The following is a 72089-nucleotide window of genomic DNA, read 5'->3' on the forward strand; positions in this document are numbered from 1 at the left end:
TCCAGAGGTCTGAGGGCGGGTTATTCTTCTTTGAAAGCCAAAAGCTCAATAACAACTCTGAACTGTACTATGTAAATAGACAAAAGCTAACCTAGAAAAGGTCGACCAATTTATAATCCAGACCCAAAAAAAGAGAGCTAACACAGGGTTAAGACAACAACGGCCCTCGCAAAGAGCTCTGGTCCATCTAGGGCCGCAGGGGTCGTTCATTAGTGCGGATGGCGAACCTGGGATACGGGTCGTTGACAGATTATATTATTATCTCGGTTGTTCAACGGAATTTATAAAGAGCCTTTGCCAGTTTAGAGGGAAGAGCAAATGGGAATTGCTAAAGAATTCGCAATAGTTTAGGGTGGGGAGATTTAAAGAACAACCACAACCATTAAGTGGTTTAAAAAGGGCGATGCCTCTCCGCCTGTAGTCAAAAAAAGATAAGCTCTGACTCAGTATCTTTCATTCCGTGCTGAGCAAAATGCTACCTGGATTTCTTTGAGACGGAGCAGTTCGGTAAGAAAAAGATGACGGTGTCCGTGTTTAAAAGGAACTTTTCAATTGTCAGAACGGATCGGACTTCTCAGTTTAAACCATTGCAGTTTTACGTGCTATATTACGGCAGATCGGAATGAAATGGCAGAAACAAGGGGAAACCCAGAAAGCGATGGCTAGCGGTTAAATAGGCACCTACCTGTTACCGCTTGTGTAGGAGCAAAAGGAGGCTTGGGCGTTTTTGAACTGTAGCGTTTACCACTCTGCGAAGGCAAAGGTGATTTGTCACTCTGCAATTGAGTTCAGTCTAAGAAGGAAAAGGTATAAAATTACCAAAGTCATTCAAAGTTGAATTCTGGCATTATGTGTCGGAAACACTCTCTCTCTCTCTCTCTCTCTCTCTCTCTCTCTCTCTCTCTCTCTCTCTCTCTCGGAGAAGTAAAGGTCCTTTACAAACCATATCCCATACTGAAGTTAAACACGCGCCGATAGACACACGATCAGGAAACAAAATAATTTTGCTGACTTGGTTTGATTCGGTACTTGCTTTTAACTGAGAAATATATATACTTGGAATAAGTACCGGTAGCTAGCGCTCTCTCTCTCTCTCTCTCTCTCTCTCTCTCTCTCGAGAGTTATTCCAGGTACCTGTGTATCCAAACTTTACAAGATCCTTTTAAAAGGTATAAATTGCTGCACTAGTTTTGAATGGTAAGAAAGTCTCATAAGCTGAGTCTGAAATTCTAGATGTTGCCCTTTTCATGTACCAAGTAACCTTGTTCCCTAGAGATAGTTATGTTAACTAGGTTGTTTAATACCTGCTGAAAAACTGCACGTGACACCAGAAGAGTGATTTGCAACGTTTTGCTTCCTCTCCTGTAATATACACCGGTAAGTTTACTGCATTAAATTTCATCGGTTAGGAGCTGTCATCAGAGCCAGATGTAAAAAACGGCTCAGGCTGCCATCTTGAGGCTGAGATTCTCTCGGCGAAAGCGCAACTGGTCTCAGTGCGGTTTACTTCCGAGTCGATGTTATTAGCGTCAGCGTCTACTCCTCCTGTTTTCACTCGTAATAAAGTTCCACTAAAACAAGGAAGTGACTGCCTAAGTAATCCCCCTCGCCATAAAGGATCGGGAGTTCAGTGGCGTGCCTAGGGGGAAAAAAATTCAGGGTGGGCACAGAAGGGGCAAAGCAAAATAGCAGCATATATGAATGACAGGCGTTCAGAAATGGGAGGGCAAGTGGGAGGTGAGATTTTTTTGGGGGGGTTGCCCCCCGCGTCTCTGCGGGAATTAGTTGCTTGGAGAGAAAGTCACAACCTCTATAGGTTACATAGGTTAGTTGGAGTGTAGACAGCTCAGCTATTTGGTGGAGCAATTTCACTATGATTTGGGCCTCAGGTTTGCAGCATGAGTCCCTAGGACGGCTGGATGGCGTCTTCTTCCGGCAACTCTTGCAGCCAAACTGGTGCCAAACTTTGCTCTGCTTTCCTTTGGATCACATCAGCGAGGCCAAGAAGTCTTGTATTCTGGGCAGCCCAGGACCTCCATACACACTGCGCAGGCTGGCGCCCCAGGAAAGTCACTTCTGTGCTGTTAACGCAGCAAAAGCAATTATGAGTTACTGGTCTCCGCAGCCACAACAGGCGCTGTGATTCTCTAGCGGTTTGACTTCACCCTCCAAGGCGCAATCCATTGTCTCACAGGACAGGCCACCGATGCCAACAACTGCTTTAAATCCTGTTGAAGTGAGAATTCGCCCTCATTGTTTTTACTGTCCTGATGTATATTAACACAACTACCGGGCTCACGGAGTGTGAAGGAAGCAGTGATTTACTTTAAAAAACACTCTCCCTTTCGTTCTACTTTTCCTGTTAAAACATCGCCAGAGTCCCCCTTTCCCTCTTTTCAGTGGTTGTCACCTTCTTGACACCTGCACATCTACTAGCATTTATATAGTGTTCGGTGCCCTTGATAGTTCTTAGAAACGGGTTGTAATTCGTCTAACTGGCTCGGAAGGTGATGGACACCCACGTATGTTGAGGGAGGGAGACCTCCTGGCTGAGGTGAGATTCGAATCGGAGGTTTCCTGTTTCGCAGCTCAGAGGTAGAGCTGCAAGATGAGCTTCACCAACTCCTTAAGGCCATCGTTAGCTAGACCAGCTTCCATAAAAGCACACGGGGGGAGCCCTAAAGCAGGATTCGACCTCCAGTGAAATTCAGGAAGAAGCATTCTCGGATGGCAGCCGGCCAATCTAATGAATATGAGATGAAGAAGAAGAGGATGGAGTATATTTGTGCCACTTAACCCTGGGCGCATTAGGGGAATCTGCGACCCCAATCGGATGTCTTTAATTTAAGAACTTCTCAAATTAAATCATTGTGTGCTTCTAGATGATGGACGGACATACTGCCAAGACACAGCATGCATTTAAAGAATCCTGGGAACTGTAGAGCTACAATTCACACAGAGCTATAATTCCCAGCACCTCGTGTTTAGGATTATTGCAGGCAGGGCATGCTTTAAAACTCCTGGTCCGTCTTATTTAACAAATTTTGAGCATCGCTTGACTGTAATAAAACCTCCAAGCGGTTTACAACCCACCCCAAGAGAACCTTATTAATAGATACAGTTAAAAGCCGGTATCAAAACATTCAAAAACTAAAATCAGCAATAAGCTAAACATAAATCAAAACACACATAACTTCTCCATGTCCTGACAGGCTGGCCTAAATGTTTTAAGCAGCTCTCCGAAAGTTCATGACGGATGTCAAGGGGCAGGGAGTTCCGAAGTGTAAGGACTGCCATACTACAAGATCGGTTTTTAGTTTTGTTTTGTTTTTACCACTGCAAGATGATTATTGAGAACAGGTGTTATGTGGGCCCGTGGGAATAGCCTGGCTCAGCTTTGTCCGCCCTGTCTCCCAGGGTTTCATCCAGGGAGGGGCATTTCCTTGGAATGGCCGGGCGCTGAATTGGGCATCTTTCGCTTCCAAGTGCCCTTTCTCTCCCTGAGCCTTGTCAAAGTTCCTTTCGCAAACTAAGCCGCTTACTGAGCCAAGCCAGCCTCCGAGCATTTCGCCTCAGCAGCCTCCAGCTTGCCTGGGAAAGAAACCCGGGTGTGTTTCGGACGGGTGGCTGAATTCAGGACTCCGCGAGGTGCGGGAGGGCTTGGTGTTCCGCCCCTCCGCCCGCGCAATGGCGGGAGAGCGGCAACGAGAGGCGAATGCCTTGTCCCATCCTGCCCCCGGGGCTGTGAGTGCTTCTGAGGCGGCGAGCGAAGTGTGAAGGGAGCTCCCGCGCGCTGCCGCTGCTGCCACTGACTCCTCCTCCTCCTCCGCTGCCGCCTCGCGCGGCTCGCCTCTCTCAATTAGCTGAGCTTTGGGGACTTGAGGGCAAAGCCGCCGCTGAGGTAAGAAGTTCAAGGCGGCTCCTCAGTCAGTCAGTTCGCGCCTCCCTCCTCCCGCGCAGCCACTTCAGCAGGCCAGGTCTTCCCCTCAGCCGCTTCCCGCCAGTCCCACGCTCGGCTTTTTTTGTTACCTCGCTCGCCTTTCTTTTCCCTCACACTCGCTCTGTCTCTCTTGTCTCTCCTCAACTTCGCTGTCCGCCGGACCCGAAGGCGACCCTGGAGACCAACCTTGCGCTGTCGCTTTTGCCCGCTCCCGCAGGGCTGGAGCCGGGGACTTGCGTGCCCAACCCGGACCCCGCGTCGCCGAAAGGGCTCGGCTCGGCCGCCTGGTGCCTTCAGACGGACCCGGGCAGGGGCCCGAGCGCTTGGAGCAAGTGCAGCGCCGGCCCCGGCGGCGCCGGCGGCGGCAGTAGCGGCGGCGGCGGCAGCGAGTGGTTCCCGGCGCCGAGGCGGAAAGTTTGCGGCGACGCCATGGGCTCCGACGTGCGCGATCTGAACGCGCTGCTGCCTCCGGCCGTGCCCTCCCTACCGGGCAACGGTAACTGCCCCATGCCGGTGAGCGGCGCGGCGCAGTGGGCGCCTGTGCTGGACTTCCCGCCCGGAGCGTCGTACGGCTCGCTGGCGCCGCACTCGGCCTTCATCAAGCAGGAGCCCAGCTGGAGCGCCACGGAGGCTCACGAGGAGCAGTGCCTGAGCGCCTTCACGGTGCACTTCTCCGGCCAGTTCACCGGCACCGCCGGAGCCTGCCGCTACGGCCCTTTCGCGCCCCCGCCGCCGCCGCCCAGCCAAGCGCCCGCCAGCCAGGCGAGGATGTTCCCCAGCGGCCCTTACCTGCCCAACTGCCTGGAGAGCCAGCAAGCCATCCGCAACCAAGGTAAGGCCGCCGCGTCCATTGGACACGCCGCGTATGCGCGCCAGCGTGACTGGCTGCCTCGGGGGTTCTCGCTAGCCTCCATCGCAGTGATTGACAGCAAGGGCTGGAAGATGCTCCCGTCGGACGGTGCCATTGCTGGACCACAAGCCGGCGGTGGCAAACGTGGGAACCCGAATCAGAACCAGTCTCGCAGGCGGGCAGACCTAATCATCGGTCTATTGAGCTAACCCCACTCTCCTCATTTAGCCACGGGCTGTGCGTTATATGTGTGCTGTTATATAAAGAGTTGGTATATACGGTGGCCTGTGCATATATATATATCTAGATATTTCAGTGGGAATGTTAACACTGGGCCATCCAACTCACACGTGCTGCAATGCGAGTCCACGCGAAAGCAAGTACCGCCGAGTTCAAGGGGCAAGTCACGCTGCAGCCTTCCTCCCGAGGGAGTGTCACTGTCATAGGATTTCAGCCGTACTTCGCCCAGACAGAGTACGCCAGCAATCTTAACCATTGTAGGGATGCGCATTGTTGGTTTGACTGCATTGTAAATATACCCCTTCTTAGTCAAAACGACAGCCATGTCTATGTGGAATCGAACGGGAGTTGCTTTTAAAGGAAAGTAAAAATCGGGTTGTTAGAAATGTGAAGTTCCGCCGCTCTGGAATTTCACATTTCAGACTACCGGAAAAGCAATAGGTACCGGATTAAGCAGGCGGCAGGTGAATACTTTCGAGCTAGGCGACAATGGGGGCATGCCTTTAATTGTGTCCTATCCATATTGCGTTGTGAATTATAGTCCCCCCCCCCACATGCAGAGAAATTACTACGATATTAAGCGGTTTGAGGGTTCGGGGCTTCAAAACTGCAATTCAAAGCGTCGGAGGTTCTAATCAGTTGCGGTCCTTGCCACGTGTAACAATTATGACATTTAACGCTCCACGTGAAGCTGGAAGGAAGGGGGTGGAAGTTATCGGGCGCTTCTTTGGGTGCTGCGATCCAGATTCACTACTGTACAGTCAGTGGAACACTTAGCACTGATTTTGTGGTAGCTGCCATTTATAGTGTTAGCCTTTCCGGCTGTTCAAGTACCGGATGAGCATAAACCATAGCTGCCAAGTTTTCCCTTTTCTCGCGAGGAAGCCTATTCAGCATAAGGGAAAATCCCTTAAAAAAGGGGATAACTTGGCAGCTATGGCATAAACTCCGCAGACTTCTCTTTTCCTAGTGGCCTTCAAAGAGAGAGATTCAGTGGTGTTTCAGGAAAATAAACTTCTCCACCCTAGTAGCAATGCTGAGTTCAACAGGACTTAATTTCTTCTAATAACTGTACTTCAGGAATGTAGTTGTACATAGGATTGCAGCCTAAATGAGTTTATGAGAACACTTGCTGTTTTTCCTTACCCAATGTGCAAAAATTCTCCGTGTATGTGTGTGTAAATTATCTTTAACAGTTCCACTTTGGGATATCAGTTTTCCTGTCAGTTAGCGTACGTTTACATATTCTCACTCCAGTGGTGCCTGGTGTTAGTAAAACTCTAAAATCCGTGCCCTGAACACACGCCCACTTCGTTCCATTTTTAGCTAACAGGTTGTAGTGCTACTTGGCGATATCCTGTCAAGTACATAATTGCGCTTTTGATTACCCAGCGAAGTGTTTGGTTAATGTTATAAAAACCAAACCGCGGGAATGACACTCATAGCTGCCAAGTTATCCCCTTTTTTAAGGGATTTTCCATTATGCTGAATAGGCTTCCTCGCGAGAAAAGGGAAAACTTGGCAGCTATGATGACACTTACCAACAGGAATTTTAAGATTGATTTGACTGGAACTAAATTCCATAAACTACCTTGTACAGCTTGCACGCAGGATTCTTTTGCCAGTCTATAAACACTGGAGATGGTGGGAATTACCATATAATGGGTTTTTTTTCCTTGCAGCGTTTTTTTTTTAAAGGCTGGGGTGGGAGAAAGGTAACATTAGGCAATTGGCTGACCTGCTCATATTGAGAAGCTAAACCTGCATTGTGCTGAAACCAGTGGGTTTTTTCCCCGGCAGGTTTTTTCCCCGCGCAGAGCTTGACTGAATAACAATTTTTACACAATAGCTGTAAAGGAATATATTAAAGCTGCCGTCTAAAAGGTCTAAGTTCTCAGAGGAAGGCTGTACTAAACAGTACCCCCCATCCTCAGCAATAAGTGTGTAGTAGTAGTAAGTTCTGTTGAAATCCATAGGACTCAAATTGCGATCCTAAACGCACTTTCCTGGGAGTACCAGGATAGTCAGTGGGGTTTACTTCTGAGAAGACGTGTGTAGGACTGCACTATTATCTCTTCAGACTTGGGGGTTTATGAGAACAGTTAAGCTCGGAAACTTTGCTGCAGCCTAAACAAATAAATTGACCTAGACATATAAATTCTATTGATTGCGGTAGAGGACACGTCCAAATAAGAATATATAGAATCCCATTGGCTCAAGGAAATTTGTCTTGAATCGAGGCATGTCATATATAATATATGACACACGTATGGGGCTCTGTTGGTTCTCTTATTCCGGCTGCTCGTCTATTTAGGAACAGGAAAACAGGTGACTGTAAAACTGGAAGCAGCTTGAAACAATTATTTAACTAAAATGCTAAATTATTCTTGGTTTCATCTAGATTCCTATATGCAAAAGAGAAAGGCGTGTCCTCTACTGGGAATTAGTGGGACCTAACCTTAAACACTGCAGCTCCGAATAAATTCGGGGGAACCTCCAGGTGGATTGTTTGTGACCTGAACAGTTTATTGTGCCCTGAGTTTTCCTAGTCAATAGCCTACTTTAGCAGATGCACGAAGTGGAAGTACTATATAATTATTGGTGAATTCCAGAGAATCATTTGTTGTGAATTCCATAATTACTCGTGTTTGCTTCTGTAACTTGATCTGTTGCAATACAACACAGACTGAGGCTCTCAACAGTGTCTTGGAGGGAAGGCATCTTTGAGAACAGCGAAGGACCTCCTTTCGCTTACTTTGCAATTGTCTCTTGAAAATGCGGTTCTTGAACAATGCAGAGCAGCCCAAAATATGAGTAATTTCCAGTAAGAATTCATTTAATCGAATTAACAGTTCACAGTAGTTCACGCAGTTCTTACAGTTCTCCAAGTTTTACTTTTGCACGAAACTACTCAGTTTATCAATATTTTAAGGAAGTTACCAAATCAGCATGGCTAAAATTTGTAACACTTCCATGGATAAAGTGAAGAGAGAGAGAACTTTTAAAAATCATTTTTAGGAAGTGTTACCTTGTTGGCGGGTTTCAAGACCTAGAGCTTTGTCCTGCAAAATGTTAGGTTAGGGAGGCAATCTCTTTCATTATTTTGGGAAGACACTCCTTTTCTAAATAACAGTTAACCTCTCTCCCTCCCCCCCAATCAATTTCTTGCATATGGGTCAATAGTAATTTTTTATGGACCCTGCCCTACTGGAATGCTGATGTTTGGTTATTGGGTCTGACAATTTCTGACTCCTTAGCGAATTCCACATGATGATGACGATTCCTATATAATGTGTGGGTTTCTGTGTATCATGGGGGAGAGTAGTTAAATTAATCAGAACTGTCAGAATGGAACAGAAGTGCAATTCAATTTCTTTTGATGTGAACTGCCAACCTGTTTGCCACCAGTTGATTTTCATTTATTTTCATTTAGATATTATTTTTATTCCACTCCTCATTCAGAAAAAGCTCCCAGACAAAGACTTGCAATTTGAAAATACACAACACAAAAGGAAAATCGATTGGGAAGGCGAAGGAAATAAGCAAACTCAGATATAAGTGATTAGAACCTCAGAGTACTTCTATTGCTATGTTGACCCAATTGCATGTTCTTCGTGTATCTTTCTCCCAGTATGTACGCATGCACATACCTGTGAACATATATAATATACACAGTAATTTTTTTTGAAGAACATTGCTTTGGAATTCTCTCATTGCAGTTAGAATTGTTTTGCATTATATCACTTTATCATTTGTCGATTCAAATTCACATCCCTTCTTACACCTTTTTGTGTGTGAGACCAGAAAGATATTTGTTGTCAGTTATTGCAAAAGAATCTTTATAGATTAGCTGAAGTGTATAGATATAGGAAAAGAGTTGAAATGTAATTGTTAACATTAAAAGAATGCAGGGAAAATTAGCACAATTTAGCCTAAATCCATGCTTTCCCGTGGACACATTAATCAACAGCAACGTTTATATTCTGTTTTTAATCAATCAGATTAGTGTTGTTGAAAAGTGTTAAATAGAAGTTCCACAACTGCATTAGTTCTCCTCGCCTTGTTTAATGATGAGAAATCGCTTTTGGAGGCGTGCATTTTGTCCATACGTCCTACGTCCAAGACACTGTAATTCTGTCAGAAGCCAGAGGCTATATATTATACTAAATCAGAATAGCGAAAGAAAATAATTTACTTCGGTAGGGCAGTTAATGCTTGTAAAGTAAGAATTCGAGTTCTTATAACTGTTGTTCTGATATGATGAAAGTAAGTACATCCATACTTTTGATTTTCAAAAGGGCGCATTGAGAAATATGGGTTTCTTGGCAACGTGAGTCCTGGTCCTGATGAGTGACAGGTTCGTCCAGATACCTTAGATTCAAACTTAGATCCCCGATCTTTATATACTGGAAAGTGAGAAAGTGGGTGATAACAATATGCTGGGTTTGTTTTAATTACTGCATCACAAGACCAACGGTGAGGAAGAGTATGATTTAAAAAAAATGTAGAGAAGAAATTTAACGATAATCCAGAATAAAAACAAACCACCAGCGTCTCGAACCAGGCCAATGCAAGAGAGGGCAGTGGAGAGCACTATGGCAGGACACCAAGGTTTCATTGGGTGGCTGGGAAGAATTTGGGGAAGCTGGCCAACAATGTTTTGGGCACGAATATAATGTTCTTGCTTTGAATCAGTCAAGGTTGAAGTTTAGGTTTCAGACGAGTTTTCCACCGTGGGAAAGATATTACCTTGACGGTTTTGCCAAGGATGGGGGGGGGAAACCTTCCTGCTTTGAATCTCTTGCCCCGTCCGCGTCCCCCTCCCCCGTCGCTTCTATTCTTCCATGCAGCTGGGCTCCTCCAACAATTGTATCCCTTCAGAAGATTTGCCTTCTCCGCCAGATGTCCAGGTCTCAATTATTTTCAGCACATTTTAATCAGCCCGGCCTCCGATAAAGTCCTAATTAAAGAGCCCTCGCTATCAGAGGGCTGGTTCAGAACTCAGTCCCCTTATCGCATTCCTGAAGCTGTGGGTCAGGCAACACCGGAAAATGTGGCCAAAACATCATTCTGCTCCGAGTCGAATTGTGAAGGTCACCCAATAAAGTTGCACGCTGGGCCAAGAGTAACGAACAGATCTGAAGTGTCAGTGCTTCGGGGAAAGTTGAAAAGGAAAGAGGAGGGAGAAAGGGAGGAGGCAAACCTTTGCTTTGTGGGTTATGAGCGGAGATAAAGAAGGCCGGGACAGCTGCAGCAGGGAAGTGCAAGGGTTGGGCACCGGCTGTCAACGCCGTCCGTGCGCCGGGGGGGAAAAGGAAGGCTGCGCGCCACAAAACGCGCCAGGCGCACGCAGCAGTCTTGGAGAGGCGCTTCCCGCTCCCTGCTCCACCGCTGGCCGACTGGCAAGGGGAGAACAGTGCTGGGTACCTTCCTTCGCTTCTTGCGGAGGGAACTCTCTGCCTTGCCCTTCAGGCCCAAACATTTTTGCACCCCTGTGGCAGGGATAGGGGTGGGGAAGAGCAGTTTCCAAAAGCGCTTGAGGAAACCGCGTTTTCCAGAGAGGACAATATAAGAATGCAGCCCATTCCATATCACTGTAAACACTGTGATTTAAGCCCATTTACACCCAGATCTAGGATATACTGTACTGGAGCTGCAACCCTATGCGCACTTGCTCGAGATTAAGCCCAATTGAGCACAGTGACTCTTGCTTTCGAGAAAACAGTTGCTGAGGAAATATCGTGCTACAAAGAAACTTGCTTCCAACTAGGCGGCCTTTAGACTCACTTCAGCAGAAATAAGTTCAGGTTCGGGACCGGCTTTTAGTCCTGCTGACTTCAGTGGAAACAGATCGATTCAAATCTAGCTATTTTACTGTAAAATCTACCTCACTGTAAAAGTTTGCAAGAATAGGAGCCACTGCAAACATTTTATACCGGAAGCAGGTACTCCAATCTACTTTATGCTGAGATCCTAAAGCAAAAAAGTTGCAATCCGCGTAGATAATTTTCATCTGGATCAGTGCCATTGGCATCAATGTGGCACTCCAGGAGGCCAGCACAACAGTACTTTAGGACAAGAGCTTAATTGTACGATCGAATCATTGTTTTCTCGAGCCAAGTTCCATTAAAAGCCGTGAGATTTACTTCTTAAGCAAATGCCTTCACGTTCCGGGTCTTATTTACACTAAAGCAAAAGGGCCCGGTACTCCGATTTCCTAAATTTGTAAATAATAACATAAGTTCCGTTCCAATCGGTACGTAAATCGGTTCACAGGCAGAATAAACCAACGCGGGTGGCGTCCAGATTTCATCCAATGAATTTCAATGGGTTTTCACTATCAAGGATGGTTGAAGCGTGGGCAAGTTTACCAGGGATCACGTTTAGGAAATCAATAGTACTTCTGCGTAAACATACTAAGGATGTTTGTTCTCAGTACACAGATATGTGTTTAAGACTAGAGGTCTAAATTGTCTTCTACAAGAACCTTCTGTGTTTTATGTGTTTTTGCCTTTATTTGGGTTGTCATTGAGTGGTCGGGAAGAATTTCCCTTTCGCCCTTCTCGTCCGAGTTCTGTCACAATCTGTCTAATATCCATCATGATCACCCCCGATCTACTGCTTATTGAAAGAACGGTCGCTCCATCAGGAGTCCGCCAGATGCATCTAGCGAAGTAGGCTGTTGCCCTAGGAAAGCTCATGTCACAGGAAAGTGTGCAGCGGTGCTTTCCCTCTCTGCGTGTGTTGCACAATCTTGCCTGCCCCCATGCCGCCAGTTTGGTGTTCTCTAAATAAACGGTGGTTTTGAAAGGGGGGGGGGGGTTGAGAAGACGCTAGTCTTTAAGTATAGTATAACTAAGAACTTTGCAAGCATAGAGTTTAAAATATATTTCTAAGTCAACATAACGTGTGGTTGGGAAACCAAGGGTAGATCTCATAAGGGCTACACTAAACATTCTTTGGTCTTGGGGTAAATGCTGATGAGCCGAGAAGCCTCAAAGATAATATTACTTTGTAATTACTTTTTAGCTGAAGTTGTTTAACTGGCTCCAAGTAATTAATGAAAGTTGGTGTCCAAACGCCTGATTTACGATTCGGTGTCACCCTGAGGTCACTAGAGGCGATCCGTTTCCATCTGAATTCACTCCGGTTTTTTTTTTAAATAGGCTGTTTATTATTATTTGAGCGAGCAATTTTCGCTTAAAGTAGGAGGCTATTTTTCATTTAACGGCCTGCCGTTTTTATTGCAGGCTCTTCAGAAAGTTAATCTTATAATATAAGTGAGAAGTTAAGAGAGAGCGAGATTAAAGGGTACCTTTTACATGTGAAACGGCAGACGAGTTTGCTCTACAGACGGGGGACTTTCTCTTAAATATGAGGAAGAATTTATGAAAGCATCGCTCACTGCGAGAAGCGACCGGCCTGCCCTTTCCAGGCGTAGCCAAAACGCCTGACTCCTAATTTCCCACCGAAGCATCGATCCCAGGCTTGACTAGTCTTGACAACAACCTTTGAGACTCGCCATCCCAACAGCCTATTTGGCACCTAGATTTCCAAACACAAGTCATTTCCTAGTAAACAAACTTATGATCTCGTTATGACTTGGGGGCAAGTCACATTGAGATCAACGTTAAAAAATAAAGTGCTTAGAACTGTAAGATTCTCCCCCCTGCCCACAGCTCCTGCAGCGCGTGCCTGAGCGCGTCCTACTCAGTCCTCCTTGCTCCCAGAGAGACAGAGAGAAGCGGCATTGCCGTCATTTTACAAAAAAAGAATTGAGGCAGGCACAGCGGGGGGAAAGTAATTAGACATGCGCCTCGCATGTAAAAGGATCTCTTAACACCCAATGATTCCCCTCAGCAGTTCTTGGCCACTAGCAGCCTGTGTGCTGATGTTTATGGGAAGAAAGAGTTACCTTCCACTAGGCCGAGCTCGGATGCTAATTCAGGAATTAAGGAATGACGGAGAAAGTGACGCAAACAGCCCCAAAGACCAGATTTAGAATGGACTCGCACCACAGTCATAAACACAGAGAGAACTATTTTGGTCACGCCGTGGGTTTATCTGGGTTCATTGAGCAGACTCTTTCTTCCCGAAGGAAGTAGCCACCAGCGGGGGCTTCAGGTTTTCGACGCCTGCCTGTCCGGGGAGGGGACATTCTTGCAGGAAGCCGCTTCATGAGAAAGTTCAACTCCTGGTTCTTGACAACGTTGTTCTCTTGGCAGGTTACGGCACGGTGGCGTTTGATGGAACTCCAAGTTATGGCCACACCCCCTCTCACCACGCCGCGCAGTTTACAAACCACTCCTTCAAGCACGAGGATCCCATCGTCCAGCAGACGTCTCTAGGTAACTACTTAGGCTTCTAGGAACCAAACGGAAGTAGTTTTGAGACAAATAAGTAGCGAACAGGTTAGTGGTACTGATAATCATGATCAGGATGACAGTGGTCTGCCCATAAAAACTCCACTGCTGTTCAAAATACCTTCTCAGAAATTACACCATTGATAACGGAACACAAATGTGGTCTTGTGCACATAAAAGTACATTAATCATAGCCTAGGCAAGTGTAGATTTCCTGAAGCTCATATGACCTCAATAGTGCACACCTACCGGTAGGCCTGACTGCGCCTAAGTGTCTCAGTGAACTCAGTGGGATTTATTCCAGTGTAAGAGTGGAACAACCTGCATTGAATACAGTAAGGATTACTTCTGAATAAACATGCTGGACATTATTGTAATATTATTGACTAAATATTCAGAGCATAAAGCAGTCAAAATCCAGCAAATCCCATTGAAACTATCTTGGGATTTCAAGCTTGATAGTGTCTTTTGCTTGGATGATGCTCTTAGCATTTACAAAAGGTGTTTCAAATATTGGAAGTCTTAATGCTACAATCCTGTACACAATTACCTGGGAGCAATTCCTAATAAAGTCATGTTTGGGACAGCCATATAAAGTTGGCCAGTATTACTGCATACACCAGAGCATGGGGAGGCAAACTAAGGCCTGGGGGCCAGATCCGGCCCAATCACCTTCTAAATCCAGCCCGCGGATGGTCCGGGAATCAGCATGTTTTTACATGAGTAGAATGTGTCCTTTTATTTATAATGCATCTCTGGGTTATTAGTGGGGCATAGGAATTCGTTCATTGCCCCCCAAAAATATAGTCTGGCCCCCCACAAGGTCTGAGGGATAGTGGACTGGCGCCCTGCTGAAAAAGTTTGCTGACCCCTGCACCAGAGTAATCGTGCTGCATACAAAAAAGTCCCAAATTTAATCTCTGGCTCGCTTCTGTAGGTAGAGGTGGGAAAGGCCCTTGTCTGAAATCCTGGAGAACACTGCCAGTCAATGTAGTGTTATAGGCAATACTGAACTAGATGAATAAATTATCTGAATTGGTATAGGGCAGCTTCCTATGGTCTTACTTCCATGTGACAAATGGGAGGCTGAGAAAAAAGCACTTTGCAGGTTTATGGTTGAAGGGAGATTTTTAAGGCTTTATCATCCGATAGCTCTCACAGAACTGGGGATCTGACGGAACACTTGCAAAAACAAAGTAGTGTTTGCCTGTTTTCCGTAAGATTTTTGTCAACAACTACACAGCTTAGAAATAACTATAGGCATTAGCTCTGTTCTACTCAATGATGAAATATCTACTGAAAATGGAAATAATTATCGGTTCCAAATTGGAGACTCAGGTGCCCCCTGCCCTGAGCATGAGAAAAAACCCTTCCTCTAGCTTACAGGATGTCACATTACAGGGGTCAGCAAACTTTTTCAGCAGGGGGCCGGTCCACTGTCCCTCAGACCTTGTGGGGGGCTGGACTATATTTTGGAAAAAAATATATGAACGAATTCCTATGCCCCACAAATAACCCAGAGATGCATTTTAAATACAGTAAAAGGACACATTCTACTCATGTAAAAACACTAGGCAGGCCCCACAAATAGCCCAGAGATCCATTTTAAATAAAAGGGCACATTCTACTCATGTAAAAACATGCTGATTCCTGGACCGTCCATGGGCTGGATTTAGAAGGTGATTGGGCCACATCCGCCCCCGGGCCTTAGTTTGGGAACCCCTGCATTAACCCTTCTGAGCATGAAAATCAGCCCTGCTGTGGGGTAGTAACTTCTCTATGGTTTGTCTGCAGGTGACCAGCAATATTCGGTGCCTCCTCCTGTCTATGGCTGCCACACCCCCACGGACAGTTGCACGGGCAGCCAGGCTTTGCTCCTGAGGACCCCATACAACAGGTGTGAAGCCTTTAGTTCTGGTCTCTTCATCTTCCAGTTCTCTTGTGTACAGTTCACCTCCCAGATATTGGCAAAACAGCTTTATTGTTGGTGCAAACGCCTCCGAAGTTGAATTGCTGTCCTATACCTCCTCCTTTCTTCTTCACCTCACCAGACTTTATTTATACAAAACTCTCATATTTAGGCCTCCAATAACATGAGGAAGATCTAACTTTAGCATGTCTCTAATTCTCCTTTCAGAGAATTAAAGTTGACAAAATATAGCTGTCAATGTTAAAATGCAAGGACAGAAAACCGTGTTGCTCTTAGATGCTTATATTTGTTTGCTATTTTTTTAATGATGTGGCAATGTTATTGGAAGGTGCATTGGATAGCATCTAGCCCAAGCCCCTTGATTAATGCAGGATCGGCAATGCCTTTCCTTACCAGAATCCCTGATAGGCTGACCTCCAGCATCTGCTTTAAGCACTTCCAGGGAAGAAGAACCCATCACAACCAGAGGCAGTCTCATCCACTATGGAACAGCCTTTTGCAGTTAGAAAGTGTCTCCTAATGTTTGGCCAAAATCTATTCCCTTGCGGTTTCTACCCTTGATTCTAGTCCTGCCGTCTGGCAAACAAGTATTTTATTCTTCAAACTGCCCGGAGATCTTGTGATGAAGGGTGGTACATAAATGAAACAAACACCATATCTATTTTTGTTATTTTAAATTACTCCACTCTTGTTGCAATTTTTTAAAAATTTAATCAGTAGATTTCTATCCCACCTTTCCTTCCAAGGAGCCCATTCAATTCTCATTGAAAGGATTTTGTGGCTCTAGGCCCATATTTGTTAACAGTGGCTATCATTTAAAGTGGAGTAGTCTTGATAATACAATGCAGCAAAGGCAAAAAAAAAGAAAAGAAAAAAGAGTCTTGTTGCACTTTAAAGATGAACAAATGTATGGTAGCCCAAGCTTTCATGTCCCAATTAACCAGCCAACCTCTTCAGTTAAAAAAATGGTTTTTGACACAAAATGGGTGTATAGATTATAGAGCATTAATTACTTGTATTTGGTGCTAAGCCTGGAACAACTGGGTTTATTCTGTGTTTCATCCAAGGCCTTGTGTCTTGTCCTCTGATAAAGCTGCATTCAGATCTAGAGAGGAACTCAATCCTTTTCTCACAGTCCAGTTTACTAGGACCTTGGAAGCAAGTTCAGTTTAGGGTCCACTGAAGTTAATGGGACCAATCTGGCGGGAGACAGAAGTATTACTCAGTTTAAATGTGCTGGGTGCCTGGTCTGTCAGTGATATGGAAAATTAAGGAGCTCTTCATTTGTTAATTAGTAAGCCAAAGGAAAGGATGCGCTCCTTAATTTTTCTCCATTCTGGTCTGTGGCAAAAGTCCATCTCTCTGACAGAAAGGAGGAAGGGAGTTATCCGGGTGTGTTCCTTTCCACCACCTCAGAATGGCAGGACCAAATAGGAGCTACTTCAAAATGTCAAGGCGTCCCTGAGATAGACAGCATCCCGGAATTCTGGGGATGTAAAGTTTAATCAGCGCAAACGGCCTCTTACCAGAGATGGATACCAACTGTGAGAAAAAAGATCAAACTGCGGGGTTTCACAGCAAAATAATATTCTCATTTTTTCAAAGTCGTATGCGGGATGCAGTAACTGAAATAACACCAGTACAGGAGATGTTGGTCGTTAATAAGCTTTTTCCTTCCCCTCTCTTTTCGCTGCCGATGGGGGAACCGAGGTTGAAAATGTGACTTGTTCAAGGCCATCCACACTGTGTTGATTTTAAACAAAACCGTCCCTTTCCATTCTATCCGGGCTCAGCTTTGTGGTGGCCCGTCCAGCAGGCGTTTAAAAATCAAAACAACCTTCATCTGCTACCCTTTGCCTTGGAACCGGTAGCTGTTGCCCTTTGCTTTGAAGCTATGGTGGAGCGGGCCCGGCCCCGGGGCTGAGGGGAGAAGAGGGAAGCACGTTTCAAGTTTGTTTTGAGCTTGTTTAGGAGCCCGAACAAAACCCTCCTCTCCGCTCTCTCCCACCTATACTTCAACTTTTGGTGAACTTGGAACCAGTCCCATGTCTAGGGAGCTGCTAAGAAACGTGCGCGCGCAAAAACAATGTACGCCTGCAAAGGAGAGAGATACGGGCTTTTGTTCTAACTCTACTGATTGATATTGTGCCGCTCAGTTCTAAAAGGCCCTTTGCTAGTGAGCCTGACTTAAAGTCTTTGAAGGAGGAGACGCGGGGAAAAGGGGTGTGTGTGTGCATGGATCGGAGGGAGGGAGGGAGGGAGGGAGGGAGGGAGGGAGGGAGGGAGGGAGAGAGAGAGAGAGAGAGAGAGAGAGAGAGAGAGAGAGAGAGAGAGAGAGAGAGAGAGAGAGAGAGAGAGAGAGAGAGAGAGAGAGATGTTGCACAGGAATAACCGTGGGGAGCAAATCTCGTCTCTGCGCAGTGCGCACCTCTGTGGTACACCGTAATTTCTTTCTTTGCTGGGCTTGTTTAGTACAGTAGTCAGTTCCACCGTTTCTAAAGGCGCCTGCTCCCAAGTCTGCCTGCGCTGGGTAACCTCCTGAACACGGTTCCAGTAAATCAGGGCTGCGGGGACTTCTGTGCCCCTTACATTATTTCAGATTAGGGCAGATCAAAGGTCTCCGCCCCACGAAACCCCACAAGGGTCCTGTAAGGAGGGCCAAGGTGGGGCGGGGCGGGGCGCGCGGACCTGAGCGCCTCTCCTCCTTCGGAGGTGTTGCTCTGCAGGAGTTCCGGAGCCGAGCGCTGCGCTTGCTTCATTAAGCTTAATGAGTGAGATCCGAGTGTGGAGCAGGGCTGGGGTGTCAGCAGTTAGCGGAACCGAACAAAGTATCCTCTAGGCTCTGTTTGTCGCTCAGCAGTCGGTGCCAGAAGCAATGCGGCAGCAAACGAAGCGGAAAGAGATGCATTGTGTAGCCAAGACTTCGGCTCTAATAGGCTGCCTAGATTCTATGTCCCATTTATTATTGTCGGATTAAGGGTAGCTCTTTTCTGCCCAAGTAATGCATCTCTCACCCGTTTCGCCTCGCACATAGTCCGCGCGGTTTTCTGCTTTAGGTTGCCCAAGTGTTTCTTGCAGAACAATGATTTGCTGACTCCAAACGCCTCGCAGTGGCATTAGCCTTCTGCAAACTACTTTTCTCGTAAGCTGACCTTCCGGTTTGATTGGTTGAGGGGCCCATACCTCTCTCCCCTTGCTTACAGCCCCCCCCCGTACTACAAGTCAGGATGTTGCTCCATAGGAACCACTTCAATAGGACTTACTATTTCAAACCAAATACTATATGCATGTTATCAAAATGCCTCTGCCACCTTAACCTGCTTCTTCATTTATTTGAGAATTTGTTTAGTTTTGCTTTCTCACTGTGGAGATATGAAGATACTCAGTATGAAAACTGAGGAGCAAACTCTGAGAAACTGAAATGACTACATTCCTCAAGGATACTATCTTTGGAAGCACAGTTAATAATATTTAATGACTGGCTGGCAAGACATTCACTCATTGAGCACAATTCCTGTCAGTGACCACAGTAACTTGTTTATCAAAAAAAAATACTTCATCCTGTTGACTTAATAACAGCTAGAATTTCAATAAGATAACTTTCATTATTTGAGAGATAGTAGTCATGTTGATCAAACTGGGTAGTAAGCCTTCTGAGCTGCACAGGAGCCCTCTTTGGACAGAACCACCCTCCTATGGAAAACCCCTTGATGCCAAGACACTTCAGAATGCCCAATAGCAAAGGAGTGCGGAACAGGCTCCAGAAGATTTGGTTCCTAAGCAAGAAAGTGGCGTGCTTCCACTCACTTACATCATGTCCTTACTCTGATGCTTCCGTTATTTCCATTTTGAAGGCCATGGCATAACAAGTAGCAGTACATTTTGAAGTGCAGGAGCTTCTCATGACAGTTCCCACAGCCACGCTCCCTGAGGAAAATGCAAAAATGCAGGCAGCTTGTTGATACACCTACACTCCACCAAAGAGCAGCAGTACGTAGTGTAAAACCCATTTTATTAAGATCATCTATGGCAGTCATAGAATAGTGATCTGGCAACGGGTATGTGTTGTGTGTACTGGTTTGCGTGTTGGATTTGGGCTGGAGAGACTTAGGTTCACATCTCAATTCAGACATCAAACTCACTGAGTGAACTTGAGCTAGTCACTGGGTGAGCCTTTCCATTTTGCCCTCCCCCCCAAAAAAACCTTACAACTCTGGCATATGAAGTCCTGGCATATTACACCATTGCTCTTTCTATGCAGAGAAGTATCAGAGCTTTGCTCCCCTGTGTTCCTCGTCCACTATACCAAGGGGCATGACAGCTCTGTGCATACGTTGCTAAGAAGCAGGGAATGGGGATACCATGGCTTGGTGCATTGCATCTGCAAACATAGAGTCCTAGTACTGTGGACAAGGGCCTGTTTAAAAATATGGTCTTTAGAGCCCCAATTGACACCATTTTTTTTGTTTTTGAGGTTTAAAATATAATTTACAGTGTGTTTTCAAAACTTTATTTGCAACTGTGGACTAAACATTATTTAACGCTGATGTTCTCATAATTCTGACAAAGCAACCAGATTATGTACTAAGCAGATACATTTTGCAGTTTATAACATGAGCAGAGCTGTTCAAATCTGTATCTCTCAGTATCCCTCCATTTAACAGCTTGATCCATCCATGGCTAAAGAAACAATTTCTAAAAACAGTTCCGTCAAAGTATCTAAAAGCATAGGGTGAAAGTACCTTTGTACTTTTCAATAACTATTAAAAAGCCATAGCACCTACTGACTTGGTTAGCACTTTAATAAAACTGCTGGAAGGTGTTGAGTTGTGGCTGCTGCAGATGCACCGTGGCATTTATGCTAACTGCACTCCTCCCTTTTCAAGGAAGCTTCACTTCCAATCTGTGCATGTCCTTAGCTTCCTACTGGAATCCTACAACTTTTCACAGTACAAATATTATGGTGGACTTTCCCCCCCTGTCCTCCTTTAGTTTTAGTAAATGTTTCTTCCTTGTAGCAAGAGCAGTTGCCACGATAGCTCCTTTATCTATGGGTGTGTGTACACACTGTGTGATAATGTGCAGCCAGTGCTGGATTCAGGTACTGTATATTCCTGCGTATAAGACTACTTTTTAATGCAGGAAAATCTTCTCAAAAGTCGGGGGTCGTCTTATACGCTGGGTCGTATTTCTTATACAGCGAGTATATCCCAAACTCTATATTTTAATTGGAAAAGTTGGGGGTCATCTTATATGCCCAGTCGTCTTATACGCCGGAATATACGGTACCTTTTTGGAGTGCTGTATGCATGAATCCCTGTGACGGGGTGAGCTCCCGTTGCTTGGTCCCAGCTCCTGCCAACCTAGCAGTTCAAAAGCACGTCAAAATGCAGGTAGATAAATAGGAACCGCTACAGCGGGAAGGTAAACGGTGTTTCCATGTGCTGCTCTGGTTTGCCAGAAGCGGCTTTGTCATGCTGGCCACATGACCTGGAAGGTATACGCCGGCTCCCTCGGCCAATAATGCGAGATGAGCGCGCAACCCCAGAGTCGGTCACGACTGGACCTAATGGTCAGGGGTCCCTTTACCTTTACCTATGCATGACATCATCCCAATGCCATCCCCATCTTGCACTATTTGCTAATCCAAAGAACATTTTGCTGAAACCGTTGCAACCTGCTTTGTGCCTAGCATGCACTTCTCAAGCACTTGCTCCAGATGTGTGTACAGAGAGAGTGCTTTGTCAGGTCACCTCCTACTGGGGTAGACCTACTGACATTGCAGGGCTGTGCCACTCCCCCTCACCATGTTTAATTTGTCAACGAACGAAATAAGTAAAATAGGAAACAGTACAGTGACTTACTCACCTCTGTATACTTCTGAATACCAGTGTATCGGCACACCAGTTTCCAGCCTCTCTCTTTTGAAAGGGCGAAAAGTACCTGAACTCAGCGGACATACTAATTGAGGAGAGGGGTCTAGAGAACACCAGTGTGCACTAGTTCAAAAACATGCCCACCGGTGTGCATAGACAACACAGATAGTAGCTGCTGCTTTAGAGGAAGTTATTGTTTGAAGGTGTGTACAATCGCAAACCGTTACGTACAAAAGCACACTGTGAAAAAAACAAGCCCTATATGTTTGAAAGGCTGCGTGTATATGCAGTTTATGAATTGAACTGAGCGGGTCTGAAAAACTTGCATGGGATTATGCTGCATGAGTGAAATATTTGGGAATTTGCCCAAATACCAGCTTCTCCTGTCATAGCTGAACTGTTAAGTAGGAAAGCTGTATCTGAGAAAAAAATATTAGTTCGTTCTATATAACCCTTAACAGACAGGAATCTCCTAATTGTTGACTTGGCAACCCTAGTTGCAACATAATATCTGTTTTTCAAGAACGTTGTGTTGGTGTTTGATGGTCAGGCGCAGAAGGCAAAGAAACACTGACTCCAAACATGCATTAGATATCCAACATTTGCGGATCTATTAAAATGACATTGTGAACTTTTCTGTATCATGCAGTTTGATGTAGTAAACATGTTTAATGCTGAAAATTTACTATGAGTCACACTTACAAAGACTTTAAGAGTGGAGGAGTTGCAGCGCAGATTATAGCTCTTTTTGCACCAAGGTCAAGAATTCGTAGGCAGCAGTACAGGCCAAAACAAACTCTATATGATCTACTACTGGTTTCCTTTTAAGTCCCCCCCTTTTTTGCTTAAAGTTAACTTCCTTTTATTTCACTCCAACTGACATTAATCCCTGTTGTACGAATGTCTTCCCCTCCCCCTACTTCATTTTCAAAACATCTCTGGAAGGGAAGACTGACTTTTGTAGTACTTTCTTTGCAGTGGCTTAGGAGTCAGTTCATAATAATTGAAATAATCCACTTATTTCCAATTAGTTCTAGTACTTCAGACTCATTTTAGGCAGATATTTGAATAGATCCATTGTATTCTATCAGGGCCATCTCAAGCAGGTCGGGCGCCCTGGCGCTGAGATCGCTCTGGCGCCCCCGCCCTCGCAGCGTGCAGCATGGCTTCCACGCGGCTTTGCCGCGCAGCGCCCCCCTGCCAGCCCGGCGCCCTGGCACCCCGCACCAGCGGGACTACACCTAGAGCCGGGCCTGTATTCTATTGCACGTTGATATGTAAGCCAATTTTAATGAGATTTGAATATTGTTGTGTGCCATCCCAATCTATGAGTGGTGCAAGATTCCAGGGGTTGCAGGCACAGACCCAGGGTTCAGTTTCCTCGTAATGAGGGACAGCGGAGACTGTGGTGTCTTTATGATATATGGTTTATTTACACATATATTCAATCTGAGCCTACAATGGAGGGGCTCAGAGCATTAATGCCCTGAGAAGGTCTTGTGTATCCCATAGTCACAGCCTTGGATTCAAGCAGATATCAAGTATGTCTCTCCCTCTCAGGCTTCTGCATGCCTCTTGCTTCTAGCCCAGCTCTCTCTCACAAAACTCTGGCTTTTGTCCTTCTAACTACCAGCCAGTTGAGGGAGGGGAGGCCTACCCACATGCTTGGTGAGGCATTACCAAGAAACTGGCCTGGCTATTCCAGCTGCATCCAGGAATTAGAAGAGGGACAGGCATACAGCCTAAGCCCTCAACCACTCACAACACTATGTTACCTATATGACATAGGTTCTAGCCATTATAGAGGGCCTCATGGAATTATTTCCTGCTCCCTCATAAATCAGAAACAGTCTTTATTTCCTCACTCACTCATTCACTGGATCTTCCAGGCTTCTATTCTGGTTCATTGTCATGAATGACTGGAGTAGAAACAGAAACTAGCAACAGCATATTTGGGCTGCATTCCTGTACACAATTACCTGGGAGTAATTACCAATTTATTTAATGAGCCTAACTTCTAAGTAGATTGATTGCACGGTCAGGGGAATAATCTGATCATTCTGGTTAGAAGAGGTATCTAAGGCAAAGGTCCTCCTGCAGAAGTGAACTGAGGTTGCATTGACACTATCTCATTTGTTATTTTTCTATACATGTATCCGCAGGTGCTCTGTTGCAATCAGTTACTGTGCATTAGCCATTCAGCAACTCTTCTCTTCAAATTGCAGTCTTAGGGTTATATTACGTATGTTAATGAGTCTGCACAATTGCAGCATTTACACCCCTGTGTATTGTCTTCCACTTTACAGCCTGCTCACTTCAACAGCAGCTGTTTTCTTCTTCTGGGAGGCAGGCTTCAATCAATTAAGCAGTCATGTGCCACAATACTTGTCCTTAGTTCAGGGGTGAGCAATGTGGCACCAGTGGGTGAACATACACCCACAGAGACATTCCATGTGTCCACAGGGTCCTTCCCATCATGGAAAGAAAGAAGTCTGCTACACAGCTTGTTTGAGGGGTGTGTGCATAAGACCCAATACTGGCCTAGTATCTGTGCATTAAAAAAGCTGATCCTTTTCTTATTCACTCTGTGTCATAGGAGCCAACTCATAGGGATCAAGGTACCTTTGGCTCCCCCCAATAAAATATTTGAGGGGTCCAGCCCCCCCAGTTGAGTGGAATTGCCATTCAAATGGTGTGCATGCTCCACGTCTTATGATCAATTATGTGGGGCAGGGGTTACCTGGGTCCCCCAATAGTTTATTTAGGTTGGCACCCCTGCTCTGTGCTCTATCAAGTTTTGATCTCTGCTTTGAGATCAAACAAAGCTTTGTGGTCTTCATTCATCATAATGAGGAGTTTTAAAATGGTGATTTCCTTTCCCCCCTTTTGTCCAAAGTGGATGAAATTTACAGGCACAAATTTATAGGTGAATAAAGTCTGCCAAATTTCAGACAAATTGGTCAAGGGGCTTTTGTCAGGAGAGTTCCTCTATAAAAACTGTATTAGGGCAATATCTTTATTAGGCCATCTAGAACTCCACTATTCATAGTAACGTCATGTTTTCAACGGAGGCAGAGAAAGGTGTGTTTTTTGCTCTTTTTTACCTTAAAATAATTAATAGGTGGCCAAGTATTTTATATTATTCCTTGTACATTTAAAAATAAATAAATCCAGGACTTGCTTGTGTCCTCAGGCCTCCAATAGACCTTAAGCATGAGGCTCTGTTTTTATGTGTGTGTTAAAGCAGAGCAACACAGGATTTATAAAAAGTCAATGATGCTTCAAACTTTTTTTTTTAATCCTCCACTGCTGTGCTTTAACAAACAACCCAGAGTTCTTCAATGCTCTGCAGGAACCATTTTGCACAGCCTCACTTCTTGCAAAGTACACGGACCTAGAGAAACAAGGAGATATAGAAAAATATAAAGCTAAGAGTTCAGAAAAGTATAGAAAAAAACACAGAGAGTGACATGAGGCTTTTGGGAGCCCTGATCCTACCCAGTGGGGTTTATTGACATTGTGCTTCAACCCCGGAGGGGGCTGGGTGGACCCTCAAATCACCCCAATTTGTCTCATTATTCTGCATAGGCAGCCAATGCACTCTGCTAATGTGTGGTGCCCATGACAGTTTCTCTTGTTTGCAAATGTGTTCATGGGTCCAAAAAAGGTTGGCGACCTCTGCCTCACTTAAATGATTGATTAAAATAGAAACTTTGAATTCTCAAAACTTAAGCAATACACCCCAGATTTTTACTAAACTGGCAAAAGGCACAATATCATTCAATTTTTGACACAATCTAAAGTGCCAACAGGGTAAATTTAATGGATGTTTTGGTAGGCACGAAAATAGTTGCACTGTGAAGGCTGTAGTGCAAAAACTGATATATAACTTATCCATTCTTCACCAGAATTTTCAAGATTTTCAACTCGGCAATTTTTGGAAGATCAGTTTTATATCTGATGCAATTGTTTCTCACTGTTTTTTAGAGTTTGGGTGGACTGTTTTCTTCTTTTAGAGTTCATTGAATTGATTTTATTTTTCTTAGAACATCCATATCTGTGTTTTGCTCAGTTTTTACCACGTTCAGTGTGTAGCTAGCTTTAAACTGTGAAGCAGCGTATGAATTTGTGTAATAAACAAACAAAAATTTGGTCAGATTATACCCCTCACTGGTTGCTTCTCCATACAAAGTATATACAAGTTGTCCTGACTGCATGACAAACAGAATTTTCAGGTTTTTTAATGACAGAATACTGAACGCTTAGCTAGAGTCAATAGTAGCCTATGGATCTATAATATTGTAGAAGTAGGAAAAGTGCAAAAGAATGCAACTATGACAAGGAGTTAGGAGCAGCTTCCAAATGAGGAAAGGTTTGAACATTTTAGGTTTTTTAGTTTAGAAAAATGTGAGCAAGGGAGGTCCTGATAGAAAACCATGAATAGTGTTCTCAAAGTGGATAGGGAGCAGTTTTCTCTCTACTGTAACCAGAATTTGAGGTGATTCAATGAAACTACAGTATTTTGCAGCAGATTCTGGAGAAACTAGGTACTTCACAAAAGCAAAAATAATGTATACAACTCACTGCTAGGTTAGATGGCTTTGAAAGGCAGTTAGACTGATTTTGCTCCATGAGTCTGTCAATCAATGGTTATTAGTTATGATGGCTACCTGGAACCTGCTTGTTCAGAAGCAACAGTCTGAGATGTATTGCCTTCCTTCATGACCTATTTGTGGTTTCCTATTTGTGGTATCTGGTTAGCCTCAGTGGGAAGCCGTATGCTGGACTAAATGGATCCTTGCTTTGATCTAGCAGGCTTCTGCTTAGGTTCTTAAGATACTGTAACCTGTGCCTGACTTCAAAAATTGTCCTGATTTCTAAATCCTTTTGACAATTGCCTTCTCCTGTATTTACATATATAAAATGGGTTTTCCATTCAAGCAAAAACTGCATATGATCTGGCTACTTCTGTCACTACAGCACTGCAAGATGAAAATGCTGACCTGGCAGAAATCTCCATTCAGTGTAACTCATAAAAATATATGATACATACAAGTCATTTCAGGGCCTGGCAGGGCCATCTTAAGCAGCCGTGGTGCCGTGGTGCGGCGGGTGCCCCCCCGCCCCATTTCCCACCGTGGCGGGCGGACGGGCTCAGTGCGCAGCGCGGCTGCCGGGCCGCTGCTGCGCGGCTGCCGGGCGGGCTCAGCGCGCAGCATGGCTGCCGGGCACTGCTGCGTGGTGGTCGGGCGGGCGGCCTCAGCATGCAACGCAGCTGCATGGCACCCCCCCCGGCGGGAGGGCACCCTGGCACCCTGCGCTACCCAGCCTGGCCGTAGGGCCGGCCCTGGGGCATGGGCCTGGAATCCTGAGTGGCTTTCTGCTGGTGACAAGATGAGTAAGTGTATTACTTGATGAAAAAGCAAATGAAGGAAAAAATGAGATCTTGTGGAGGAGGCCCTTATAAATGAACTGTCAAATGAAATAAAGTTAAAGGAAAATCTCCTGCTGTAAATGCACAAGTCTGGCGCTTCTAATAAAAATCAGGGTCCTGGAGGAATTAATTACATCAGCATTACAGGAAGAATTCATGGAATTGCAAAATGTAGTGGCACAGACCAGCACGAGCTGCTGTTGCAAATGGGGGAAACTGCAGGAGAGTCTTAACAATTTCTGAGCTGATATGCAGGACATTGTAGTCACATAATAGCAGTTTAGACACTCTCATGAATAATAGTATTCAGGGGTAATGACAAATGATATTACGCATACTTCGCAGCTGAAGTCATTTAACTTTATTTCTTTGCTTCTAAGGGTGTATATTAAAAGTGGTCCAGTGAAATCTGAAGAGAAAATGATATAAAAATATATATTTGAGTGAAATTAGTTCTAATTATATTTAGAAAGGTTTGGTGATTTATAGTGGGGTGTGTGTGTGTGTGTTTGTGTGTATCTATCTCTACTGCTATCTATCTGTATCTCAAAATTCACAGTGAATGGCCAGCACAGCAAGACTTTCCCCAGAATAATGTTTTCTGATAACAAAGAACACGGGCAAATGGATGCCTGATAGCAGAGCAGGGCTATGTGCAGGCTGCAAGAAAGTCTTGAGGTGCCTGATATGGCCCTGGGGCTTTATGTTGTCTTACCCCTGATGGAAGTATGAATGAGAATCATTGAAGGGAACTTCTTTTCCTTCATCAGGAAGGTTCCTTTAGCAACTTGTAAGAAAGTTGATCTTAGCTGTTTGTACATCAGTACTTTTCTCCTAAGAGCTCCAAGGAAATGGGAGCATTTCCATGAAATAATTAGCCCTCTGAAAGAACTATGCAGTAACAGGAGCACCAGCTGCGACTGTGGGTGCCCGGGGCCGTGGGTGCCCATGCAGCATGCATGACCCTAGATCCGAAATTTGTAGGTGCGCAGCCCCTCCGTGAGTAATTTTGTGGGTGCTTGGACACCCAGGGCCTCAGGGAGTTGGCACCTATGTGCAGTATTTGCTTGGATCACTACAGTACTAACCTGCTGTTATGAGGTGGAAGTGTCCAATGACAACCATGTAATTGGTCTTGCAGCTACAGTGTTTTAGTTCTCTTTTTTAAAAATAGAAACATTTACATACCACCTTTTGCACACATCAATGCTCAAAGAATAGTCACCAGATATTATATTAATAACATTAAGATGATGTTGTCTAAGAAAGTTTTAATAATAATAAAACTGAAACAATAAAAAGCATTTGTGTTCAAAAACTTCACAGCTTGTCCACACATGGTGGAGCCCAGTTTGAAGTTCAGGTTCTTATGGGTTTTTTTTTTTTTACTTGGAGTCAAGTTACTTTTTGAAGCAATATTAATCACCTATCCCTATAGCTGTTTCAGTTAATTAACTATTGCAGTCTTCATTGAAGAGTAAAAAAAATATAGGTGGAACTGAGCTAACAAGCCCCATCAGTGGAAGCCCTGCAGAAGGACTTCTGCTTGCCATTATAGGGCTTTCCTTCCTCTCCTCCTCCATACCCCCACACCCCTAAAAGTTGATGAGGAGGGATCCTGGAGAACCCCTAGAACATCACAGTCATAGCTGCCAAGTTATCCCTTTTTTTAAGGGATTTTCCCTTATGCTGAATAGGCTTCCTCGCGAGAAAAGGGAAAACTTGGCAGCTATGCATCACAGTGGGGAAGGAGAGGGGGGTTCAGATCAAAAGAGCATGATGCTGAATTCCACCCCAGCTCTCCCAAAGCAATAAATTGCTGTTATGGGTCTATAAATACTGTAATTTAATTGCATGTAATGTTTTTCTTCTTTGCAGAACTAATTTCGTTATATCATATTTTATGTACATTTAAAAAACACTATAAGGGAAGTATTCAACGAAGTGTTACTCTGAGTAGACCCACTAAAATTAATGACCTTAACTTGTTCATTAATTTCAGTGAGTCTATTCTAAATAAAGCTTAGTTGACTGCCACCCTGAAAGTAGTATGATATATACTCCTCTGATATTCTTCTCTTTTATTATTCTTTTCTTTCTTTTTAATTCAGCCTTACAGATAAGCACCATGTTGGCAAACCAATAAGTTACTTTAAACTGGTTTACCTTTATTTTTGAATTTTTTTTAAAAAAAGAAGAAAATAAGAATATTGCTTCTCAGTTAAAACAAATTGTTTGAACTGGATCACATAACTTTAGTTCTAACTTTAAATATTTTTATAACAGTGACAATTTATACCAAATGACCTCACAGCTTGAATGCATGACATGGAATCAAATGAACTTGGGATCTCAACTTAAGGGGTAAGGTTTATGTTTATGTTTTGTTTCTAAATCAATCTTATATTGCAGAATTATGAATTTTTTAAAATAAAACAACTTATCAAAATATTAAACTTCTTAAGCATGTGGATATTTGTCACTGACATCCTGGCTGTTTATGTTTTTGTGTGTTAGATTTTGAAATGCTCAATAAAACAAAAATTTTTCTTGAGCGTGTTAAGCAGTTAAATTGCACAAGAGAACAATATAATCTAATTTGTTATGAGCTAGAATATTTTATATAACACATTATAGACGTGGATTGCATTCATTTTATAACTGAAAAAAATATGGAGCAGTCATAAGCACTTCTGATAATCATGCTTTCACTTACACTGGTGTAATCTTGTAGATTTCCAGTGTCCACTGATGCACAGTGAAATCTTATTTATGTCTACTCAAAAGTAAGTCCCATTGAGTTCAGTTGAACTTACTCTCAGGTAAGAACATATATGACTGCAGCCTGATAGTCCCATAGATGCCTTGGCTGGACAGCATTCATTCATCGATGTGGATGGTGTTCTGGCCTACCAGTCTTTTTATTTTTGGGGTGATTTTCAGAACAGCGGCACTATTTTTCACCAGCATTTCTTAACAAAACCATACACCTTGAATAAATTTGCAGCTCTTTGGAATAACTCAATAAACGTCAAAACCTGTGCCTACTGCATCCAGCCTTCCCAAAACTGCAGGGCTGTGTCGGAGAGAGTTGGCGAGATGGAGAGTACCTAGGATGAGGGCCAGCATACAGAAAAATAAGATTTGGGCATAGTAACCACATAGAAAAGGCCAGGCTGACTATTGCCTAGTATAAACCCAAGCCTGACCAGGGATACCAGATGTTGGGGTCTGGGTGATGCCTGGGGTTGGGGAATTGAGTTCTCTGGGTTTGGAATGGACCCAAGTGCTAAAGTTCATCAGTTTGGAAAGGGTGTGGAGGCACGGTCCAATACAACAGGATTTTATTCACTTATGATACAGAACAGAGGGTGGACAGGTGGGGAAAACCTTGTTTGGCCCTTTAATTTTCTGTCAACTGGCCCCAAAGAGGGGAAACCCTAAGCCTGATCTAGAAGCTTTTACAGCTTTGCTAGGTCAGAAGAGACCAGTGGTCTGCTTGGACGGGCTGTGTCACTCTGGAGCCTGAGGCAGGACTGTGGGCCTGGAGATGGTCTGTGGCCTTGCTTGCTCACAAAAAGAGCAACAGAGCTCAGGTCAAAGCTACAGTGGCTCCCGGATCCAGCCACAGTGGCTCCTGACAGTAACAATGCCACAGCCCACGCTTTCCTTTTCTCCATCCCTTTCCACATGTCTTATTTTAATCTTCCTCTCCATTTCTTTATACTTTTTCCATCTCTCATGTCCTTTTATTACCTTGAATTCTCATAGATCTTACATCCTTTGCCTTTGCTTTTCCGCTGTCCCTCCCATTTTCCTTAGCTTCCTCCCTATGGACCAGACTGTTGTTCTCTCCCACCTGTAGGGAGTGGGCTCCAGTCTGGCCACTGCTTGCCCAGAAATTGTTTCCTGTTACCCTGGAAGCAGGAAGTCCTTCTTGAAGGAGCCGCATGCTACTAAAGATATTTGATGAGGCTGCAGGCAGGATATGGGGGCTGTTATGGACAGTGCGCTCCTTTCTTTCCTGAAGTTGGAACAGAGTGGGGAGATGAAGGTCATTATAAGTATAGCAATCAGAGGACAACTCATAGAACTTAATGTTGGCTAGCATGTTTTGGTGGAGTAGAACCTTTCGACTGTGTGAGTTATGGTGGTGTGTAGATTTGAAATCAACATTTGAGAGAAAATAAGAAAATGCATTTTCACAAATATATAAAAAAAGATTCACTATATTTTAAATAATTATAATTGCTTTATTTTCATTTATATGCAATTGCTTTTTTCTGGCAAGGTGTTTACTTGCATCTTCTGAGAGTAAAGCTGTAGTATTTTATTTTATTTTTTAAAAGATGGATCAGTAGTACCTCTGGTTACGAACTTAATTCGTTCCGGAGGTCCGTTCTTAACCTGAAACTGTTCTTAACCTGAAGTACCACTTTAGCTAATGGGGCCTCCCGCTGCTGCCGTGCCGCCGGCACATGATTTCTGTTCTCATGCTGAGGTAAAGTTCTTAACCCGAGGTTCTACTTCCAGGTTAGCAGAGTCTGTAACCCGAAGTGTTTGTAACCCAAGGTGTTTATAACCCAAGGTACCACTGTAATCGCTAATAGCTGGATTCTTCTGGTGTTAGCATGTTGAAAATAATTTTGGTTTGAAGAAGAGCAAATTTCCTTATTCTATCTTATAACAATATTTATTTGTGGACTGAAACCCCACAGTTCAAACAGCCTAGCTGCAACTGGAAGAGTTAGGCTCACTTAGTCTCATTGAGACCAACGTGCGTTAAGTGCACATTTCTCTGTTGGAATTCTTCCACTCCCTCTCATTTGAGGTTTTGAATAAGTTTTTCCTGACTATGCTTTGTGTATTTGTTGAAACCAATCCCTAACAGAAGGATGAAAAATTAGATCTGAGCATTCCCCATCCACACGTAATCAATTATTGTCAAGAGAATCTTTCAAAAAAAAAAAAAAAAGTGGGAAGGGAGACATAAAGATGAAGAAAAAGTAGCTGCTCATCCTGGTCTCCCCCCAAAAATCCAGCATGTGCAGACATAGTATGTACTTATTATACAGAAGCCCTGGAATGAGCTGAAAACTAAATAAGGATAGAGTGTAAGTAATGTGAGTTTGACATGACACTAAACAGAAATGGATTAACCTATAGTGCAAGAGATATCCTAACATGTCACTGGAAATCTTAACCAAAATGTATACTATCTAATTATGGGGAGGTAGCATTATTAGCTAACACTCTTATTCAGTGCTACTTGTTTCAAATGATTTAGCATTGCATATGCTAGCAATTAAAAAAACAACAACACTTTTTCTATTTCAACTCATTTTCTGTGTGTTGGACACCAGGAGTCCCCCCCCTTAAAAAAGAAAAGGAAATAAAATTGGGCCAGTAAGCAAATTTACAGTGAGAACAGTATGATGGAGCCCATTGTTTATGTTGCTATGGCAGCACTGAGAAAATGTGTCATTTATTATATGGAAACTGCTACATATAAAGTCACGCTAGGATGACTGAAAATCGAAACCTGTAGTTATCTCAGTGGTATGGTTGCAATCCGTTGCAAATAAACGGAAGCTAATGATGCTACTTATTCATCCTGGTAAGCTTATAAAAACAAATAAGCCCTACTCCTAGGATGTAGCAAACTGTTATATCCGCTCTTGCAGGGCTTGGTAACCCTGCAACCCTCCAGATGTTATTGAACCACAAATGCCATAATCCCTGATTATGCTGGGGCTGATTGGCTTGTTGGCTGGGGCTGATGGAAGCCCAACAACATATGGAAGACCACAGTTTCCCCATCTCTGCTGGATAGTTTGAGCACAGATGGGAATAATATTAACAGCACATACCTCCAACTGATTCTTAAGGATTCTTAAGCTACTTCCTTGGTGAATGTTATTGTATGACCCATGTAATGTGTTTGCAGACTTGCATGAGCCCCTGTCAGGCAAAAATGCAGGATAGAAATAAATAACAACAACAATAACAACAATGTACACTTGTATCCCATTCAGATATGGTACTTGTTACATTGCAAAAGAAAAAAGAAAAAAGTGCAGGATAAAATTCACATTAAATAGTAATGTAAAATGTAATGGTATCATGGTAATGAACTGAGGCCAATGTTTCCAGTGGTACTTTTGAGTCAAAGCTGCCAAGTTCTCCCTTTTTAAAAGGGAAATTCCATTATGCTGAATAGGCTTCCTCGCGAGAAAAGGGAAAACTTGGCAGCTATGACTTTTGACATCTGGCATGTAACTCACAGGAGAGAGAAATCAGAAAGAATAACCAGTTTCTCAACAATCCATCACATTACATGGTTTTGATTTTTTTTTTAAATCCCAATACAATACCCACGTCTGCCTCTTTTTTTGGAGACCATTTCAGACTTTTCTCTTTCATTGTCTGCAATTTCCTCTTTAGATATGAAGTTTTGTCTCTTCTAGAGAAAATATCCTGCAAAATGAAGAAGCATATAAACTTTGTCTGAGATCCAAGTAATTAAAGCAAGGAAGAGGTTACTCTTTAGGGATCTGAGTGGTGGTGGAGGAGGAAACCCCCTGGCTTAAACAGAAATATTGAAAGTAGAATGAAGACAATAAATGGCATTCTACGCATCCATAAGTGCAGACTTTTAGCAGTGATGCGACCTGGGTTGCTTAGGACAAAAAAGCAAAGAGAAGATGGAATCATGATGAACGATCTATGGTAAAGTCAATTTAAATGTTTTGGTATAGGCCAAGATTGTAGAATCTGTGGAAAATCAGAGCTAGACATAGCCTCATCGTTGGTAATATGAGCCAAAATAGTTATCTGTCTTCTTTGGCTGAGAGAGTTACAAAACACAGCGCCTTCAGTTTCAGTTGCCATGAACATAAGCTACTCTTCCTAAGATTTACATCTTTAAAATATATGGGCTGTTCATAAGGGATTCCCAGGAGTTTAGTATTTCAGATGTTTCCCTCCTTCTTGAAGAACTTAATGAATATTGGCATCCTTCTTTGCATTGAAATGTGTGGCTTCTATATATCTCTTCACAGATTATAGCCTTTATATACTTGCTGTCATTTCCCCACGTGATTCCTATGTGATTTCCTTCCCATACTATGCTGCAACAAATGATTGAAAAGGCTTTCCAAATCTGAGAAAACAGCTGCCATTGGGGTGTGATGCAACACAAAATGGTTCCATGGGTGTGGCACAACGCACAGTAGATACTGTGGAGGCGCAACCACATCAAAAAGAGCAGAAAAGGAGATGGGAACATAAAATGGTGTGGGCATATCACCCACCCAATGTCAGCAACCTCATTAATTAGTGGGAAAGGTACCCAAATCAGCCACTGCCACACTCGCTCAAAGAGAGGAGCTCTTTGCAACTCTCCTCTGTTCAAAACAAATGGGAAGGTGGGTGTCCAATCCTGGAATCCAGTGAAGTGTGGATATGTTTAATGGGGTGTGTTCAATGTAGAAGAGTCTGAGCCTGTGCAAACTGGAACTGGGCAGGAAGAGCTAACATGTTATCATGTATTTTTGAACCATAAACAACTTACCGAAGCCACACACACCCCCAACGCTATATCCCTGTCCGGCAACTGCGCTCCTCAGATTCAGCACTGCTGAGAGGATCACCTGCCCTAGAAGAAGTTCCACTTAGAAACTGGGCTTTTAGTGTTGCAGCTCCAGGTCTTTCGAATTAATTATGAGATAGGCGTTCAGTGTTTGCACCTACGGAAGATATTTCCCTGAGGTGTGATCCAATCATTTGTGAAAAATTAATTGTACATCTATAGAGTTTGCAGAAATGGTTTAAATTGTTTTTAGAATTTGGATTGATCTTACTTTTATTGTGTTGCACACTGCTTTGATGGTCTCAATCTGCGAAGAGGTTTATAAATTTGGTAAAACACTGTATATATATATTCTGAGACCTTTCACCATAAGAAGTACTAGCAGGCATGCTGGTGTCTGTGGGCACTGCATCGGTGACACTGAAATAGTAGCAAGTTCATGTACTCTGTTGTGAGTAAACCTTAAACACAGATCAAGTGATGTATATGACATTTGGTAAAACCACGCATGCACAAATGAGATGTGTTTTTCAGGACCCTAACCCTGCTGCTGAGACTGTGATGTCATAGAACCAGAGTTATAATGGACCCAAAGGATCATGCGGTCCAACTCCCTGCAATGCAGGAATCACAGCTATATTGAACTGTTTTTAATACTGATTCTTAAATTGTCCAAACCTACCCTGAGACCTGCTGGTGAAGGGTGGGTAATAAATTCTTTTTTTTATTAAAACAATACACTCCAAATATAATTAATTCACATGACCCTAAAATTAAATTGCAATTAAACCAAACCATTCATTTTGTGTTTGACAAAAATGCATTTAAAATTATGTTGATGACTTATTATTTATTAAGTGCATGATATTCTAGATACAATTAAAAACAAAAGCCAAGCCCTTGCCAGTGGTGAAACGGTCAATGAACAGCAGTGGGAGTAATAACAAAGAGCTACAGAAGGAAATGATATGTTATTGTAAAGGAGGTTCATCTACTGCTTCTTTTTCATAATTTATCTGCTAACCTACCACTTTAAGCAACCCTCTTTTATGCTACACACACACACACAAGTAGAAACTAGGATTCCCTGCTCTGTGAATAAGTTATTATATTTCTACTGCTGAGATTTCTAGTTTTTATAAATGCTGTGTGGGCAGAGCAGTTCTAACAAGGGACTAGCGAGGTGTCGAGTGGCAAATTTACTGCTGCCTCTCCAGTTGCCTCCTGCTGGCCAGGCAGAAAGGTTGTGAAAGCAGTAGTTTTTTGGGTTTTTTTGCTGTGTCAGCTCCAGGATGGCATATCGGAAGGAGACATGAATCTAGCAGATCCAAACCTCTGGTGCCCTCAGTCCCTGACCCCACTCATTCCCTGTTTGGCAGTTTTCTGCTGGATTCTGCCCACCCGGATGAAGCTCATACCTTTCACTGTGGCAGAACCTGCCTCCCCACCCGGCACCACTTCTCTCTGCTGGTGCCTGTGCCAGCCTACCCCTTCCCCAGCCTTCAAGTGGGGCTATGGATTTTCTCTTTTTTTAAAAAAACAACAACCCCCAAACAATATACAATATATATTTAAATAACTGTAGAGGTTCAAAGCCACATATTAATCATAAAGCGGAACACACAAGGGCTTATCAGCAATGTTTTACACTCTTTCCCAGGGATCAGCAACCTTTTTCAGCCGTGGGCCAGTCCACCATTCCTCAGACCATGTGGTGGGCCGGACTATATTTTGAAGGAAAAAAATGAACAAATTCCTATGCCCCACAAATAACGCGGAGATGCATTTTAAATAAAAGCACACATTCTACTCATGTAAAAACACCAGGCAGGCCCCACAAATAACCCAGAGATGCATTTTAAATAAAAGGACACATTCTACTCATGTAAAAACATGCTGATTCCCAGACCATCCGCGGGCCGGATTGAGAAGGCGATTGGGCCCCATCTGGCCCACGGGCCTGAGCTTGCCTACCCCTGCTCTTTCCAGATAGGTCATGCTGAAGTAACACATGTTCACAGATGTATACCGCCTTTTCTTTATCTTGATTTTACTGGAATGGGAATGCATGCAGTATCCTCTGTTCACAACAGGGCTTTCTCACCTCCTTCCTATCCCATCATAGCCTGGCATGGCTTTTGAAAAAAAGCTGGTCTTTAAAAAAGATCTTATTCAATCTAAGCCAAAAAAGGAAGAGGTGTATTAAATCTATACAACACTGCCAATCTTTGACAATTACTTTCTCCCATGGTAATGTAGTTTAAACACTAATGACCCAACTACATTTCCGTCATCTACTACTTTTTTTCCATGGTTATGGTGGTTCCACTTGCAAAAATAAAAGTTTTGGTTCTTTACTTCTTCAAATTGGTGACTTCCCAACATGATCAGCATGTTAAAAGGATTTCCAGAACACTGACTCCCAGCAAATGTCAAGTACCTGCCATCATAAAATTTTCTGGGAGCTGCCTGGTGCTGTTTCCAAACCTGAATATAATTCAAATTAGAACTCAAAAGGCAAAGACTGCAATAAGCAATAGGTGCGGATCAGGATATGCATGAGCAGAACCCCATTCCCAACTTCCCCTCCCCAGTAGAGCTGTTCTTTGGGCGTTGCATAGGTGGTTTTGCAACAAGATTGGATGGGGTGTTGGGGGATGAAGCAGAAAGGGGGAAATGGAGAAGCTAATTTAATAGGTACAATTAGCGGAGCTCACTGAAAGCAATGGGCTTAAGAGAACCTAACTCTGTTCTAGACTGTGGCACTGGCCTTGTTTGGGCAATGAGAATGCCTCAACAGAGTTTTATTTTTTCTTTAACAAATGTAAATAATCTTCACAATGCATCTGCATTATTACCAAAGAAACCAGCAGTGTATATTTTTCAGTGCTATGATGACAATTATTTTAAATAATCAGTCATATTGAACATCATTTCATTATTTTCCTAAATGAAAGTGGCATATTTCCCGTGCCTCACATTTTTGGCTGCTTCTCCATGCTAAAATCCTGATCTCTTTCTTGAACTGCTATTAAGTTATGGCTTAATGTGGTATCTGTTCTGTGTAATCTCCCCCCACTTCTCCCCAACTGTTTAAAAAACATCCAGGGTTGATGGTGATGAATCACTCAGTTTTCATATTTTATGCTGATCTTTGCTGACTTGCCTCTGGGTTCTCTAGAAAAAGCTTAGTACATCTTTATTAACCTGGGGCTCTGGTTTATCCATCTTATGAACAATGCCAGTGCAACAAAATAAAGGTTGTGGAAGGAAGTAATTCAAGGATTCCTACTTTTCAAATATCTTTTTATGATTTTTTAAAAACAAAGTTGTCATGATTCTTCAGAGCGGCTCTGTTTTTCATCACACATTTTATTATATAAGATATACATTTAAATAGCCTTGGACGTACTATATACTACTATTATGCTCAATCATTTTACATTTCTTCTGTCCCAAGGATCAAGGATTTCCTGGTTTTCTAAGCAGAGAAATATATAATGCTTGCTTAACATTTTTGGGGTATTTTTTGTTTCTCGGTTGTGAATGCATCTTTTTTTAGCACTTGAAATAAGGTGTTCAAACTGTTTGAATTGGCAGTTGTGTTTTATACTGCTCTAGGTTATTGTGGGCTATTGCAGTATAATCCAAGCTGTGGGTTGTATCAAAATAAGACATACTCTGAGTAGACCAATTGAAACCAATGGACTTAAATTTATTACATCAGTATCAACGGGTCTAATTTTGAGTAGGACTTAGTTGGCTACAGACTATTTATGCTGTTGCTGTTGCAAATATAGTATTCGTCTTTTATTGATTTTAATTATTAATTCAGTATTTTTAAAATAATGTCTTGCTTGTAAGCCACCCAGGAATTTTTTATTTAAGGGCAACTTTATAAATAACACTAAATAATAATAATAATAATAATAATAATAATAATAATAATATATCCACCCATACTTACGTAATGCACAAAGACACATGGATGTTCTTTTATTTAGGAACAGCAGTGGAAATTTTATTGAATAGGTACATACAGTACATCTTGGGGCCCTCCTGTGGTGCTATGATTTAGTGCATGTGGCTGTTAACCAAAAGGTTGGTGGTTTGAGCCCACCCAGGGACGGCTGTGGGCAGGATTCCTGCATTGCAGGGAGTTGCATTAGATGACCCTCAGGGTCCCTTCCAACTTTACAATTCTATGATCCTATAATATTCGTTTTTTCTAAAAGACTGACTGATGAGGATAAAAGCTACAGTTTCTTATTGCTCTGCAGGTTAGAGAATCCATTTTTAAAATTCATGCCCCTTTCCTTTTCCATGTTGTTTGTGCGGGTCATTATAATAGGATGTGATATTTGGAGAGAGTTCCTTGGATTATACCAGGGGCGGAGCACCTTAGGTCTGGGGGATGAATGGGACCTTTCAGCCCTCAGGACTCTATACAGGACATTCACCCACTGGCATGACCCTCAATATGGTATGCACCTGTCACTACATATGGCTGGAATGTCCCCTTGAACTGTGATAATACTTCTTGCTTGCCTGGATGGAGGATAGATAGTGGTGTGTGTGTGTGTGTGTGTGTGTCTAACCACATTCACTTTGACCGCTCCCACAACTGACATGCATTCCCCAGAAGTTTGCCCATAGGCAAGTAACCTAGCTTCAAGGAAAAGAAGAGTTCTGAGCACAAAATGGTTAACCCCCCCCCAAAAAAGGTCTCCACCTATGCCAGTAATTTCCATTCTGTGTGCTGTAACATAAGGAACAAACTACCTGAGGCTACAGTCCTTAAAACATACTTACTAGGGAGAAAGCCACAATGAAATGTACTTCTAAACAAGCATGCAAAGGATTGGCCTGCATATTTGCAGTCTTGCACAGTTACCTGGGAGTAAGTTCCATTGAATTTCAAGTTAGGAAGCACACTGAGATCAATGACTGATCAAGTCAAGGGATGGGTGTTGTGTAATTCTTAACTCTTACACGACTTAAAGATAATCTTTTCTCTTCAAGTGTAAGATTGAAATGGTTCTCCAGTTTCATTTTAGAATAAAAGTGTGTGTCTCAGCTATCAGAAGTTTGGTAAATACAGGCTTATATTTATAGAAAGTTAAATGTTGCAGGATGAAGTTCACTTATTTTTAGCCTTAAATTGAAAGTCCTAAATACTTCAAGGGAAATGTTTGGGTTGCATCCTTGCTGCACAGAGGGGGATCATTGATTTCTACAAGGTAATGATTTCCTTGTTTGTTGATTTTACTAAAGGTTAAGCTACAGTACATCTTCCAAGCTGATATGTGGGTTAAATAGTTAGGACTCTGATTTGTAATCCTATCCTGTGGCTGCACCACTGCTGTTCTTGTAAATGTCATCACTTTCTCAGTCCTATCTGGTTATATCTGAGTCATGAGGTGCTGACAAAAACCCACTGCACTTAATGTGAAACCTGAGGCATTTTGCTCATTCCAAAGATATTAGCAATAGCCAACTTGGCATTTAACTGATAAATAACTTGCACGTATCTACTGCATTAACTTTTGCTTCTCTGTGTTCCCCCACCCCTATCTGTACTATTTTTTCCCAGTAATCAAAATTTAAAGCTCTACTAGGCAAATCTTACGTTCTCACTTTGAAACCTATGTTTGAAACAGAATCACTAAGTTTCCATTACGTTTCCTTGGTCTATTTAGTTGTTTTTGGATTGAATTGAATGAAGGCATGTCTCTAATACTTCATCAACAGAGTATAGTTAATTTCCAACCTTTGGCCTCTCTTTATTTTCAGCCATGCAACAGGATATGAAAGTGATAACCATGCAGGCCCTATGTTATACAGCTGTGGGGCCCAGTATAGAATACACACCCATGGGGTCTTTAGAGGAATACAGGTAAGTATATTGCAGAAAATGTACAATTCTAAATGGATTTCCAGGCTGTCATTGGAAACTGCTGCTTTTAACTGGATCAGGCCAGTGGTCCCAGATGCCCATAGGGAGCTCACCAGCAGGACCTGAGCATGACAGGATTCTCTCCCTTCCTGTGGTTTCCAGAAACTGACATTCAGAATAATTACTGCATGGAGGCAGCCATCATGGCTAGTAGCCACTGATATACTTAACTCCATGAATTTGCCGAATCCCCTTTTAAAGCCATCTAAGTTGGTGGCCACCACTGCTTCCTGTGAGAGTGGGTTCCATACTTTTAACTATGTGCTGTGTGAAGAACTTTCTTTTGCCTGCCTTGAATTCTCCAACATTCAGCTTCATTGGAGGACCATGAGCTCTAGCTCTTTGAGAGGGAGAAAAACTTTTCTCTATATACTTTCTCTATGCCATGCATTATTATTTTTACACTCCTTTACAGGATCTTTTCTCCACTGTTCCACTGCATCAGTAATTAACTCAGTGAGAAACTATTGGCTGACTTAAAGAAAAAGAAACAACAGAAATCATTTTCATTAGAACAAGCTACAATATTCCTCTAAATGGAAAACTTCAAAGTGGCGTTGCACTTTCCTAAATATATTAACTGAAGGCCTGAAATTTTTATTTTTTTGCTAAGCAGTAATACGTTAAAGCTTGTTTTACAGGAAGAAAAATGATTAATAAACAAATCAAATAAATATTAATTACAATTGATATGTTTTGAGTTTAAGGTAGTATAATTGGAGCAGTTATTGCTTGCACTGCTTCCAGTTCTGAAAACTGGTCATATAATAACCCAAATTCTTAATGTCATTATAGGATGTGAGACGAGTACCTGGAGTAACTCCTATGATTGTTAGATCAGCAGGTGACACAAACGAGAAAAGACCTTTCATGTGTGAATACCCTGGCTGCAATAAACGATATTTCAAACTGTCTCATCTGCAGATGCATGGAAGAAAGCACACAGGTAAGTATTTTAATTGACTGCAAAATTGTTCCTAGTTAGATGTCTGATTCTGTGCTTTGGTGTTCACTGTGCTGGGAATTGAACCCATTCATATAAAATGGCTATTTACATACCAACAGCAAAAGCAAGTGCTGATTTGCACAAAATTCACATAGGTTTATAGGTAAGCAAATTTATATAAAATTCATATGATGTAAATAGAAATACAATATATAATAATAATAATAATAATAATAATAATAATAATAATAATAATTTATTATTTATACCCCGCCCATCTGGCCGGGTTCCCCCAGCCACTCTAGAAACACTATGACTAGGTGACCTTTGGGCTTTCTTACTGCTGATGGGGAACTTCAATGAAGTTTTTAATTAAGACTTGGAGTGGACCCTTCAAGTAGAAGACTCCTTCAGACAGTGGGATTACATCACCATGCTGTGTTCATCCCTCCAACGTGGGGCATTGTAGGGGTCCTTGGGCTAAAAAGAGCAATATAATCCTTCACTGGTCACCTCTAATAGGGATGTGGTGTGTGTGTGTGTGTGTGTGTGTGTGTGTGTGTGGTTGCTTTGCATATACAGCACAACTGAATGACTACCTTATTTGTCATGGCCTCACAGGTCTTCAAGGTTTTTTTTTTAAGGAACAAAATGCTTCTGCATATCATTCCAAATTAATGATTAGTATGTTATTTTTTTCAAGTGAATTGTGCTTGATAATACACACACACACACACACACACACACACACATTGGGGGTGGTGGTGGTGGAGCTGGATGTGCTCCATAAGATTCCTCTTTCTCATCACCTAGATATTTATACATGACTGGCTCATTACATTTCCTGCAGACTGCTCACTCAGATAGTGTTACCCACAGCTGGATTAGAAAACATGCAGAGAGAAAAAATTGAAATTCATATCAGCATTTCTTAATGTTTCAACACAGCTTTTGCTGACTTCTCATGTGCCCTTTAACTGCTTATTGAGTGCTTTCCTGGTTATTAACAATACCATTAACTGAAACATATAATAATAAAAGGCATCTGGTTGATTTGGAGCATTAGGAAGCTGAGAAATACAATGGGGGAAAAGCAATATAAACAATACACTGGATTAAGTGGTAAGATTTCATGGAGCTTTCAATCACCATTAACATGATCCAGCAACTATGATTTGTGTTTTTGAAGGTTTTTCTCGAAATTGGTGTATGGTTTGGGAGTCTGGAAGGAATGCAATTTCGCACTTTCCAGCCAAAATGACCCCCAACCTCCTTCCCCCATGCACTGTTCCAGGGATTCGCCTGATCCCACCCTCCACATAAAGAGGGGAAGCCCTATTGCACAAACAGAAGTCCTTATGCACTGACGTGACTCATCAGTAGAATGACACTCTTAGTTTTTTAATCAGTGAAGTGTACTACTTTGTACCCATCGAAGTTTTCTTCTCAGCAAAACTGTAAAAATGTTTTGCACAGAACAACCAACAGGCACAGTTCTTGCAACAGCTTTTTCTACTGTAGTTTTGAAAAGCAAAATTTCATTAATTTAACAAATTTATATTAAAGATTTTGTTTGGAAAGTCATGGCTCCTTTTCCAGGGAAGGATACAGAGTGTGTAAACAACTGTCTCTTCTTCAGAACATATGCATAAGTCACTGTCACAAACCTGGTGACCTGGAGCAGCTCACCCCAGTTCATACTGGGTCTTGTGGTTCTTATTACACATTCTTTCCTGACCAGGCCATTTTGTTCCCACCAATCACTGTAGACTGGTCTCTTCCAATGAAAGGATTGCCTTTAGAGTTAGCTTATGAAGTTGTTCTCTGTGAGCACTCACTCTCTGGGTGTGCAGTCTTTCCAACCTCATCCAGTACCCCATTCCTCTTCAGAACAATAATGTTTTTCAAGGCCCATGGATATATTCATGAACTTGGAGAACTATACCAGTTATGAGGTATTATACTATGAGAGAAAAAGTATCAGCACATATAAACCCTTCTGTAAACATGATGCCAATTTTTCAGCTCTGGCTATACATTAGGATGGCTACACGGTAGTTTGAATGACAGCCTACACCTGCTGCAAATCCATTTTCTACATAGGTATTAAAGGTGCCGGAGACACATCTTCCTTTTCTGGTCATCCTATGCTGCACTGATGCAAGTTGCTGAGCTTGCTGCAAGCACACATGCACATTCCAAGCTAAGCTAAAGATCAGCATTCCCATAATTCCACCTTGATTACGCATAACAGACAGCATCTCCTTGGTATGACTGGTTTCTCGCTCCCCTCCTATAAGAAAAACATTATTGAAGATGCAATTGTACTTCATGACTCTTTTCCAATCAGGAAAATGGATGGAATTAAACATTGAGCTAATACAATTGTTCCATCAAGCATTTCTGCTTGCTAGACTAAATGACCTCTGCTCTTCTCTCCCTGTGAGCTGTTCTGGAGGTTCTGACTCTCCATTGTGCTGGTGAAACTCATTGCCCTGCTTCCCACTAGCACAATTATTTAGCAGAATCTGGCTCCAAGTCTTTTGCACCTTAGATTTGGGACCAGACAGTGGGAAGATAGCTGTGAAGATGAACCTTCCATGTGTTTTCCTAATTAGCAAAGGCAAAAGGGGCAGGAAAGGAGATTACTGGTGACCAGTATGGGGATGTCCCTTAAACTTCACTTTTCTGGGCCCTTATCAGTCTGCTGCCTCAACAGAATAGAATGAAGTGGTTTAGCCTTGAGGAGAAACGAGTGGGAGACAGCTCTCTGGGGAACATCTGCTATTTCCTGGAATGTACGCACCGAGTGTAATCTTGAGGCCAGTTTAAATTTATAGATAGCTAGTGTATAAAAAAAGTATCATGAATGGGGTTTTCCACATAACCGCAAAGCTCTCTGAAAAATAAATACACATGGTCATTCTTCCTGTAGATGTTTCATAGCTGGTTTATCAGGTATTCCCCATTGAGTGACTTTCCACAAGTTTCTGTTGCTTACATTTTCAGTGGTAATAGTTTGATATCTGTCTTCACCTTTTTGGAAGGAGTTGGGAATAGGTTTTCAGATGTTCAGCGCATTAAATTTACCATGCTCTAAGAATAATTTGTGCACCCAAGCATGAGTGCACAATAGCAGCAGTCTGCATTATGGATAGATATGTGGTGGTCAGATGCTGCTCACCCCTTGTGTGCTGCTGAGCAGGTGCTTTCTATGAGCCCAATCTGTGTTGGAAAGTGTCCGGAATTTAGCATTGTGCTTCTGGCATCTCATATCTCAGCATGTGTCTGAATCAATCCTGATGTTTACTAGAAATTCATAGGTAGCTAATTATAGGGAGGAGGGCAGTAGCCCAGGGGCAGAGCACATACTCTGCAAGCAAAAGCCCCCCCCCCTCATTTCTGCATAATGACACTTCACTCTGAATCTCTTAATGAGACCTCCCAGGGGCTTCAAAAAGGTGTTACATAGCATGGGGCACAATATGCAACCTTGCAGGATACCACAGGGCAACTCCCATGGCACTGTCCTACGTTCTTAACCCTTATTTCAGGACACAAATTGCATTGGAAGCACAACAAGATGCCCCATGTTATCAGTCAACAAAGTGCTTGGGACCTAGCATACTTCTTACACTGAATAAATATCAAATAATAGTAGCAATAGCTCAAGAAGAACACACAGAAGCGATAAGATTTGTAACAATGCCAAAAGCCATTCACACATTGTACATGGTTTGCTATTCAGCATATAATTCCTGACAAGGGAACTGTATGACACCCATGTTTGTGTTTATGGGTGTAAACTTGAAACATCTTAGGTGTATAGGGTTGCATCTGACTAAGTCACACTGAAAAACAGTGTTTTTTTCTTAAAAAAATATTTAGGGGTACTCTCATTTTGTCTCAAGAAAAACACCATTTTAGAGTTCAAAAATAAATACAGTAAATGGACAAAAGTACAAAGATACACAAAATGTTTAGGGGTATGTGTAGCCCCTGCGTACCCCCAGAAAAAAGCATTGCTCAAGAGTAGACCCTCTGAAACTAGTGGAGGTAAATTGATTTTAATGGATTGAACATAATGGATCTACAGTACTTTGAGTATGGCCTAGTTGGATACAACTCATGAAGTGTGACGAGGTCCCTGGGTTATTGAAACATTCTTGATTACATAAGTGGCTTCATGCACTTTTTACATTTAAATTTAACGTGATTTCCTATAATGATGAAAGTTTCTATTCAGAAATGCAGAGACATGTAAAGATAGTAAAATTCTGAAAAGGGTAAATGACATATTCTGTTTGAAAACATTCCCATACATAGATGAATGACAGCAGAGGTCTGTAGGAGATGGTTACTGTAGCTTAACTTGAGGAAGATACAACTGTTCCAAGTAAGCCTGATAATAACAGAAGACCTTTGTTTGCAATGCGGAAGCAGTGTGAAATGTATCACTTCATGCTGCTCAAACACACATGCTTTAGAACTGCATTTGCACTGAATTTTGGAGACTATAGTCTGCTCAGTGCATTCTGTTCCACCAACATTCTCTGCCTTAAATCTGCCAAGGCTTCAGCCTTCCTCACAATCAGTTTTAAGGCACAGCAATTCCTACGGGAGACCTTATGGCCAGATTCAAAAGGAACCATTTTAAACACATGTGACAAATATAACTTTTTGCATAAATAAATTAATCTGAATGGACATGGAAACAACCCACTTTGGGTTTTAAAAGCCAGTAAACTCCTTTGGGTGACTTCCACAGGAAGCTATAAAGATTCTGTTACAGATATCCAACAGAAACATTTAGCTGTTGAACTCCTTGCTTTCAGTGTAAATGTGAAAGAGCAGTTAATATGGGTGATGTTGCTTGCCATTTGGAAAAGACATAACGATGTTTCAAAGCGGCTGCTTTATGACATGCAAAAATAACTCTTTTTAATAAGAATAAACCTAGTTTACAAAAGAATCATTTGCGTGTTCAGACCCAGAAACCTCCCCCCTAAATAAATTCAAACATGACTCAAATTTTTGTTTGGTTTTTGGCAGAATTTAGGCCACAACTTTATTGATTACAGAAAGTGAGTGGTTGCATAGGCTATGATTCAACTAGCTCCCTGCACCTTTGCAGGTAGCTCTGACCCAGGGCACCAGGATAGGTCAGCCAAGGGTGAACACCTGGATAGGCGGAAAGCTGGGAACAGGCTATGTCCGCCACCAAGACTCAGGCATGGGCACAACCCCCTCACAGGGGTTGATCAAACCATTTGAGGCCCTGGATTCCTTTAACGGAATACCCTTCACATAGGGATGGCGAGAGCGTTCTCCCATCCCTATCATCTGAACCAGTGCCTATCTGCAGCCTTACAAGTTGTGACAATTTGCTACGCGGCAGGTGAAACCCAAATGGCACCAGCCAATCAGCCAAGTGGGGAAAATTCCTGCCGTGCCCCTGTCCCAACGACAGACGACACACAACAGCAAAGCAAGGTCAAGCGCAACAAGCCCTAAAAGTAGGGAGAGGTGGGTGGGTGAGTGTTCCGAATGCACGCACCGAAAGAGGAAGCTCTGGGTCATGTGCATGGGCATATATAGGTCCCTCGATCTGTTTGGACTGCACCCCATTGGCCAGATTGAACTCAACATCGAGGGACCTACAAATCGAGTGTTGTGGCTGACCCATCTTACCCACCCACAACACAGGGTGTTGGTTTCCAGGTCTCACCACAACCTGTGCCCTCTTTGAGGGAGGACCCTGTATATAGCATCTTGAATAAACTAGAACTGATCCAGTGTTTATTAGCCCTGAAGAAATGTAGAAATGCATGCCACTATGCAGGATTCATAGCTGTGTGGTCAGAGCATATGCTTTGCATGAACAAGGTTCTAAGCTGAATCACTAGCATCTCTAGAAGATGAAAGGGATGCAGGGGAACCCAGCCTGAAACTCACTGTCACTCAGAGGAAGTCTGCTTTGCATTTGTAACAAGTTAGTCCTTGAGGGTGGCAGCACCTGAACTTTGGAATTCCCTGCCTATTGATATTAGGCTGATATTAAATGACTTATTGTGACAGAATGAGGGATTATAGAGTTATTTCCTAAGCCTGCAAAGGGCGAGAAAGCCCTACTAAAATCTCATATGAATCTAACCCCAGTATTTATTTATTTATTTTGCTAAATCATTTGGGAGGTTATATTAGACATGGTTTCTTACTTGCCAGTCTTAGCTACAATTCTTTATGCTCAGAAATGGAGATTGAGCAATTAAGCATCAATAGAAGAATTTGGGATGGTGCCCTCCCTTATGGCAAAGATGGAAGAAAATAAATATATTATTTATGTAACTTTATCCTTAGTGGGGTTTTTTTTGTAAATTGCTGCTTGTGATCTTGAATTATCAGTCACTTCCAGTACATGTTGACCTTCTTCAAAAAGAGAAAGAAAGAAAGAAAGAAAGAAAGAAAGAAAGAAAGAAAGAAAGAAAGAAAGCATGGGCCCAGCTGTGACTTAAGTAGACAGTGGCTGAATATTCTCATAACATAAGATGCAGTTAAGAAGCAACAAGAGTCCTGGTCATGGAATGGGCTATGAATCCACAGAAGCTCCTGTTCAATGTGATTCCCCCTTACACTGCAGTCTCCAGTAACACCTCTCACTCTCATTTGGAAGGTTCCCTCTTCCTCCGAGCAGATTTAAGGGGGCTCAAAGGGCTACTGCAGGCAAAAAGGTGAACTGGAAGAAGTCACCTTCTCCCCACCATTCAATGAACAGAAGTGTTCTGTAAGTGGACCTTCATTCATGCTTCGCTTGGATCCAGCCCACTGAAAGCCCCATTATGCAATCGAAAGTCCTCATGCAAGTCTTCTGCTGCTAGAGTTGTTTTGGCAAATCTCACCCTTGGTACTTAAAATCTACAAGGTTGTCAGAACAGCTTTTAAACTGATTGATGGCAGAAAACTGACAGAATCCAACAAACATCTGTTTCAGGATTATCCTAAAGGAATTTTAACTTACTTTGCATTAAGTACACAGATGGGGTAACTGCAGTATACACACGTTGTAGCAAAATAAACTGCTTTGCCACAATTGAGATGTGACTGCACACCCAATTCTTCCCATGCAGAGATTTTCCTTGAAAATGACTTATATAAAGCACCCCTACTACAACACAGACATATTCACCTGCTTTAAAAGTATATATGATTGAAAATTGTTCTAGTGTGTTCGTATGGGCTTTTATTTTCCAACTTTATTCACCTTTTTCAAATGAAACTTGTTCTCCCTAAGGTGAAAAACCATATCAGTGTGACTTTAAGGACTGTGAACGAAGATTTTCTCGTTCAGATCAACTCAAACGACACCAAAGACGACATACAGGTTTGTTGCATGCCTTGGCTTTTGAAATTTGTAGCAGTTTGCAGTTTCCATAACCTAGAGTATGAAAAGTTGAATTCTGATTCCTTTCTCTCCTCTTTACCCCTGTAATTCAGGATTATGGGCTCATGTGTCATCAATTGTTTGGATACGTTCAAAGTTAAATTGCAAAAAAGCAGTTTATTGAACATATGCAGTGGATATTTTCATGTATCATTAAAATTGTAGCATGGCTAGCAACACTATCACTTCTGTTTTGGGGAGAAGCAAAAAGATTTGTACTTTTGGTACATATTGTTAGATGCAGGAGAATCCAATTGTTTTTAAGAGGGGTCAATGCAAAGAACATTGATACAGGTGATCCTGATGAATCCTGTGAAAGGGCTTATACAAACTTCACTAAGTAGAAACATTGTTATTTGGAGAGCCATTACATGCATTTATACATTTTATTTACATGCATAATTTATAATATATTATTAATGCAAACTTAATGCCTGATGATTTTGATGTCTTTATTCTGGAATTGTTAATTCAGTTGCGAAAAGCCTCTTGTCTGTGTCTCAGTATTTCAAACAAAGCAGCAGATAATATTGCTATTTTGCTTTCTTGGTTTTCTTGACAATGGGGATGGGGAAACTTCATCAGATCAAGGGTCATGCTTCCTGATAGGCAACCTTCTGGGGGACACATGCCAGTGGCGGGGAGGGTCAGGCACAAAAATGAGTGGCTCAATGGGTGTGACTCGTGCCTTTGTGCAGTAGGTCACATTTGATCTAAGTCAGAGGGACCTTTTATCAGTTATGGCTGCTTCAGCTGTGGCTGTTCCTGTACAGATAGCCTAGACACGGTGATCTGGTAACCTCCAAGCTGGACTACTGTGCTGCATTAAATACTTCATTTAGTGCAAAACATGACTACTAGGTTTTTAACGGGTACAGCCAGAGCAATTTATATTACACCTATTTTGGAAGACAAGTACTGGTTGCCTATTTCCACCTGAGCCCAATTTAAAATGCTGGGGTGTATTTTTGAAGAAAGTAGGAACCTCTGAGCTGCCAGTCTAATTTGATCCAACAGGCTAGTTTGGTTCATGAGGTGGTTTTTTTCAGCCCAAACATCCAGCTGCCAATCACCAGACACCAGGTGTGCTTACTGTGGCCATCAGAACTGAATTTTGTGCAAGGTGCACTTTTCATGGCACTGTACATTATTAACTTCCAGCTGCCTTGAAGCCCCCAATTTCAAAGGCTGGTTCTAGGAACCATTTCCATTTGGCACCATTTTCAGCTGCTCAGAGCAGCACACCATCAGGAACAACCTTCAGCACAAAACAGAACATCTGGTGCAGTACTCTTATATTAAGAGTAGCTGCCTTCTTATTCTTTCTCATCTCATCAGTTAGAAAAAGGAAGGACCCCCCCTTTTGTTCTCTCCATTTCCCAGTGAGTAAACATGCACACACACTCTTTTAATAGTTAGTAGAGGTGAAGTTCAAATTTGTTTGGCCATAATGATGTGAATGCAGTACTTTGATTGGTTTGAAAATCAAATCATACTTGGGATAGACCTATGGAAACCAATGGTTCTGTGAATGGGCAATAATCCTAAGCATTTTATATGTTTGTTTTAAGAAATAATGAGAACATTTGCTAATGCAGAACTTTCTGTACCAAATTTTGGAATCTCTGGAGTTAACATATATAGGGTTGTACCCAGTAGTGCCTTCGGCTTAGTGCAGACATCACTAGCCATAGACTTGGGGGCTTGATGCTGTCACCAAGCAAATTTTGGGGGAACTGCAAAGATCCCACATATTTTGTGTTGTGCCAAAAAAGAAAAATTAAGAAAGTAGAAACAGTGATGTGATGGATGGTGAAGTTTAACTCTCTCTGTCCAGCCCAACACTCTTGATGGGGATACAATCCAGCCCCTCCTCAGTCATCAGATCAATCATGTGATGAGTAGGGAGGGGGCAATAATCTCCCCTCAGCTGATCTACAGGGGGATGTAGGGGGATGTGGCCTGTGCATTTGCAAGTGAGAGTGTGGGGCAGCCACACCAACTTTCAATTGCACCCACGAGCAGGGGCGTACCTAAGGGTTACTCAGGTTGGCCCCTGCCAAGGGCACAGGCCCAGGGAGGTGCAAAAAGTGGCTCGGAGTAACTAGAAGCCCATCTACCCATCTGCATGCTCCCTGGGCAGGACTTCCACTACTCCGGGCGGCCAGGTGAGGCACGCAGGCTCCTCTGAGCACCTTGGCAGAAGAATTTGGTCACTGGTGTGAACCGTCACAACATCTCTGCAGGGGGCCCATCTCAATTGGCTGGCGGCACTATTAGAAGTGTGAGTGGAGCACCCAGCAGGGCTTGGAGGGAAGAAAGCTAAAGAGAGTGGGTGAGAGTTGCAGAAGGAGGAAAAAGGGAGGGAGGAGGAAGGATGCAGAAGTTAAAGCAGTGCGTGGAGGGAGGTGGAGCAGAGAATGGAGATGGCCATGGAGGAAATCACTGGAGGAGTGCAGAAGGCAACAAAAAGCAAACTTTTTGAGTTTCTGGTCCATGGTCTCTCCCGACTTTGGAGGCACCAATGTATCTCCTACCAAGGGTGCAAGGGATGGGTGGATGGGTGCTGATACAGCTCCTTGCAAAGGGGACAAGAGAGCCTAGGTATGCTGCTGCCCACACGTAACATGTGCCCCTCTCCCCAGGTTGGTCGAGGATGAATGCCATCCATCAGACCAAAAAAAGGTTAAGTACCCTTGCTTCAATGGGTAGTGTGCCATCCAGTTTCTCCAATTTACTTCATCACTCCATGCCATATCCCATACTGTCCCAGAAGTCTCCAAACCAAACCCTCAGGAGCAGCTTTTGGGAAGGGTTGGGGGAACGTAACCAGGTAGGGAGTGAATTAAAGAAAAGAAAATGCCTTGGTTTGTGGAAGTGCTTTCTGCTAGGAGAAATACACAATTAAACATTTTTTGTGGGCATCAAACATTTTGTTAACAAATATTAAAACCATAGGCTTGGTGATGAAGGACATGGAATATTGTGCTTAGCTTTATGGTTGGTTAGCTCTTTTGCTGGATATAGAAGATAAACTTCCTAGGTTAAAGCACATAATTGATGGACCTTTTTTTAACGTGTTAGGAAAATATGTAGAATATTGAACAAAAGTAAATTTCAAATTTAAATGAAATAATGCCCCAAACACTAAGCTGCAAAAATAATCAGCACCAGAGGGTCATCATTTGCTCCCTTTCAAGTTACAAATCTGGTAGTGAGTTAATCCTTACTTGCTTTGCCAGGAACAAAGGCACTGTGAAAGCACTAACTGGAGAAAGAGGGTTGAAAAAAGGTTCTGAAGTTGAGAAGCCTGATTAATGACCTTTGGGATGTGTAGGCATGTGCAAAGAGAAAGATTAATTTCGGTAACTATTAAACAACAAAAGCAAAGCAAAAATCCATAGTTTGGAGGTCATAAGCAACTGGTGTCCCTCACTCCTCTGAAAAGGTATTGGAACATGGGACTAGACTTCTTTTATCTATTTAGGTGTGAAACCCTTCCAGTGTAAAACCTGTCAGAGAAAGTTCTCCAGATCTGACCACCTGAAGACTCACACCAGGACTCATACAGGTAAAACAAGTGCGTATACTTTTTTCCCATTTATATTTTTAAATTTATTTTACCTGAATTGATTTTGCTATGTTTTAAATGCATATGGTAGTTCCAGGAAATTAGTGAATGTAATAAGAGGCAAGGGTTAGCGTTATCAAGATGTACTAGACAAGTGATCCTGCTTAGTCCATCCTATGAAGCTTCATGTACTTTCACCTGAACATTAAGTATTTGAAAAATAGTGACAACTGCACTGAAGCTGGAGACTGTAGGATCATATTTTGAAAGGAATGTAAAAATTATCTGCTGCTTTCATTAATGGGTCATCTACAAAAAATTCTTAGAAGTTTAGAGTGGTGTTGCCACTACAAATAATCAATCCCCCTCTTTGTAAATCTGTGTCAGGACTACAGCTCAGCAGAAGAGGAGATTTAGCTTTCCCCCTGCCCCATTTTCTTGTAAAAAATCATATCCCGCAATACATAGCTTCTGTTTGTCCCCAAAGCTGCCATTTTCTGCAGCTCTGGAGGCAAGTTGCAGCTTCAGGTAGGGGCAATTTTCAGCAGCGCAGGATTGCTGCCATAGGAAGAGTTAAAAACCCTACTCCCTCCCTTGTGCTAAAGTGCGGATCTGAATTGTGGCCTTGGTGCTGCATGAGATTAGTGCCGGATTTAGGGTGCTGCAGGCAGTTTTCCTGCACAGGGAACTGAGGCGAGGGGGCACTAAATAATAATAGTAATTTTAAGAAACCAATATTTATAAGTGTACCTTTTAAGATCCATAAAAAGCCACTGAACCAAAAGGAATTATTGTGAAATATCAGAAATAGAGGGTGGTGGTGGCAATTTTTGTCCTTGCTTAGGGAGCCATATTACCAAAGTTTGCCTCTGAGGGGGTTCAAATACACCATTAACATAGAACGTAGTCCACTCCTGAAACTGCAGTGCAGAGAGTACTAGCTATGCCACGTTTGTGCTGATCTGTTCTTTTGAGGTTGGATGCCTCTCCAGTACTGTAGTGTTATCATACTATGGTGTTCATTGCTGAAAGTTGGTGGGGTTGGGATGGCCAATAATAGGCTGCCTTCTAATGTGAAAAGGAAGCTAAAACTGGCTTAGCCAAGAGTAGAAGTTGCCCATTCCTTTGTTTAAAAGTGAGTGGCACTTCTTAAATATTATTGTTGATTTGGTTGTTTTTATTGTTTAATGGTAATTATCTGTAAGCCACCTTGTGAGCATTTCCCCATAAGGCATATAAATCTGTAAACAAACCATAAACAAATAACTGCTTTAAACTACATGATAACAGGAGAATATCATTTCATAGGTCTCAGGTCTGTATAGATTTTGAATGTTCATTTCCCATTGAAAAGAATAATAGAAGCTATTGCCCAGAGTATGATATATAGGGGAATGAAGCACACTAGATCTACTCCTGAGCAATGCCTGGATGGAAGATCTGTTGGAGGCATAAATAAGGCACTCTGAGCTCTTTTGGAGGCAGAGAATGGTGTAAACATAATTAATATTTTGAAATGAAAAGTAATAGAAGCTAAAAGCACCATCCATCTCCCTTTGAAATCACTGGGCTAGACTCCAAAGACCTTGATGGAGTACCATATATTTAAAAGTTAGGGACAAGCTTCTATTGACATTTTCTATTTGCTAAGAAGGGATCGGCCTAGATGATAAAAACTCATCCTATGACATTTTAATAACTCTGTGTTTTGTTGACAGGTGAAAAGCCTTTCAGTTGTCGGTGGCCCAGCTGTCAAAAAAAATTTGCTCGGTCTGATGAATTGGTCCGTCATCATAATATGCACAACAGGAACATGACTAAACTTCAACTTACACTTTAGATGTTTCACACTGTCTGTACAAACCAGATGGACCCTATGAACTACTGCAAACATTTCAACCATTGTCTGTCGAGTCTTTAGGAAATCTCAGATGCCTTCATAATGCGGTTGAGACAAGTTAACTAAACTGTAGGATAATGTTCAGTATCGGCCTCTGCTTGGAATTTTGAACCTTCCTATTCCAAAACCTCCAATTTGTAACATTATTATATAATTACAAGTTGACTATGTTATACTTTAAATATTACGATAGACTTTAGCTATGTATATTTGTTCTTGCCTTAAAAGGTTTTGTACTTTTTATTTCTTACTTGAAATTTGCAAGTGCAAGCTAGTGCTATGTCATACTCATATATAAATGATTGGTATGTTTGAAAGTCTGTTCCCTGTATATTGTGTGCTTATTGCAAACACTGAAGTTTCAAAATACTGCTGCAGTCCTGTATAAATATTCCGTCAATTTTAGTAATCTTTGTACTGCCCAAATGGGACAATTTTATATCGTTCTGTGAATCTTCAGTGTCAACCATTCCAATATCTTGCTTGCAATCCTCAGAGTTGTGGGTGCTCTAGTAGTTTCTTATATGCACATGCAATTCATCTGGGGGTTGGATGCACACTTTGATGTACACCAGAGCCCCACAATTCACATAGGCTTGTGCAGTTCCCACAATTGTTTATACTAAAGAGAGGGAAAACAAAGGGAACAGTGTGGCTGGTTTCAGAAAGTCAATAAATAGATGTATATGGGGGAGGCCAGGACCACACGCCTTTCCACAACCTGCGCATGCTCAGTTTAAAGTCTGCACAGAACCTATGAGCATGTAAGTATATATGAATAGGCTTCTCTATGTGCGATCGGGAACCTTTGTTTTTCAGGATTCCTGTTCAAGTGGAGAGAACCCTATACAGTGGTATAGTCATATGTGTTATGCAGACTGGTAATTGAATGTGCCTTAGGCAGGAGCAACATTTAATGAGAGGTGCTTATTGTCCTCCTAAGCAGCCGAGATGTGAGTCACCTGACTCCCATATTTAGGTGCCAGCCACCACTGAGCACAATATTTTTTTGCACCCCAATGACTTGGTTTCTAACTGACTCCAGTGTCCTGCTATTAGAGACCCTCTTTCTCCTCCCCTGTTGCCTTGATGAAGGGCAATAGAAAGAAGTGCTGGTATAGTATACATGCAGTCTTCTAAGGAAGCTCAAACAATATATTGCATTGGACTTTCCCTTCCCATAGGAGACTATGAGGGAGAGACTATGAGAGTGTGTACAATCTGCAAGATCACTAGCTTTGCTTCTAAAACTGGTAAAGTTAGAGGAACTGATATTTTTCTATACTGAAGATGAAAATCTTGCATTGAAGTTAACTTGTTTTAACACAAACAGCATTAATGTAGAGAAAATGTATCTTTGTTTTTTGTATTTTGAAGCTGGTTTAAATTTCAACTTTTCAATGTTAAATATTCCACTTTGAGATACAGATCCTCACACAAAGTAAAGTCAGTATCATTGTAAATGTTTAGGATTTGTTTAACATGCAGCCATGCTGGTTATATGGCTAGCGAAATGTGTAAAATAAAGTTAAAGTTGAACTCAAGAAGAGGCTGGTCCAGAATTTCCATTAACATATGGCTCTTAAGCTACACAAATAGCTCTTAAGTGACTTGAACGTCCTCTCATTTACAATTATATGTGCAAAAATAAATGCCCAATGTGAGGAAATATATTATTTCAGGGTTTAGGGGTTATTATTTACAATTAATTGTTTGAAGTGGTGTATATATGTCTATAAATATATATCTAATAATGTATTGCTCTTAAACAATTAAAATTAGAAAGTGAACAAACATAATTTAGATGCATCATGGTTCAGATGTTGCTACAAGCTATTGATACCACAAAGACTGTAACCTGCATTTTTCACTGAGCTTTCAATTAAAGCCCATTTAAAAAGAAACAAATAAGAGTCCAACAGATGTCTTGTTTCATGGCTGGTATTAGGTTTCAAATTTCTTCTCCAATTGTGTTGACCTCTTTTTGTATATAAAAGGTACCACCAGAAGGGATGACCACTAGTTAACCTGACCAGGTCTTGACCACAATTTATCCTTCTCACTGGGGAATTGTACTGACAACAGTATCAAATTTCATATTATGTTGTAGAGAGTTGGTTCACTCTTCTTCCCAGATACTTGCAGCAGTTTTCCTTTAAGAGAATGACCCACAGGCCACACTTGAATTGGTCTCATTGACTTCTGTGAATTATCTTTCCCTACTTTGGAATAGACAAACATAATGTAGCTACACCCAGATAAGGATTACAGTCTCACTACATTTAATCATATCACCACACAATCTCAACCTAACCATGGCCGAGTGCATTCTTATTTTTAACCACATCTGTATCCCACATTTCTTCCTATCAGCTCAGAGTGGTGTACATAGATCTAGGCTATCTCAGTTTATTCTCACAACAATCCTGTAAGGTAGATTAGATTTGAAGAGAGTAAATGTCTGAAGGACACATGGTGACCTTTGAGGCTGAGTGGGGATCTGTTCTCCATAGACACTCTAATCACTACACTATATTGGTTTTCCATTTCCTTGCAAGTGTGCTGAACTTAAATTTTCTGACTAGTAAGTTTGACATAGTAATTATTATCCCACTGCTGTTCAAATCTCAGGAAATGCTCAACATGAAATGACTACTAGATTAGAAAGTTACTCTTCATACTGGCCTGCTCCAAGGTGGTGCCTTCCAAATGTTTTGGACACCAACTCCCATCACTCTCAGCCAGCATGATCAATGGCTAGGCACAATGGGAGTTGTAGATTAAAATATCTGCAAGGCACCACATTGGGAATGGTTGTCTTATATAATTATATTTAATTTACAGTGGTGGTGTACATTTCACCTATGTATTTCACACATTACCAAAATGCATGATTTGCCATCAAGCATACAGGGAAGGGTTGCCAGTCATAGTTCCTTGATTAGAGTACCTGCATCATGATACATGCTTGCAAATGGACATTTGTTGTTGTGCACTTTAAAAACATTAGGTATACACCAAAAAAAAAGTCTGAAGTGACCCTTATTTCCAGCACTTGAATCATTGTGCATAATAAAGTATGGATATGGGCATCAAATATATTATTACTGTTGTTAATAATAATAATAATAATAATAATAATAATAATATGGGCATTTTCTTCTTCTTCTTCTTCTTCTTCTTCCTCTTCCTCTTCCTCTTCCTCTTCCTCTTCCTCTTCCTCTTCCTCTTTCTCTTCTTCATACCCCACCCATCTGGCTGGGTTTCCCCAGCCTGTCTGGGTGGCTTACAGCACATATAAAACATAGTAAAACATAAAACATTAAGAACTTCCCGATACAGGGCTGCCTTCAGATGTCTTCTAAAAGTTATGTAGTTCTTTATCTCCTTGACATCTGAAGGGAGGGTGTTCCACAGGGTGGGCACCACTACCGAGAAAGCCCTCTGCCTGGTTACCTGTTACTTCGCTTCTTGTAGTGAGGGAACCACCAGAAGACCTTTGGAGGAGGATCTCAGTGGAGACCAAGTATACAGCCAATTGGAGTTTTCCACAGTAATGGATAACATATTGCTTAGTTGGTGCATATATGCCCTTCATTACTTTTTTAAATCTTGCAGTTTATCTGGATGTGTATGTTGTTGGCATCCATCTGTCTCAAGACACAATGAATGAAGTCAAACTGCTGTGTTAGCAGCACCGAAGTGGCCTCCCCAGGGTGCAAGCCTGGGCAGTGAGTATGGAGGTCCTGGGCTCCCCAGACAACAAGACCCCCATCTTGGTCTGACTTGGTGTGGTCCAAAGAAAAGCATAGCTATACCTTTGGCAGCAGCTTGGCTGCAGGAGTTGCCAGAAGGAGGCATACAAAGCATCATCCCACCGTCTTAGGGACTCTGCTCCAGATTTGTGTTGGCTTTACTCCTTAACCTTTTCTTCTCTCAAAGATATCCCACAAAGCAGCTGTGGTTTAGGATCAAACTTTTCTTTCTCCTAGGTGGGCTACTTTCCCAGGTTGACGAGCCCTATCTGCCCCTCACTTGCCTCTACTGCACATGCAGAAACTGCTTTCTTGACCTTTGGACCTGCTATTGGTCTCATCCATTCAATCCACTGGAGCCTGCTTCACATGCAGGGGATGTCCCTAACTCACTGAGGACTTGAGACTCATCAGCTACCCTCACCTGGTTTAGCTGGCCAGTTGAAGCTGTTCTCAGGGTATGGCCACTGTAACATGCTGACAGCCTTTAGGAACCACAGGTGACAGCTAAGTTCAGGGTGAAAACCAAAGGTGGACAAACTACGCCAGAAGTAACATGACACACATCAGAAGTAGGGAGAGAGTGTGTGTGTGTGTGTGTGTGTGTGTGTGTGTGTGTGTCATTTTCCCCATGGTAATATATAGAACAAAGAGAGCAAACATGATGAGGCTTATGCTTTCTGTTACTGTTTACTGATGCGTCTTTTAGGATAAACCAACAGTTAATTCTTCAATTCCTTTCTTACATAGGAATTGAATCATCTTATTTCAAGGGAACAGTGACTCATTTGTATTAGCCACCTTTATCTTTTGCTGTCAGAAGACAGTAGGCCTCTGGAGAAACTCATAATAAGAGTGGCATTTTAAAAGTCGTATGTTTAGCTGCTTATGCATATTCACATGCACCCCCATATTTATTTATAGATATGGATTAGAAATAGATACACACACAACATATGATTTCCAGATTATATATCCTGATGATTCAGGTAAAAATGCCCTCTTAAAAAGTTTAGACTTAATAAGAATGCATGCATTTAATATATTGAGGCTGGTTTGGTTTTAACTTGCATCCCAAACACCTTCTATAATGGATTTATACTACAAGTGAAAATGTACAATAGTTAAATAATTTTAATATCTTGTTTATGATGAATAAAACTGACACATTGAGAATAAAATCATAAAAATGTTTTGAATTGTTGTCACCAATTGAAGAATTCTTAGTCAAAGAATATGAGATTATAAATACACTGTGTTGAGTTCAGTGGCATTTACTGGTAAGTATAAACATATGCACGCTTATCTGAGAGTAAGCTCCATTCAGTACTATAATGCTTGCTTCTGAGTAGTTAGGTATATGTTTGCACTGTAAATCTGCTTAAATCTGCATATATAGATAAACGAAAAGAATTCTGAAAAGTAAAATCTCATTTTAGGTGATGCATGGGTATGTCATAAGGGCTCTGCTTTGAAGCAACATTCCCTCCTCTCTGAAAGAGGAGGACAACAGCTACTTCCAAGAAGTGCAATTATATTCATGTCTACTTAGAAGTAAGTCCCATTCTCTTCAACAAACCACACACACACACACACTTTCCTGTAGCTGCAGCCATCCTCCCCAACACAGATCTGTTAATGGACATAAATAGGATTGCGCTAAATTAGGTATCCAAGAGAGGTGTGCCCTGTCTTAGATATTCTTCAAAGAATGGTGTCCCTCAACACGAGTTCTTCAAGTATGCCTTGAGATATAATTTTTACAAAGTACCTATAGTCATACCTCGGTTTAAGTACGCTTCGGTTTGAGTACTTTCAGTTTAAGTACTCCGCGGACCCTTCTGGAACGGATTAATCCAGTTTCCATTACTTTCAGTGGGAAAGTTCACTTCAGGTTAAGTACGCTTCAGGTTAAGTACGGACTTCCAGAACCAATTACACTCATACTTCGGGTTAAGTACGCTTCAGGTTGAGTACTCCGTGGACCCATCTGGAACGGATTAATCCACTTTCCATTACTTTCAATGGGAAAGTTCACTTCAGATTAAGTACGCTTCAGGTTAAGTGCAGACTTCCGGAACCAATTGTGTACTTAAACCAAGGTACCACTGTATGTGCCTTTTTTGAGGTGTCATTAAAGGCATATTTGACATTCTTCCATGATAACCAGATTGACTCTTCAATCTGATTTAGTAGTATAGATTGACTCTACTGTAAGAAATGAAAAGGCTATTTGTAGCTAGTGTGTGTGTGGTGTTCTTAGATCCATCCTTCTTTTAATCATTCCTAATAGTTCCAATTACCTCCCATGTGCGGCGTCTTGATGGTAAGGATCATAAGGAAAGTGGAACAACATTTGTCGTCACTTTTTCAGAGCAGTGTGTCACTAGGGACCATGCCAGTCCTGGCCCCAACAAAGTTTTAGAAACAACTACACTAGCATAGATCCCAGCCATGCTTCACAAAAATTGTGTATAGCTGCTATTTTCTTAGAACATGGAGTGACCACTAGAACGAAAATGGGTATGTGAATGATAGACTTCATAAACCAGAGAAAAGTCCACCAATATGACTTCCATCACTTTTCATCATCTCAAATACAGTAGTGTGAAGGAGTGTCAGTTCATAAATCTGCTACCAGCCAGCAAGTGGCAAGTAATCAGGTGAGGAACATGCATGTGTGAATAACATCCAAGGCTCTCCTTTTGCCTACTGTAGAATTCTCAGCTAATAAATGAGCTAGAGATATTTGATTTGGCTTTGTTCACTGTGAGGTTTAGTTTGTTTATTTTTAAAAAGGCATTTGAATGTTGTGAGATTCTGACTCCTCAGTTTTTCTCACCATCATTATGAAGCTGCATCAAGCCAAATCCATCCCACTTCCCCTTCCCCCCTAGTCCACTAAACCTGCACAAGAAAAGCCCAAACACAAAAAGACACACTTATCCTCTCAATATGCATGTGTATTTGAAAAACAGACTTCTGTCTTCAGGATACGAACAAGAAGCCTTGATATTCATGGGAGTGCTGTCAAAGCTGACATTAAGGATCATCCAAGGAGCAAGTAGACTAAGGTACCCAACTCCACCCTCCAAGGTATGGGAGCAGCCACTTTGTTAAACACACACACATCTGGGTCTGGTGTGACAATGAAGTCTGATAATTCTAAGTTTTTAGCTATACACAGTGCTTTTTTTTTCTTAAAAAATGTTTAGGGGTACTCTCATTTTCCTACTGCCCCTCAAGGAGGCCAAACTTAGATTCACAAAATGTTTAGGGGTATGTGTACCCCCGCATACCCCCAGAAAAAGCACTGGCTATACATATTCTTATTGTTGCACATAATCATAAAGTCTTCCCTACTGCAGTTTAAGGCCCAAATTATACTTGATGCTCAATTCTCCTCTCCTCCAAGTTTTTTTTTAAAAAAATAGCTGTAGAAGTTTCATGGGAAGGGTCTGCCTAACCGTTCCACCCCTAGCTATTTTCCTGTTCAAAGCCCGACCCTGCCTTCATTTCACCCTACTGCAGAAAAGATGTGACTTTCAGTATCCCTTTGTCCATTAACATCTGAAGTGCTTTCTGATTCTTCCCGGTAGCTATTGGCTCACAGCTTCTGGGAAGGGTAATTTCTGAGGCTAGATCCGAAACTCCCTCCTCTTCCAAGGTAATAGCTGTGGTCGATCCATGTTCCAAGGACCAATCCAAATTACTTTTTATGATTAAGAGCTTCCACTTTGGGACTTAATTTGTGGGGGAAACAATAATGTTTTTGTTTCTTTCCCTCTCACTTGTGGCAAAATGGCTCACCAGAAGGAAAGACAACCCCAAGGCTCAGTCTACACCCTTTCCCATTGTAGCTACGAGAGTTTGAGGACTGGAAAAGTATCAAATACAGGAAAGTAAGGAGCAATGATCTCAGCAGCAAGAATGAGTAAAAAACTCTCACAATCTGATTTTGCGTGTGAAGACCCCCCAGGAGCTATCCCAATAAATAATTACACACATGACACGGAATTTAGTTTTAGGTTATTGACATAATTTTGGCCACAACTTTATTGATTACATATAGTGAGTGGTTTGTTTAGGCATTGGTTCGACTAGGCTGCGCCTGACCTCAGCAGGATGCAGCACTGATGACTAGGCCCCACCATATCGTCAGTGCAGGTAAAAACCATGGGGGAGCATAGGTATGGTCACGTGACTCAAGCTCACCCCAAAATGCTCCCAGGGACTCTTGCATAGTCCTACCCCCCGAAAGCGGTCGACAAAAGCATGGCGAGTCCCTGAATTCCTTTAACAGAATAGCCTTTGCCATTGGAGGGGCCAGGATCTCCGACCTCCCCTCCACACCACCATTGAACCAATGCCTAACTGCCAAACCTTACAAAGTTGTGTCGATTTGCTACGTGGCAGGCGAAACCCAAGTGGCACCAGCCACTCAGCCAAATGGGAAAATTCCTACCGGGCCCCTGTCCCAAAAGCAGACGGCCCACGATGGCATAGCAAGGTCAAAGCAAGACCCTAAATATAGGTGCACGAAGCAAAAAGTGTACAGTGGTACCTCTGGTTGCAAACGGGATCAGTTCCGGAGGCCCATTTGCAACCTGAAAAGGCCGCATCCTGAAACGGCGTGTCTGTGCAGGTGAGTAATGTAATTCGGTGCTTTTGCACATGCGCAAAGCACGATTTAGTGCTTCTGCGCATGCACACGCGCTGAACCTGGAAGTAACCCGTTCTGGGAATTCCGGGTTTGGCATCCCGAAAAGACGCATCCTGAAGCGGACGTAACATGAGGTATGACTGTAAAGTGGACTGTAAACCATAGCTGCCAAGTCTCCTGCTGAAAAATGCGGGATCAGCAGCTGTGCGGCACCGGTGCCGGCGCTGCCAGATTTCCGGTGCCCAGACATGGGCAGAGAGGCATCCGAAATGGAGCCTCCCTGGCAGGTAGGAAATCCGGGGGGTTTCTGGGATTTTTTTCTATTCGGGATAACAGCAGGAAACGGATCGCGAAAAACAGGAGACTTGGCAGCTATGCTGTAAACTGTGATTCTCTTCTCTTCTCTCTCTCTCTCTCTCTCTCTCTCTCTCTCTCTCTCTCTCTCTCTCTCTCTCTCTCTCTCTCCCAAAAGATTTTCACTGAGAGATGTTCCTGACACACGTGGAATAAAATGCTTGTTATTCTGTAGCCTTTATAACACAAATAAAAGATGCTCTTAAGGTCTCTCTACCTTCCCCTCCTAGTTATAACACTGCTTTCAGGAAACTTTAAAACCACATGTCTGGACTGCTCAAAAATTAATTTTGCAGTATAATAATCCTCATCCACAAGATGGCTCATTCCCAAATATTTTTATTTATTTATTGACTATACAAATTTATAGCCTCTAAACTGCAGCTTGAAACAAAGATGGGTTTCTTTAGTTATGTAAGAACATTTGAATGCTCTCACAGGCCAGCCTCAAAATGTCTTGATGAGAAGATCCAAGTGTTGTGCATTACTTTTGGACCGAAATGTCTCATGCTGAATTAGCAAGCAATTCTCAAATTAAGGCCTGTATCTTCTCCATGCATGAAAATAGTTGAAGAGCTCAGAGGAATTAATGAACAGTTCGTTCATTTATGGAAGAGAAATGAAGGGCATTCTTCCACCAGCTTAGTAGGTAGCATGTTTTAATTTAACTGCTTTATGGCATGCACTTCTAACCTATGTCCTCAGGTGGAAGCCCTCCTCCATTATGCCTCTTTGGCTAAGCATTGTGCAAAAAGAAATTATACCTCTGGCTGAAAATTTATAACCAATGAAAAAGAAAAATCACAGTGAGGAGTGTCCTATCAAAACAAACCATTCAAGTGCCTTCTTTCCTGAATTTTTGTTTCAGGGAAAGAGGGAGGAGAAAAAAAAATCAGTCCACACAAACAGGCTGCAGCTCAAAGCAGCTTTTTATACTGAGCCTCTTTTTACCAAATCTCCAGCACTGTGTAATAGGAAACCCTTGGCTCACCCTTCCTCAGAGCATTAAAAAGTCCAAAACAACAAAAAGCAGGAAATGCATGGCAAGCAACAGACGAAGGTGAGGCATCCCAGGGTGTTATCCCTGCCTCATGGATAGGCAGATGTTTGATTCAGTTCATGTTTAAATGTGAGGCTACCAAATTGTTATGTACTGAGCTGAATCCTAGAACAATAGGATTCAGAATCAGCGGGGGCTACCCAATCCAACTCCAGGTGGAAGTGAATCCGCAACCTGATTGGCCTGCTGGAGCAGCCAATCAGGCGGCTGGCAGAAGTGAATCTGCTACCTGATTGGCCTGTAGGAGCAGCCAATCAGGCTGCAAGCAAAAGTCAATCCACAATATAATTGGCCCACAGGTGTAGCCCTGAAGTAGCCAATCACGCAAGGCCCATTGTGTAAATAATGTATATAAGCAGATGGTTTTGGGAAAAGAGCCATTCGTCTTCTCTTCTCCTCCTTGATGACTATGAGCTGAATAAAGAGCATGAAATTTACTCTTGACTCCGAGTATATTTCACTGGCGACGAAGGTGGGATCCTGCTGAGCTGACCGCCACCACGCACTGCACCGCAGCAGCGCCACCTGCTGCACCGCTGCATCGCACCGTGCATCCAGGCTTCAGCTCCAGGACCCAAGGAACCCAGAATGGCAACCGACAGCAGCTTCTCGCCATTCAAACCAGCATCAGGAGACTGGGAAGGGTACGCCGCCCGTTTCAACTTCCTCCTGCAAGCGAAAGAAGTCACCAACGATGCCATGAAGAGGGCGACATTCTTCAGCGTCTGTGGAGAGGAGACGTTTGAAATCGCCCGGGCTCTCCTTGCACCTAGAGATGTCGCTACCGTCTCTTACAAAACAATAATGGAACGGCTGAAGGAGCACTTCTCACCACAGCCCTCGGTGGTAGCTTGCCGAAATGCCTTCTACGCAAAACGGCAAGCCCCGGGGGAAACCATAACTGGGTTTGTGACCTCCCTCCGCCAAGCCGCCCGGTTATGCAACTTCTCAGAATTGGAGAACATGCTGGCCTGGGTCCAACACTGCCAGACCTGCCAAGAATCCCGCCCGGATCCCCCAAGGGCCCCAGTCCAGCCCTGGGAGTCCGCCCGACATCCATGGTCACGCTTGCACGTGGACTTCGCTGGCCCCTTCCAGGGAAAAACATTCTTCATAGTGGTGGATTCCTACACCAAATGGCTGGAGGTCGCACTGGTACCATCCACTTCTACGGCGGCAGCCATCCGGGTACTACGTAAGCTGTTTGCGACCCACGGGCTCCCTGACACCCTCGTCTCGGACAATGGAACCGCATTCACGTCAGAGGAGTTCCAGACCTTCACAGCGCAGAACGCCATCCGCCACATCCGCTCAGCACCATTCCACCCTGCCACCAATGGCCAAGCGGAGCGCATGGTGCGGACCACCAAGGACAGCCTCCGCCGCATGACACAAGGGGACTGGGAATACCGCCTTGCCGCATTTCTTCTAGCACAGCACAGCACCCCAAGCACAACGACGGGCCGGAGCCCAGCTGAATTACTAATGGGCCGGCGCCTTGCAACTAGACTGGACCGACTTCACCCCGACAGAGCTCAGGATGAGGTAGTGGTGGGGAAAGGCAGGAACCCCCGGACATTTGTGGCCCAGGACCCAGTGTATGCAAAGAATTTTGGGGCAGGCCCAGCATGGGTACCCGCCACAGTCACCAAGGTGACCGGTCCCGTGTCGTACGAGGTACTAACGGAAGGGGGGCAATGTTGGCGCCGCCACTGCGACCAGATACGGCGACGATTCCCAGGAGGAACCCGGGAGGAGAGCGGGACAGAGGGGTCCCAAGGGGACAGCAGGGCAGTGAGGCCTGTAGAGCGAGAGGGGTGGGCAGAGGAAGCAGAAGCAGTAGGCACAGAGGGGCGCCCCGAGGCTGGAAGGACACCGGAACCAGAGCTACAACCTAGTGGTTCAGTGGCGCCAGACCAGACAGCCCCGGCACAGCCAGCAGCCTCGGAACACGAGCCAGAACCAGAACCCCTGACCAAGGAACACCCCAGGCCACAACGCACACGGAGGCGGCCAGCAGGCCTTGGGGACTACGAATGCAACTTCCCAGGCAGGACTGGAACTTAGAGGGGAGGGGTGTTATGTACTGAGCTGAATCCTAGAACAATAGGATTCAGAATCAGCGGGGGCTACCCAATCCAACTCCAGGTGGAAGTGAATCCGCAACCTGATTGGCCTGCTGGAGCAGCCAATCAGGCGGCTGGCAGAAGTGAATCTGCTACCTGATTGGCCTGTAGGAGCAGCCAATCAGGCTGCAAGCAAAAGTCAATCCACAATATAATTGGCCCACAGGTGTAGCCCTGAAGTAGCCAATCACGCAAGGCCCATTGTGTAAATAATGTATATAAGCAGATGGTTTTGGGAAAAGAGCCATTCGTCTTCTCTTCTCCTCCTTGATGACTATGAGCTGAATAAAGAGCATGAAATTTACTCTTGACTCCGAGTATATTTCACAAATTCAAACAAAAATAAAACCATCGGGCCAGCTTAGCCTAGCAGTTACTTAGGAACAATCTTTGCAGATTCTCCAATTGCTTAACGGCAGATCGATACCCGCGGGCGCTGTCTGGCTTAAAAAGAACAACAACAACCATTGCTCAGGGGTGAAACTAGGCTTTATTTATTAAAAATAAATAAATATTTTTTATTAAGTTTTACATAACAAATTTAAATTCAGACAAACAATCCACATGACCCTGAATCCTTTGACTCCCCTCCCCTCTTCCATGGTTACCATTATCAATCTCTCCCCCACAACTGCTTCCCTTATTTTCTCTAATTTTTTTTAAAAGAAAAACAATCCATTTTTACCATAGTTTTTCGTACATTACAAGCATTACTCAAATCCTGCCAAAGTCTTTTAGTTGTTTACAGTGTTCTCCTGAATACATTATAATTTCCCCCCATTCCTTCTTAAAATTCTTCTTTTCCTGAATTTCCCAGTCAATTTCGCCTTTATCAGCTATTCGTCTCTGGTTGAAACTAGGCTTTATTTCACCTGGATCAAAGACCCAGTTTGGCACACACACCACATATGAGTGCGTGCACACGCAGAGGCTAGGAGCCTTGATGTCACCCCTCTGGAGGCTTCACCCACGGCAAAACCCCTGGCTAGCCCCCATAGCTATGGCGCTGCATTGCTTAGTGTTACATAGCTGGAATGCATGAAACTGTTTTATACTGAGTCAGAGCATTAAACCTTCCAGCTCATTAGTGTCTATACTGGCTGGTAGTGGCTCTCCAGGATTTCAGACAGGGTTCTCCCACAGGCACAGCTGGTGATGCTGGGAATTGAGCCTGGGACCTTCTGCATCAAAAGCGGATGCTGTGACACTAAACTGCAGCTTTTTCTCATCTCACGGTGCTGCTGTGTTTCCTAACCCCCCCTCTTTCCCCCCTCCTGGTCGTTGCAGGGCAAATGCTTGAAATGTTTGGCTGCCCCATTTGGACTCCAACAGTAGACCCTGAAGTGAATGAAAAAAAAAAGACTTCACCATTATGAACCCTGAGCTCCATTTTAGAATGACTCTCATATTAAAGACTTTCTATATTCCTAGGAAGAGCACAGTTGCCTGTAAGGAAGCAAGTTGATGTCTTGTCCTGTTTTGACTGGGATGAAGGAGTTCATCTCAAGTCTGTTGCTGACTTCACCCCTTGGAAGACAGTCTGGAGACCACAAAACTGTGCTCTGTGACACAGCGGGTCAGCAGGCAGGACAAACAATGCGAGAACAGTCTAATATTTCTGAGCTCTATAAATTCCTGCTGTCTGTCCCAGGCGGGACTCAAAACGCTTGTTTAAATTCTGTACCATGCGCCAAACTGCCAGAAACCATTCATACATACCGTAAGCATATTTATCTGAGCTGCAGTGCAGTGCAAAAATTCGTCAGGACAATATGTGATCTGGTGCTGAAAAAGAAGGCTGGGGGGATTTTCTGGCCAGAGATGAGGAAGTCTAGTCCCTGCTGAACTTTTACGACTGATAAAGACGACGTCTGCTGGCAGTATTCATTTTTTACTGGGCCATCTGCATCTAGTCAAGGATAACTTGACTTTTGGCAAAAGCCATTCATCAGAATCAGCCCTGCACAACTTTCTCTTGAGGAGTAAAACAACACAAAAGACACTGAGATGGTTAATATACTTCTCCCGGTGCAGAAGGTCAATGCTGGCATAAACAAACCAGTGTCATAGTAACACACAGAAGCATTGAAGTTCCCCCGACTGTTTATGTGGCTGATGCCCCGTTTCTTTTTATCAGTGGTTGTTATCATTTATTTAGCTCTGCTTTAGCTGCTCCATAAATCTTTATAACAGTGTTTTTTATTTTCCTAATTTTTTTCATCTCTCTTATCGGCTTTTATCACCTGTTTATGTACACACTACATTTGCTGCTACTCTGCTGCTGCCACTGATTAAAGTTGTGTTCACTCTTGACTCCCATCTTGCCCAACCAATGTTTGAAACCCTTGGCTCAAATGAATGAGCAGGGTTGCTTATATCTTGCACCGGATAACAGCTTCATCAAATAATGTCAATGAATAGGATGCAGATGAAAGTGTATCTGCTCAGATCCCTCTTTACAGCAGGGTTTCTCAAATGCTGAACAAAGGATCAGTGGCGGAGCGAAGTATACTTTCAGGTGGGTTTCGGGGCCAAAGGCAACTGCCTCCTCACCCCTGCCCCCTGCCCCCTGGCTATGCCATATAGCATTTTGGTTGGATCAATGGCAGCACCAGCTCATTGATTTCCCACTCCCCCACCCAATGATCCACCACTCCCCCACCCAATGCTGATCATCGGGGTACAGAGGAGCTGGGAGGAGGAAGCAAAGGAAGGTCTCTGTTGCCTGAAGAGAAACAGGCCAGAGGAAGTGCTGAACAAAGTTAGAAAGACTAGCCCAGAGATGGAAATAAGAAAAAGTCCCTACCAGAGAGGAATGGCAAATTAAGCTGATGGACTACGCCAAAATGGCAAAGCTGACTGGAACTCTCAGGAACCAAGGGGACAAAAACTTTAAAAAAGAATGGGAAATTTTTCTAATTTATTTAGGAGACCACTGTAAGCAGATGAAAACATTAGCAGGATTTTAATCTCACTTGTAATGTAACAAACACTATGGAAAATATGGATAGATACAAAATATAGATTATGAAATAATATGCAGTTGAAAATGTTGGCAATAGGACCCGTGAAGGGGATGGGGGGGGCAAGTCTCAGGATTCAGAGAGATCTCTTTATATGGATATATATTTGGTATTGTTATAAACTTATATTTGTAAATTTAAATAAAAATGATTAATAAAATAAATAAATTAGAAAGAGCAAACTTTATGTTTCTAGTTGGGTGAGGGGTAATTGGGGTGGCAGTAGAATCGCCTGCAGACTTTCCACATTCACAGAGAGTATATAAGGCAAAACGTGTGGGGACGTGGGGTGGGTTTGCATGTGTGCCTCTGCCCCCTTCCATTGCTACAAAGGGTGCATATTCAGGCAAATGCCTGAAAATGCCTTCAACGACATGGTTTAATGTGTGAACCAACTACCTTGAAAAACATTGCTTTGGAAGCAATGTGAGGTGAGGTGAATGTCCCAGCCATGGTGTTTGATATGCGATGGTTTATTCACACTGCTTGTTCACATACAAGCCACTGCTGCATGTTGCCACTGAGTGATGTACAGGTGAGAGTCCATCTGTTGTTGTTTAGTCGTTTAGTCGTGTCCGACTCTTCGTGACCCCATGGACCATAGCACGCCAGGCACTCCTGTCTTGCACTGCCTCCCGCAGTTTGGTCAAACTCATGTTCGTAGCTTCGAGAACACTGTCCAACCATCTCGTCCTCTGTCGTCCCCTTCTCCTAGTGCCCTCAATCTTTCCCAACATCAGGGTCTTTTCCAAGGATTCTTCTCTTCTCATGAGGTGGCCAAAGTATTGGAGCCTCAGCTTCACGATCTGTCCTTCCAGGGAGCACTCAGGGCTGATTTCCTTAAGAATGGATAGGTTTGATCTTCTAGCAGTCCATGGGACTCTCAAGAGTCTCCTCCAGCACCATAATTCAAAAGCATCAATTCTTCGGCGATCAGCCTTCTTTATGGTCCAGCTCTCACTTCCATACATCACTACTGGGAAAACCATAGCTTTGACTATACGAACCTTTGTCGGCAAGGTGATGTCTCTGCTTTTTAAGATGCTGTCTAGGTTTGTCATTGCTTTTCTCCCAAGAAGCAGGCGTCTTTTAATTTCGTGACTGCTGTCACCATCTGCAGTGATCAAGGAGCCCAAGAAAGTAAAATCTCTCACTGCCTCCATTTCTTCCCCTTCTATTTGCCAGGAGGTGATGGGACCAGTGGCCATGATCTTGGTTTTTTTGATGTTGAGCTTCAGACCATATTTTGCGCTCTCCTCTTTCACCCTCATTAAAAGGTTCTTTAATTCCTCTTCGCTTTCTGCCATCAAGGTTGTGTCATCTGCATATCTGAGGTTGTTGATATTTCTTCCGGCAATCTTAATTCCGGCTTGGGATTCATCTAGTCCAGCCTTTCGCATGATGAATTCTGCATATAAGTTAAATAAGCAGGGAGAGAGTCCATCTACTGATGGACATACTGTGTACCTCTGTAGAAGAACAGGAAGGGGGTACCTTGTCATAAGGAAGCACACGGTATTTTGGTGTATAAGTTGCATACAGTACATGTTACAAATTCAAATGAAAATATACTTTGTTTCTACACTGAGTATGACTTTGCTGAATAATTCTATACACATGAACCTGTAAGCAAGTCCCATTAAACTCAGTGGGGCTTTTTTATGATTACACATTTGTAGGATTGCACTGTAAATATGTTTAGAATGCAATATTCATTTCATTTCATTTCATAAAATGTATACAATGCTTGATTGTAGAAAATACTGACAGAGGTATGTATTCATCACTCTTCCCAAGATCGGTCCTAAGGAAATAACCCAAATGTTTAATATATTTTGTGAGAACTTTGGAGAGCAATTATTTATTTTCCACCTAGGAATGAATCTTTTTTTTCCTTTTCCCTTTTCTAAAAAAATGCTATCAGCTCCTTTGATCAATGTACATTTCATTGACCCAGGGTCAAATATCTTCTCAGGTCCTCATCATTCAGAGCAGTTGCTAATTCTCACTTGATCAAGATTCTACTGATTTAGCAATTGTCTGGAGAAGGACAAATTTATGATTCAGCTCCTTTTTTCCCTCCTTGAAACTGCATGATAATTTGTGGGAATTAGCCTCTTGATAAGATAACAAGGGTGGACAACGTGCAAGTAAATCCACCAAGTACAATTTGCAGTGTTGTTGAATTCCTTAAGATGTGTTGCAAAGACACAAATGACCATTAAGGGATTAGGCCTTTACTAGCTGAGTGGCTACATAGAACTGAGGCTTAGTAAATCACTGGAGTACTAGGTCATAATCACTGCATGCTGGAGACAGTCAACATCTGTGTCCTAATGCACAGCCAGTAAATTGAACTGAACAGAGTTTGTGCCAAAGAATAAGAAAATTAAACATTGCAGCAATGCTCTCCAAGTTCTCAGACTTCCAGGTCATACTGCAATCGTCCCTCCTCTCTCTTTTGGCATAAAAAAAACTTTCCTTCCTCTTAGTATCAGCATATTTTGGTTTTCGTAATCTATTTCTAGTCCTTTTCTTGCTTGCTAACTGTATTAACTTTATACTGAGTTGGAAAGCAAGATAGCATTTGCAACACATTCTTTTTTTAAGGAACTGTGCCTTAGATGTTTTTGCTTTCCAGTTTGAACTACTTGCCGTTATTATTATTATTATTATTATTATTATTATTATTATTATTATTATTCACACACATAAATAAATTCATAAAATAAAAGATTTTTTTTGAGCGGGGAAATGCCAGTGTATTAGAAGTTTTTGCTTTCCAGTTTGAAGTGGGTGTCAATGCTTATATCACATGAGAGTTGCGTAGGGCCTCAGTTATAGTACTCCCTCTCACTAGAGGCAAGGATGGTTGCAACTCTTATGGGATTTTGCCACAAGGCAAAAACACAACTGCTTACCAAAGCATTTGAAGACATGCTTAGATCATTCTTAGTCTTTAGTTTCCATCTGCATTTTTGAATTGTTTATGGTCATTCTATGGTTAATGTTTGAATTGTCTTTTATTCTTTGCATCGATACTGTTTGACTGTTATATGGAAACTGTTCC

The 72089-nt window shown here is 42.7% G+C and overlaps 1 protein-coding gene across 4 annotated transcripts; it reads left to right on the forward strand.

Annotated features, from left to right (window-relative positions):
- The first annotated feature begins 3689 nt into the window (after positions 1 to 3689).
- Positions 3690 to 55949, forward strand: WT1 (WT1 transcription factor). Of its 4 annotated transcripts, none has more exons than XM_035122069.3 (9): positions 3769 to 4772; positions 13256 to 13378; positions 15188 to 15290; positions 28920 to 28997; positions 40018 to 40120; positions 40976 to 41126; positions 48418 to 48507; positions 52055 to 52138; positions 53857 to 55949. In XM_035122069.3, the coding sequence occupies exons 1-9, from the start codon at positions 4370 to 4372 to the stop codon at positions 53976 to 53978; spliced, it is 1257 nt and encodes a 418-aa protein (XP_034977960.2). In that variant the 5' UTR covers positions 3769 to 4369; the 3' UTR covers positions 53979 to 55949. The 4 variants fall into 4 exon arrangements, with proteins under 4 accessions (XP_034978044.2, XP_088509877.1, XP_034977960.2 ...); XM_035121989.3 differs by having other exon boundaries at positions 3770 to 4772; positions 52055 to 52147; XM_035122153.3 differs by lacking the exon at positions 28920 to 28997 and having other exon boundaries at positions 3690 to 4772; positions 52055 to 52147.
- The last annotated feature ends 16140 nt before the right edge of the window (positions 55950 to 72089 follow it).

This window comes from Zootoca vivipara, chromosome 1 (assembly GCF_965207765.1).
Source record: "Zootoca vivipara chromosome 1, rZooViv2.hap1.1, whole genome shotgun sequence".
NCBI classification, from domain to species: Eukaryota; Metazoa; Chordata; class Lepidosauria; order Squamata; family Lacertidae; genus Zootoca; species Zootoca vivipara.

Excerpts from the sequence above, each read along its gene's own strand:
- WT1 (XM_035121989.3), top strand. The coding sequence starts at position 4,370 with ATGGGCTCCGACGTGCGCGATCTGAACGCGCTGCTGCCTCCGGCCGTG. Across the intron at positions 28,998-40,017 it reads TTGGGATCTCAACTTAAGGG|CCATGCAACAGGATATGAAA; the intron begins GTAAGGTTTATG and ends CTTTATTTTCAG. Across the intron at positions 41,127-48,417 it reads GCATGGAAGAAAGCACACAG|GTGAAAAACCATATCAGTGT; the intron begins GTAAGTATTTTA and ends GTTCTCCCTAAG.